Source organism: Cibotium barometz, chromosome 64, assembly GCF_041138505.1.
Source record: "Cibotium barometz isolate CiBa-2024 chromosome 64, ASM4113850v1, whole genome shotgun sequence".
In the NCBI taxonomy this organism is placed as follows: Eukaryota; Viridiplantae; Streptophyta; class Polypodiopsida; order Cyatheales; family Cibotiaceae; genus Cibotium; species Cibotium barometz.
In genome coordinates this window covers 295,009-367,097 of record NC_141109.1, presented here as the reverse complement: position 1 = coordinate 367,097, position 72,089 = coordinate 295,009, and positions in this window count along the sequence as shown.

Below are 72,089 nucleotides of genomic sequence, written 5' to 3'. Positions count from 1 at the left end.
TCATGTTACGGAAGCTTGATTTTTTCAAGTGTGTTCTTGTAATGTTCTGTGCAGACATCTTTCCATCGACATTTGTGGAATGGGAGCCTTTAGAGGCCCTTTCTGGAACCTTTGAGGCGCACCACTTTGAAATCGGCAAGCTACTATATACTGGTTGTTCGGCATCAGAGCTTTTAGAGCACTCAGTTTTCTTCTTTCATGCAGAGTATATTGTACCCACGTCAAGAGATGGTTCTAGGACTCTACGGAGGCTCCCTACACCAAGTCTCACGGACCATGATTTGCCAAAGCCCGAAAATACTTTGGTTGCACTAACCAGACGTCGGATTGAGATTGATGTGTGCAATGCAATGAAGTGCACCTATGGGTCATATCGTGCGACTCTCACGTTCTTCATGCCTTTACATTTGTTTGTGTTTTTGTTCAAGGAGGCTGATGTTCACCGGACTCCTACAATGTGGATTGCAAAGGGAGGCATAGCAATGAGTGCCTTTCTGCCACCTTCGTGGGATTTGAAGGTTATTCAACATCAGGGTGACAAGATAAAGTGCATGGTGATGTTGGAGAAGATGGTCGTTCGGTACCAGCTTGGAAAGTAACAACTCTCTATTATCTTTCCTTACAAACGTTGGAAGCTGACTGGAGGTGAATGGCAAGCACTCGATTCGGACATCAACGATGTAGAACAGCTTGATGTACATGTTAGCACGCAAGCTGATGTGTGGGATATCATAGTAAATGCTGATTGATGCTGATTGGAATATGGCAAACCTAAGGGAGTACTTAGGCCTTAGGTTTGCACTGATAGGTTTGCACTGAAAGGTGACTTTTCATTTGTGATTGATAACACACCTCTACGTAAGAGGAAAGAGGCATCTTACTTTTGTAAAAGCATTCCCTTCCCTAGATGTATCCATATCAAGCAAGCTATGTAACAAATTTTGAGAGATTAATTCAAAACAATTTTGGCTACTCGCAATTTGCGTTCAATTTTGTGCACTTTTAAGTTATGTCGCGTGTTTTTATTTTTTTGGAGGTTTTAAGTGAATTTTTAAACATAAAAAAAGTTTTAAAAACCTTTATAAGTCACTTTTGGCCACTTTGAGTTCATCTCCTCACTCTCGGCATCTTTGCGGTCCCCTCGCCTTCTTCGCTACTCAAGCATGGCCACCCCCGCCCAAGCTCTCCTATCTCAATTGCACAAGCTTGACCTCGGTCACTTGATCGAGAAGCTTGCACCCATCATTCAGACATCTATTGACATGGAAGGCACCGCCAAACTCCATAATGACGTGTTTGGGGCGTTCACTAGCTACATGGACACATACATGGCTGAATATTATGTCAACTTTGAAGACGAGGAGGGGACTTGGGTGCCTGTGGATCTTATCAAGCATACCTACAAAGCGGACAAAAATTTCAGGTTTAGGCTTGCAAGATTTTTCAAAGGCCTTAGTAGCACATATCTAAGGGAGGAGGAAGAAGATAACCTGGTAGGTCTTGGAATGGGCAACATCGGCACAAGTTTTTTGAGGTGGGACATGACTCTTGCCCTCCTGATCTTGGAGGGAACAGAGAAAAGCAAGGGAAAGAGGAAGGCCACTCCTCCAAAGAAAGCCACACCTTATCTCTTGATCAAGGAAGCTGACCCAAAGGAGGAGATTGTCACCCCAGTGCAAGAAGCATCTCTTGCACTTGTGACTCTGGCGGAAGAGCCGCAAGCTGAGGCTGTGAAACGGGACATCGAAGGGGACGATGTCATGGATGAAGTTCCAGAGCTCGAAGTGCGAATTCTACACCCCATCATAGTAGAAGGTGTAGAGTTCTTATTTTTGGATGACATCGCCCATGTCCTTGGGCTGCACCAGGATGAAACTCTCTCAGTCATTGCTATGTACGCGGGCATGTGAGACACACAATAGCCGTCCAAAGATGATGACATCCGCATTGACTTCAGTTCCGCAGATGTCACAAAGATGCTTGCGCTCCCCGAAAATCATGCCTCAATAGAGTCCCTTGTGGCAGAGACTCTTGTACAAATATCCCAGTGCAAGGATTTCTACAAGAGTGTGCCAGAAACTAGCTTTGCCCCTCACAAGCCGCTTGCCATTTCGGATTCCGTCAGCCTCGGGAGCATCAATATTAGTGATGCAGACCTTTGATAAAAAATAGAAGCAGGAGACAGCACACACAAGAGAAGCAAACCCTAATGCATATCCATCAATCATAAAGAAGGAGAGAAGCCATAGTCACCATATCTCTCACACACACAAAAGGGAACACAACATAGTGTTATGTCCACACTACAAAGTAAACCTTATGTAATGTCCACACCACACATGACCAGCTGGACGCGGTCATAAACACACCACACGATATCTATCTACCATACTGTCACTCTGTCAGCACCCATGTGCTATCCTCCAGCTGTATACGAGCTTGACATTTCAACACTCCCCCTCAAGCTCGACATGTCCATCTCTAGGACTCCCAATCTAGTACGGAAATACTCGAACTTATCCTTACCAAGTGCTTTGGTAAAGATATCTGCAACCTGCTCATCTGTTTGCACATATGTCAAATCAACATGCCCATCTAGCACTTTCTCTCTGATGAAGTGATAGTGGACCTCAATATGTTTGGTCCTGGCATGATAAACTGGGTTGCTAGCAAGCTGAATACTACTCATGTTGTCACAATGAATGACAACTCTCATATCACTCTGTAACCTGACATCATCTAGCAACTTCTTCAACCACATAGCCTCACATGCAGCTATGGCTGCTCCACGATACTCTGCCTCTGTGGTAGATAAAGCAACTGTAGGTTGCTTTTTACTGCTCCAACTCACAGCTCCACTACCAAGGCTGAAAACATAGCCACTGGTAGACCGCCTTTCATATGCACTACCGGCCCAATCTGCATCTGTATATCCATAGACATGCATGTCTTTTCCTGCCTCATAGAAAAGACCATAATGCACGGTAGTTTTGACATATCTCAGAATCCGTCTCACAGCATCCAAGTGAGGTTTACGAGGACTCTGCATAAACTGACTCACCAAACCAACTGCATAACTGAGATCTGGCCTCGTAATGGTCATGTAGATAAGGCTACCAACCATTTTCCTGTACATGGTGATATCATCAAGCTCATCACCCAAATCAGCCCTAAGCTTCATGTTTTGCGCTAATGGTGTCAACATTGGTTTGCCTGCTGTCATACCATACTTTGCCAGCATGTCAAGTGCATATTGCCTTTGCACCAACCATATACCCTTGCTTGTTCTAATCACCTCAATGCCAAGAAATAACCTTAAATCACCAAGGTCTTTCATATCAAACTCTTTGCATAAAGAGGCCTTAACCTCATCAATGCCTTTCCCACAATCACCTGTGATAATCAAATGATCAACATAAATGACTATCATCACGATACCATCATGTGTCTTCTTCACATAAAGTGAAGAGTCTGCATTTCCAACCACAAATCCAATACTGACAAGATATCTGCTGATCTTGTCACTCCAAGCACGAGGTGCTTGCTTCAAACCATAGATTGCTTTCTTTAACCTGCAAACAAAAGTCGGATATTTTGGATGTACATATCCTTCAGGCTATTCCATGTACACCTCTTCTTGTAGTTCACCATTCAAGAAAGCATTTTTTACATCCATTTGATGTAAAGCCCAACCTTTTTGTGCTGCTAGTGCAATGATAGACCTCACTGTAGCCATCTTAGCCACTGGGCTAAAAGTTTCATCATAATCAAGACCATAAGTTTGTGCATATCCTTTAGTGACCAGCCTTGCCTTATGTCTCTCTAGGCTGCCATTTGACTTGCACTTTACCTTATACACCCATTTGCAACCAATTGCATTCTTTCCTTGAGGTAACTCAGCCAATTCCCATGTATCATTTTTGTCCAAAGCATCCATCTCTTCATCCATGGCTTTCTGCCATACATGCTCTCCAATAGCCTCTGTATAGCATGTAGGTTCCACATGCTTTACCATAGATGTCATGTATGCATAGTGCATAGCAAAATCTCTATATGTCAGTCTTTCCACTGGATATCTGACTCTCTGGGATCTCCGCAATGCATGTGGGTCACTCTGTACACCTGTAACACGAGCATGTGGTGGTACATATCTGTCCTGCCTAGCACCAGCAGGTGTGCGTAAAATAGGTATTCCGAGCTCCTCATCTAAACTTTCTGAACTAGAGGACTCATAGCCTGTGATCCAAATACCTTCAACTTTCTTCTTGCCTTTATCCATAGCACTACTCCCAGTGCTCACACTCTCATGCCTCAACCGTCCTGACCATGGACGTACACTGCTACTACTCTCAGCTTCTGCTGCTGGCCCAGACATAGTGGTAGAGCTAGAACTTGCTTGTGATGGCAAGTTCACAGGTACATTAGCCTCAAGTGTGTCAATGACTCCCTCATCTCTTGCTTTGTACCAACTAGCAAGCTCATCAAACACCACATCACGTGAGATGACTACTTGTCTAGTTTGAGGGTTATAACATTTGTAAGCCTTTCGATCCTGTGCATATCCAACAAATACACATTTCTCTGCCTTAGGATCCAACTTCCGTCTTCTTTCATCAGGCACATGAACATAAGCTACACATCCAAAGACTTTAAGATGTCCAATGTCTGGCCTGTAACCTGTAAGCCGCATCTCTGGCGTGCTTCCATGAATGGCTGCTGTAGGTGTTTTGTTCAGGATATACACTGCAGTAGCACATGCTTCTTCCCAATAGTAATCTGGCATGCTCTTTTCATTGAGCATTGCCCTTGCCAATTCACATATGACTCGATTCTTTCTCTCAGCCACACCATTCTGCTGAGGTGTATACCTGCATGTCAACTGTCTCCTTATCCCATGCTTCCGCAAGAAATGCTCAAAAGCTTTTGAGGTGTATTCACCACCTCCATCTGTTCTCAGACACTTAATCCAACAGCCATATTGTTTTTCTACAAGAGCTTTGAAATCCATGAATTTTTCCAGCACTTCACTCTTCTCTCTCAGAAAATATATCCATGTCATCCTGCTGAAGTCATCTATAAATGTCACATAGTATAGACTTCCTTTGATAGATGGGTTTTGTGCTGGGCCCCATACATCACTGTGCACTATCTCAAGTGGTCTATTACTCATGTTTCCTTCTCTAGGAAACCTCAACCTTGCCTGCTTTCCAAACTGACAGGCTTCACACACATGCATATGTCCATCATATTTGAATCGAGGCAATCCACTGACAATGCCTCTTGTTTGCATGTTCTTTAATCTCTGTATATTGACATGGCCAATTCTCTTGTGCCACATGTCAATATCCTGCACAATCCCATTGCTCTTTGAAAACATGGCTGAGCTCAATTCTGGTATGCCTGCATCCAATTTGAACAACCTTCCTTCCTTCTTGCCCTTGGCAATCAATCTACAGCCATGCTTAAAGTCTTCCACAAAACAGCCATTCTCATTGAATCTGACTTGTAATCCCTGCTCAACCATTTGGCCTACTGATGCCAAATTCTTTGTGATGGATGGTACATATAACACTTCTGACATATTCTTCACATTTCCATCATGCATCCTCAAAGGCACACTGCCAACATGTGTTATAAGATGCTGAGTATCATCTCCTGTGACCACATAACCATTTGCATCCAATGGTTGCATCTTCTCAAACCACTCCCCATGACATGTCATGTGGTTTGAGGCACCTGAATCCATATACCATGACTTATCTCCTGCATTCTGAGAATCCATTGTCCCCATAACATGCTTCATTGCAAACAGATGATTCGAACTCCCATCATTGTTACTGGTAGATGCATAATTTTCATGTTGTGGTCTTCCATTCCTCATATCATTCTGCTTTTTGTAACAATCTTTTGCCATATGTCCAAGTTTGCCACAATAGTGACATTCAATCCCATTCAAATTTTGTTGAGGACCTTACCATCGTCCTCTACCACGAGTACCTGTTCCAAATCTCCCCCTATGGGATTGAAATCCACGACCTCCACGTGATCCAAATGAGGACCGTGAATTCTGAAAATTCTGATTTGATTGTGGTTGAGTAGACCTGTCATTCCAACCACGTCCTCCACGGCCTCGCGAGGGGTAAATCTCCCCCTGCCTCGAAAGCCTCTAGATGAGTAAAAAGCCTGATTCCTTGCATGCTCATCATTGCTTGACGAGGATGCACCACCTGTAACACTCAGACCACCTAGGCCAAGCTTCAATTCTTCCACAATGAGCAATGACACAAGTTCATTAAAGTCTGGCATTCCTCCCAACCTTACTGAGATGGAAGTGTCAAAAGATTTGTATTCTTTGCCTAAACCACGCAATGTGAGAGCAACCAAATCATCATCATCCATTGGGGCATGGATTGATGACAAGGAATCTGCATAACCCTTGATTTCCTGAACATACTCATGTATACTCCGATTCCTTCGTGTTACACTGTGAATCTGTTGCTTTAGTTGTATCTTCCTTGCACCAGTGTCTGTCTCATACATTCGGCACAATATACCCCATGCTTCTTTCGGTGTATCTGCATCTTGGATGTGAATAAGCAAGGCATCTGTTACACATATGGAAAAATAATGCAACACCTTCGAAGACCGCTCTACCCATTGCTTGTGAGCCAGTAACTGAGCATTATTTGGTTGAGGAGGTAGATATGGCTCCGGTCTTCCTCCGAGACGAGACTCCATAAACCTTTGCCTTTCAAAAAACTCTTCATTCAAAACTTCCACACTTGAAAGTTAGTGCGATCAAGCTTCTCTCCAACAATCTGTATCGGACCATCTCCCATTGTTGTAAAAAAATTGTAGTAGATGTACCCCGTCGATCACAATGTATGAGGTACTTGTATATGCCATGACTCACCTAGTAACTCAGTCATCCAATTCTCAGATGGGTACTTGCATTGATAAGTAATCTTAGTTTTCTTAACTACTTCACAGGATCCAAACAAATGTGCAAACAAACAAACAAATGTGCAAACAAACCAAATGGTACAAACCAGCTTAGATGCACATCTCTAGAGCCTGTGGATGATTTCATGGCAGCATGAACATCAGTTTTTATATTTACCCTACATGCTCCAAAAAGCTTCTAATTCAAGGGTCACGTCAGAAGCCTGTCAAGAGAGCCAGTACATCCATAACTAACTGATCCCAAAATTATGGGGATCCAAAAATTATTATTTTTTATTTTTTCTCATAAATGTAATTTATTGATGAAAAACTCCATGTTAGTATATTTGTATATCAAAAATATCATTTTCTACTTAGAAAAACAGATTTGTGTTAAACCTACAACAGCAAAGTTTTAACAGTCTCTCTCACTCACTCACTCCCTCTCTCTTTCTTTCTCTCTCTCTCTCTCTCTCTCTCTCTCTCTCTCTCTCTCTCTCTATGAGGATCTCTCTGATTTAGTTTCTTCCTCTGCTTATGGAGCCTTTGTAAACTGTGTGTGTAGCCCCTTATGAAGCTAGAAAATGGAAGGTTGATTTACACATTCGTATTCCTCAAGAGTATGGCAGCTCTAAAAAAACCCATCCTACCGATGCACAATCTGTCCAAGCTCGTAGGATAGCTAAGGAGAAAAATGTAGATCTTTGGGTTGATGGGCATCTTTATCCAGTTGACCCTCCATTAACATCAAACCCTCCTTTCCGCAATTTATCATCTTTTATGCAATTTGTTGGTGAAGGAGAGCTTGGCTTGTTAGGATACTACAGAAGATTGACTACTACAAGTGGAGCTTGGCAAACACAATCTCAATTGCAAGCAGATGCAAAGATTCAAAGGCTAGAGGAATATCTCATTTCTAAAAAAATGAGATATTTTGGAATAATGATGCATTTTTTACACCTTGGTAAGGAGAGGGGGACTATTGAGGTAGGCACCTATTTCACACATTTGGAAGGGTTTTTAATTCAAAAAAATATGATATTTTTATCTCTCTTATCTCCTGGATCAAACTCGATCAAACACCTATAAATAGATCCTTAGTCTTTTGTAAAAAAATATATAAACTATACCATGCCAGTATTACATTAAAATAATTATATTTTCTATTATCCCTTAAAAATCCTCTACTTTTGGAGATCTTGGAGCTTCTCTCTCTCTTCAACAACTCTTGGAGCTTTCTTCTTAACTCACTAAACCAAGTGATTGGTTGGGGGCTTCACATCTAGATAAAGAAGCAAGCCAAACCTAGAGGTAAGAAGGAATTTCAGGGTTTTTGTTGGGTATTCTCAAATGATTTCACTTCTCAACCCCTCTCAAGCTTGAGAAGTTTCTAATTAGTTGTTTTCAATGAAAATCAACCTTTCTCTAAGAACTTTAATGATTAATCACAAAAAAGTTAATCTTTATGCTTATTTTGAATGCTTTTTATGTATATCTCTCTTTCCCAAAAGAATAGTCATTCCTACGGCTAATTCTTTAGAAAAATAATACTTCTCATTATTCTCAATTCAAAACCAAACTCTAAGCTTGTTAAGCTAGAGGTTAAGAAAATAGTATTTTTATGCTTTTATGTTAATAAAATTATGGTAAATTAATGATTTAATTCCATACTTTGATTTTAAGTTTAAGGATAGTTCTTCAATCATAATTGTATTACAAAGTCTTATTCATTTTTATGAGTGAAGTGCTAGGTGACTGCGAAGGAGCCTAGAGGGTGCTAACCATATGGTGCTCGGGCTGCTCTGAGTCGTCGAAGATACCCACACGTGCGTCGAGGAAGAAAATGGAACAAGGTGTTAGAGTTGTTTTTTGAACTCGGCCATGGATCTGGTTGATTTTCCTTGCTGGTCCTCAACAGGTACTATGAGCTAGGAACTATTGAAAACACCCCTGAGTGAACAAGTGGTGAGCGTTTTGGTTGCCAATAATGCCATACATACACCGATGAAGGAATGATTGAAAATTAGAATTCAATCGGATATTTTAGAGGATTATGATCAGTGATACTATGGTCTCATTAAAAGATTGTTTTAAAGACAATTGAATCTGGGAAACAAGTAATTTCAGATTGTGTAAGTGGTGTGACTAACTTGAAGTTTGCTTGAAACGCCAGCTAGGGGGCCTTTGAACTCTTTTCCCTAGTACCCAGGGAAAACATAACCAAATTCCTAAATGGATCCTATCACTACAGTGGTTGGGCAGCTGGTTAACCCATGGGATTGGATGGGGTTAGGCTAGACTGATGGATCCCTAAAATGAGACTCAATTATGATAAGTTACGATAGTTGAAGTAAATCCTGGATAACCCTTGTTCTATGGAAAAGAATCAATGGTTGTGCCTCTTGATGAGGAAAAATGCGTTGGACTCTATGATCCAAGTGCAAGTCTTTTCCTTGATCTGACCATGAGACTTATGGGTTCAGTCGGATCAGTTTGGTTAGTGATGACTACGTTAGAATAAAATTATCCTGGAGGAGTCGCCTATGTCTATTGGCGAGGGAAGTTTTTTCGGGTTCGGTTTTGGAAGAACCAAGGAATTAGTCTCTTGTCTGGATATCCGTAGGCGAGGCCCCGAGTGAGAGGTTCTGCCATGCGTAAGAAGTGCTGCTTCCACTCTACTAGCACCCGGGCAGGGATCTTTCAGTTGGTATTAGAGTGAATTGGCTAAAGTGGAACAACCAAGAAGCTAGAAAGTCAAAATTTTATGAAGTACTAGGAAAAGATTGTATTTGTGTGATGAAATTCATACAAATTGATATTCAAAATGAAGATTCATAAATTGGAAATTGGGTCTTCAGATGGAAGAATCGCAATAGTATGGAATCTCTGGCTTGCTTGAGGCGGCCTAGATATGATGGTATTTACCTTATAACTCCAAGGACTGTGACTACTTGTATATATCATGAGTATAACTGCAGCTCTTTACTGGGCAATATATACGAGTATATATAAAACCTTGAAATTATAAGCAAAAATGCTATCCAGATGATGAATTTGAATGCTAGTTGTTGATATGATTTTAGAATTCTGGTTGAGAATTGATGAGTTGATTTGGATTCCGATTGAAAGATGATGATTTCTAAATTCTTGTTGAAGGAAGATAAGTTGAAGATGAAAGAATTCTGGTTGAGAATTGATGAGTTGATTTGGATTCTGATTGAAAGATGCTGGTTGATATGATTTTAGAATTCTGGTTGAGAATTGATGAGTTGATTTGGATTCTGATTGAAAGATGATGATTTCTAAATTCTTGTTGAAGATAAGTTGAACAAAGCCAGAAGGAGGATGAATGGGACATATCCCATTGATAATGTTAGTAATTGGATTGACGATTATGACTTCAGCAAATCACTATGAGATTAGTGGATTGTGCTGACAGATTGCTGCTATGAACCTTTGACCTAGTGGATCTAATTAAGGGATGACAAATTGAGAACCTGTATAACTGAAAATCTCGTGGAGGAATGTTCAGATGAAATTTTTGGTATGATGGACCATTATTGTGTTAAGGATATAAATGATATGTTATGAATAAATTATTCTCTGATAATGAGTTCTATGTGTTCTTCTTGTAGAAGGGATCTTTATCCCAGGATTCTGTGTGGGTTGAGCAGACTATAAGGGGTTCTGACTCGCCGTGCCTATGACACCCATGCGTATGTCGTGGAAGATATGTATGACGGACAAAATCTGTTTTACTAGATCTCGTTGTGATGACCAGTGGTCTCAACGGAGAGTCCAGAGTGATACTGTTTTTTGAGAAACAAGGGACTAGATAAAATTTTTGAGCTATGACATATGTAACCAATAACTGTTTGTCAATGGATTATTTTATATGTTAAAGTTTTAAAGAGGAGTGTGTGTGTATCTGTATTCAAAAGCAAAAGTTAAGAAAGGCATTCAATTATGGGTGGGTGAGTAATTGTCTGGTTCTACCGATTCCAGTGGTTGGGTGTGGCTAATCCATGGGCCGGATGGGGTTAGGCTGGAATCAGTGGAGTTTTAATAATTAAATTGAAATAATAGAAATAGGCTTAGAATTGGCACAATTAAATAAAAACCTGAAGAATTTCTCAAATGAGTAGATCAATGATTGTGCCTGACTTTGGTTAGAAAAAAAGCGTTGATTTTCTCAAATGATTAGATCAACGGCTGTGCTTGATTTCGGTTAGGAAAAAATTGTTGATTTTTTCAAATTAAGTCAGTGATAGTTTTCCTTCTATCTGTTTTAATCAGGTGAAGGATAATTTAGTCTCTTGACCCCGTTAGAAAATTCGTTAGAAAATCAAAAAGGTAGAATTGTCCTCGTTTTTCGAGCAAGGGAAATTTTCTCGGTTTCGATTTCGGAATGACCCCCAGATTAGTCTCGTGTCTAAAAATTTGAGGGCGAGGCCCCAAGTGGGAAACCCTGCCCTGCGCAAGAGGAAGCTACTTCCACTGCTAGAGCAACTGGGAATGCGCAGAGGGGGTAGAGGGGTCTCATAGAGCTGGTATCACAGCGTTGTTGTAAACTTACGAAATAGCAGCAAAAATTGCCTAAAATTTCAAAGTAAATCTGGGAAATAATGTTTTCACTTGTTAAGATTATGTTTGAAATGAACTTCATAAATTTAAAACTCATAAATTAAACTAGATTTTTAGATGGATACCCCAAATCTGTCTAGAATTCCTGGACTCTCCCAGAGTCAGGATATGATCGCCTTTGCCTTCGAAAATCTCATCAACTCCGCTACAACCCGAGAAAGCAGAGTGAGACTCGCTCGTCACTTTGAGGATCTATACTTTCCTGATCTAGTAGAGCGACGTCAGCATATGTGGTTCTTTGGAGGGCAAAGTATTCACGTCAATACCAATAAACGACAACGACTCAGACAGAATATCTCGCTAGCCATGATCGCTAGGAGTTGTTCATTATGTACAACTCTATAATCACTTGGCCCGAAATTTTAGAATTTCTTGCCGTGTTTTTAGACTTTTTAGGCGCTTTATTCCTAGGAGAAGAATTATAGCACCATTATCAGTGATGAATCGTGTATATCATAGCATGTCTCCATTGCAGTATCGCCTTTTTATGCGTACACGATTGAGGCAGTGGCTTTTGGAGCCAAGATGCTCTATGTATATATCAAAAACTTTTGATAAATGATGTTTTGCAGCAAAAGATTCCAAATTGCAAAAGATTCCAAATTGTTTTCGTGGTTGTGAATATTGGTTAATAAAGTTATCAGAGTGAATCTTGTTTTCAAGAATTATGATGGAATATTTATTTGTTTAAGAAATAAATCTAAAAAATTAAAGTCATAAATCTGATGACTTTAAAGTTAAGTTGACAAAAAATATCATTTTGTTTGAATCATGAGGTGCGCGGCCCGTGGGGTAGGCAGCCGAATTCTCTTACCAATGATGAAGAGTTTGATCCGAACGTTCATAAAGCCTTGAGAATTTTGATGTAACCGGTTATGACAAGAAGAGCAAGATGGCTCTCGCCATATTGAAAATTGTGGAAACGGCTAGGTTCGCATGGAGGAACCATTGCGAGACAAACCGTCTCGACCAAAATACCCAGACCTGGTCAGATCTTAAAGCTTACCTGAGGAAGAGGTTCTATCCTCCGGGCTTCGTGGAAACCAAAATGAATGAGTTCTTGGAACTCAAGCAGGATAGCCGGACATACCATCAGGCATTTGCCCTTCTCCTCAAATATTCTCCACTTTTGGATGAAGAGCAACTGATGGCCAGATTCATTTGAGGGATGAACAAGCCATTAGACACTTTAGTGAAAAATGCCAAACTAGTCTCAAGAAGCTGTCAAAATGCCAAACTAGTTTCAATGGCAGAAGCTATCAGAATGGCAAAGGACTTTGCCAAAGCATTTGTTGTTAAGGTCCCGCCGAAGCCTGCACCCTCAAACTTTAAAAGGTTCCAAACCTCGGGAAGTGCTTCAAACTTTCCACCCCCAAAGAGGCAGCAAGGCCCTAATCAGAATCAAGATGCTGGGAACTTCAGAAGTGAAGAACGACCCTTCCTTTAGAACACTTTCTCAGGAGCCCCAACTCTTTCAAGGATTTAGAGAGATGAGCTTAGAAGTGAGAACAGGTGTTTTGGGTGTCAGGGTTTTGGTCACCAACTTAAAGACTACCCAACTCCTGCTAGGTCAAGAGGACAGGGAAGCCAAGGACCCAGAGTGTAGAGACCAACCCCTTCATATCAGTCAAATCAGGGACCGTCTTGCCAAAATCAGGGCAATCCTAGGAGGACTCCAGCTCCAACCATTTGCCTCTATTCATAGTAATCTCAGAACTCCCTCCCAGAATCAGGGTAATCCTAGGAGGACTCCAGCTCCAACCATTTGCCTCTATTCATAGTAATCTCAGAACTCCCTCCCAGAATTGGGGTAACCAAAGAGAAAGAGTTCCGCCCCAATCTACAGTAGCCAGAGCAGTTACGATAGCAGAATCAGTAGAAGAGGAAAGAGATCAGATTTATGTCGCAATTGAAAACCAAGGGCCAAATCGTCAATTCTATGTCATCCATGATCTAGCTGAGTATAAGGGTAAGCCATTTAAGCTTTTGATTGATTCAGGCAGTACTCATTCATTTATTTCCCTAGGATGCTTGCGTAAGCTAGTCTTAGAACAGAAATCAGGGAAACCTATGCAAGTTGAATTGCATAAGCTAGTCTTAGAACAGAAATCAGGGAAATCAGGGAAACCTATGCAAGTTGAATTGGCTAGTGGGAAGATTCTTTTCACTCACCATGAGAGAGATTGTATTCAGTTTAATCTAGATGGGAATGTAACTGACTGCTAGTTCAGAGTGTTACCTTTGGGACTTTCTGACAGAATCCTTGGAATGGATTGGCTCCACAAGAATCAAGCTGACATTCACTGTTACAATGGAACCATTTCCTTCTGTGACCTTCACGGGAACAAACTTCAAGGACTAGAGTTTTTGGATCCCCAGATCTGCAATTAGTAAAATCCTCTAGGAGGTTATTGAAAGGACTTAGAAAGAAGTAGCTCATTTATGTTGTCCAAATGAATCCGCTAGACACAAAGTTAAAGGCTAAAGAACCAGAATGGTTAAGTGAGTATGATGATTTATTCCGAGCTAAGCTAACTGAGATGCCTCCGATTTGGGAAGTAGATCATGAGATAGAATTGACCCCCGAAGCTCAGCTAGTAGCCCAGCACACGTACAAAATGCCAATCCCTAAAGCCATTAAACTCAAGGAATAGCTTAGATAGCTATTAGAACAAGGGTTTGTAAGACCCAATGTTTCACCTTGGGGAGCGCCAATTCTCTTTTAGAAAAAGAAGGATGGAATGTTAAAACTATGTGTGGATTACAAAGGTCTCAATCAGCTGACAGTTAAGAATAAGTATCCTATCCCCAAAATTGATGAGCTTCTGGACAGGCTAAATGGACCCCAGATCTTCACAAAGATAGATCTCAATTTAGGGTATTACGAGATAAGGATTAATGATCAAGATATCCCAAAGACAGCATCGACAATACTCGCTATGGGCACTATGAATTTATTGTCATACCGTTTGGATTGACAAATGCCCCAGCTACATTCAATCACCTAATGGAGGACATTCTCGGAGAATACTTGGATGATTTTGTTCTTGTTTTCTTTGATGATATTTTGATTTACTCAAAGAATGCAGCTGACCATGAAGCTCACGTTCGTAAAGTTCTTGGGATTATAAGGAAGCACCAACTCTTTGCATAAAAGAATGCAGCTAACCACCATGAAGCTCACGTTCGTAAAGTTCTTGAGATTATAAGGAAGCACCAACTCTTTGCAAAAAAGAGCAAATGCACTTTCTCTGTCGACCATGTTGAATACTTGGGCTTTCTAGTATCCAAAGACGGAATTTCTCTAGATTTTGCAAAAGTCCAAGCAGTCATAGCTTGGCTTGAACCAAAGACAATGAAAGAAGTCAAGGGATTCTTGGGATTAACTGGTTGGTATAGAATTTTTATACCTAAGTATGCTCTCATAGCTTCGACGTATCTTCTCAAGAAGAATACCCCGATTCAATGGTCTGCCAGGTGTCAGAGCGCTTTTGATAAGCTGAAGACCACCTTGGTAACCAATCCCATTCTGAAGTTACCAAATTTCTCTCTACCCTTTGAGGTAGTAACTGATGGCAGCAATGGTTTTGCCTTGGGAGGTGCGCTCATGCCAGAAGGTCATGGAGTGGCCTATGAATCCCGAAAACTCAGAACGCATGAGAGAAATGATGTTGTCCACGACCTAGAGCTACTTTTAGTAGTCTATGCCTTGAAGTTGTGGAGACATTACCTACTGGGTCAAAGACTCACTTTGATGACAGATCATCAGAGCTTAAAGTCAGAAGGATCTCAACATGCGCCAAAGAAGGTGGATGGAATACAAGCTATCTGCACCTAATCGAATTCGCCTACAATGCTTCTTATCACCAAAGTATCCGGATGAGCCCTTTCAAAGCTCTGTATGGACAAGACTGCCTTACACCATTAACTTGGTCCCACCCATTGATTAGGGTCGAGATATCCAAACAGATGCTTGACTACATGGGGAGCAGCAGATGCAGTCAATCCGCAAGGATATAAAAGCTGCCCAGGATAGACAGAAGTAGTGTGCAAATAAGAAGAGGTCAGGTAGAATATTCAAAGAAGCAGATATAGTCTTCATTTGAGTACGTCCCAAAGGAAGTTCTCTATCTCTTGGGAAGTACAAGAAGTTATCCCCCAAATACTGTGGGCCATATCTGATTACAAAGAAAGTAGGTGACTTAGCCTATGAACTTCTTCTGCCTCCTCATCTCAAAATACATAATTTATTTCATGTCAGCCTACTTAAGAAGTATGTACCGAGCTCAAATCATGTGCTTAATGATGAACTCTTAACTTCAACCCAAGGGCAGATGAAACTCCAACTTGAAGAAATCCTTGATGTTCGAGAGAAGGTTCTCACAGGAACAGAATTCTGAGAGAATTGTTAGTCAAATGGAAATTCTATCCTTTTGAAGACGCCACCTGGGAGAAAGAAGCCGAACTGATGCGAGATTACCCCCAGTTTGCGAGATGAGGATATCTCGTGTTTTTCAAGTGGGAGAGGATGTAAGATTCCTCCCCAGCCCCTCAAGATGTCTAGTTTCTTCCACTGTAATCAATCCCCTTTTCAGAATAATAAAAGATCTTGTTTCTACCTATTTTGGCCTAGAGAGAGAAAATATTCTAGAGAGGTAATTCAGTTTTTAGATATCTTTGGATGGAAAAATATCCCTTCTTATTAAAATAAATTCCCCCAAAACAGAAGTTTAAAAAGAAATTCCTAAGGTGCATTAGAAAAAAAATTATAATGTGCACAAAAGATCTTAGCCTAAGGGCCCCTGTTTTCAGAAATTTTTGGATTAAGGTCCAAACAAAGGTTTGACAAGCCAAAGAGATTAATCCAAATGTAGGGAGGAGATAAATTGAAGAATAAAAGAAAAACCCTCCAAAAAATGAGTAAATGCTCACATAAGATGAAGACTGGACTAAGGACCAAAGAAAAGAATTAAAAAACTGAATTTTGACACCTCAGTGTGGGGATCTCCCCAATTTATGAATCTTCATTCTGAATATCATTTGTATGAATTTCATCACACAAATACAATCTTTTACTGGTACATAAATTTTTGACTTTCTGGCTTCTCGGTTGTTCCACTTTAGCCAATTCGCTCTAGTACCAGCTGAAAGATCCCTGCCCCCTCTGCGCAATGAATTTTGGGGGGGTGCTAGCAGCGGAAGCAACACTTCTTGCACACAGTAGAGCCTCTCACTCACGGCCTTGCCCCCACGGATATCCGGACAGGAAACTAATCCCTCAGTTCTTCCAAAACCAAACCTGGAAAAACGTCCCTCGCATAAACATAGGCGATTCCAAACTGATCCGACTGAACCCATAAGTCTCATGGTCAGATCAAGGAAAAGACTTGCACCTGGATCATAGAGTCCAATGCTTTTTTCCTCATCAAGTGGCACAACCATTGATTATTTTCCATAGAACAAGGGTTATCCGGGATTTTGTTCAACTATCGTAACTTATTAAATTTGAGTCTCATTTTAGGGATCCATCAGTCCAACCTCACCCCATCCAGTCCCATGGGTTAGCCAACCGCCCAACCACTGTAGTAATAGGATCCATTTAGGAATTTGGTTATGTTTTGCCCCGGGTACTAGGGAAAAGAGTTCCCAGCCCCACTAGCCGGTGCTTCAAGTAAACTTCAAGTTAGTCACACCACTTACACACCCAATATGAAATCGCCTGTTAGTATCACTGATCATAATCCTCCAAAATATCCAGTTGAATTCTATAGATCCAAGAAATTAAATGGAAAAAGAGGAATTTTTAGCATAATTCAAATTATGAGTATTTATCAAAGGTGGAATTTTGAGCATTATTGGGAAATATGGGTAGATTTGATTTTTGTAAATCCCATGAATCTTTTACTCAAAAGAAGAATATTAAATATATTTCACTTGAGAAATTTGAGAAAGAATATGAAAATATCCATCAAGAAAAAGTACCTTTAACTAGGCAAAGCAATTGGCAGAAATTTAGAAAAAGTCCCATCGGTATCAAAAGTAAAAAATGTTACTAAATGTGAATACGATGTGATTACGATGTGATAAGATGTGAATGCAATGTGATAGGATGTGAGTGGATGTGATAAGATGTGAATGTGATGTAAATGGATGTGGATGTGAAGAGATGTGGATGGGATGTGATGTGCTATAAATGGATGTGGATGTGAAGAGATGTAGATGGGATGTGATGTGATGTAAATGGATGTGGATGTGAAGAGATGTAGATGGGATGTGATGTGATGTAAATGGATGTGGATGTGAAGAGATGTGGATGGGATGTGATGTGATGTAAATGGATGTGGATGTGGATGTGAAGAGATGTGATGTAAATGGATGTGGATGTGGATGGGATGTAAATGGATGTGGATGTGGATGTGAATATGATGTGATGAGATTGAGATGTGATGATATGTGAAAGGATGTGATGTGATGTAAATAGACGAGAATGAGATGTGGACATGATGTATTGTGGATGGGATGTATGTGATGTGATGTGGATGTAATGAATGAGATGGATGTGAATGGATGCGATGAGATGTGAATGGATGACATGTGATGTGATGTAAATAGATGTGAATGGATATGAATGTGATGTAAATAGATGTGAATGGATGTGAATGTGATGTAAATAGATGTGAATGGATGTGAATGTAATGTGATGTAAATAGATGTGAATGGATGAGATGTGATGTGAATGGATGTGATGTGGTGATGTGAATCGGGATAGATGTGAATGAATGAGATGTGATGTGATGTGAATCGGGATAGATGTGAATGGATGAGATGTGATGTGAATGGATGTGATGTGATGTGATGTGAATTGGGATAGATGTGAATGGATGAGATGTGATGTGAATGGATGTAATGTGATGTGATGTGAATCGAGTTAGATGTGAATGGATGAGATGCAATGTGAATGGATGTGATGTGATGTGATATGGATATGGGTAGATGTGAAAGGATAAGATGTAATATGATGTGACTAGATGAGAATGGATGAAGGAGGATGATGGGAATACATATGATTGGATAAGCAATGTGAATTGATGTAGAAGAATGTGGAATAATCAGAAATGATGTGGAATAATATGAAAAGATGAGAGTTCGTTCGAATTTGTATTTATGACCTATTTTTAAATGACTGTTTTATGTCAAGAATGCTAGGGAAGCATTTTGACCATCTTGTGAATGAGGTCGTGGAGACCTAAGTGATAAAGTTGCAACGGAGGATGTCTCGGGTAGCAAGGTCCACCGAGGTCTTGACTAGCCAAGGTTCAATTTAAATGGTGAGCTTCCGGTACGGTGGATGAGGGACCAAGGAAGCGGCCTATGAGTAAAGCACTAGGTGACCTGCAAAGAAGCCTAGAGGGTGCTGACTATACAGTGCTCAGGGTTGCCAAAGATACCCACACGTGCATCGAGGAAGAAAATGGAAAAAGGTGTTATAGTTGTTTTCTGAACTCGAGCATGGATCTGGTTGATTGACCTTGCTGGTCCTCAGCGGCGGCGGATGAGTCCATGGCTCTTTTATATGGATCTGTTGGTTGATCTTGCTGATCTTCAATGGAGAGTCCATGTGGATTTTTATAAGTGAATATATTTTTGGGTACTATGAGCTAGGAACTATTGAAAAGGCCCCTGAGTGAACAGGTGGTGAGCGTTCTAGCTGCCAATGATGCCATGGGTATATCGATGAAGGAATGATTGGAAATTAGAATTCAACCGGATATTTTGGAGAATTATGATCAATGATACTATGGTTTCATTAAAATATTGTTTTAAAGATAGATGAATTTGTGAAACAGGCAGATTCATATTGGGTGTGTAAGTGGTGTGACTATCTTGAACTTTGCTTGAAGCGCCAGCTAGGGGGCCTGGGAACGTTTTTCCCTAGTACCTGGGACAAAACATAATCAGATTCCTAAATGAATCCTATCACTACAATGGTTGGGTGGTTGGCTAACCCATGGGTCTGGATGGGGTTAGGCTGGACTCATGGATCCCTAAAATGAGACTCAATTCTGTTAAGTTACGATAGATGAAGTAAATCCCAGATAGTCTTTGTTCTATGGAAAAGAATCAACGGCTGTGCCTCTCGAGATGAGGAAAAAAGCGTTGGTCTAAAAAATCGAAGTGCAAGTCTTTTCCTTGATCTGATCATGTGACTTACGGGTCTGGTCGGATCAATTTGGTTAGTTAAGGCTCTTGACTACGTTAGAATAAAAATATCCTAAAGGAATCGCCCGTGCTTTCTAGGAGAGGGACGTTTTTTCGAGTTCGATTTTGGAAGAACCGAGGAATTAGCCTCTTGTCCGGACATCCGTGGGCGAGGCCCCGAGTGAGAGGCTCTTTCCTGTGCAAGAAGTGCTACTTCGGCTACTAGCACCCCCAATTTCATTGCGCGAAGGTGGTAGGGATCTTTCAACCATGCCACTCTAGCTATTTCTACTATCTTCAGCCTTCCAAGAGCCATTTTACTTTTCTCGTTGTACCTGGTGACGTTGAAGTATTCTTCCATTGCTTCGATCCACTTCTCCACAGCCTCGCCCAAGTTTTCCCCTTCACCCTTGAAAGGTCCAGGTTGCGATCTATGAAGAGTTTTAGGAACATCTAGTTCGAGCTCTTCCTCATCGAGTTGGGATTAACATTCCTACCACGATGATCTCGATCCATGATCCTATCGATACGAAAATTCTTGTTAAGTCCCTTTTTCCCAAATTAACCAAGACGCTCAAGTGAAAAGATTACTTTATAATTCAATTTTGACTTTAGATCCAACTAAATTCTGGGGTTCCCTCTACGTGATACGTGTGTACCTACATCTATCCTCAAACTACCTGACCATGGGCTAACATTGGATCCACTGCTGCTAGAGGACTCTCTAGGTCCACTAAGCAGTGCATTTTCCCAAAAATAATGTGGCATATTCTTTTTGGCCATTAAGGGACGTGCCACTTCTACAATGTGCCTATGTTTTCTTTTTGTAACACCATTCTATTGTTGCAGAGTGTATCTGCATGTAAACTATCTCTGGATTCCTTGCTTCCTGAGGAAATCGGTGAAAAATCGGTGAACTCATTGGAGAAATATTCTCCCCCACCATCTAATCTCAGGCATTTTATTTGCATGCCTCGACCAAGGATTTAAATCTCTGGAAGTGAGAAAACACCTCACTTTTCTCCTTCATGAAGTAAACCCACACTTTCCTAGTGTGGTCCATCAATGAATGTAATATAATACTTGCAACCTGCACCATACAAGCTGGCACATAAATCTTGGTCAGTCCCCATACATCTGAATGTATGACATCTAATGGCCTAGCACTGACATGCTTTTCATGTGGAAAATCATGTTTGGCTTGTTTACCAAGCTGGCATGCTTCACATACATTGTGCATACCATCAACCTTAAACTTTGGCAAACCCAACAATATTTTGGGCCTACATAGACTTCAGTCTTGTTGTACATTCACATAACCAATGCACTTGTGCCATGTGTCAATACTTGCAATGACACTACCTATTCCATGCGCAAGAATGGATGCCTTTACTTCAGGCATGTTCACATCCAAAGTAAACATCCTGTTACCCTTTGCAACCAAGCGACAATGATTTTTGAAGTCTTCCACAAAACATCCTTGAGGATTAAACCTCACTTGCAGACCCTTCTCAATCATCTGTCTATTAGAAACTAGGTTTTTTATAATATTTGGAACATGAAGTACATCTACCAATTACTTCATTTTTCCATCCTTCATAGACAATAACACTTTACCAACATGTGCAATGGGATGCGCAGTATCATCACTTATTTCTATATAAATTGGTTTTTCCATTTTTTGCATGTCTCTAAACCACTCAGCATGACTGGTTATGTGATTAGAGGCACCAAAATCCACATGCCATGTATCTTGAGATCCTGACACATCTCCTATTATGGAATTAAGCATGTGCTACATCACAAATAGCTGCTCACTTCTGTCATCACCTCCGTATTTGCTAGACTCTTACTAGATGATGCATAGTTGCCTTGCGCAACTTTCCACTTTGAATGTCATTCTGCTTTTTATAGCAATCCTTTACCATGTGTCTTGGTTTGCCACAATAATAGCACTCTATGTTATTTGCATTCTGATTTCTTTGCCAACCAACTCGTCTTCTTTGGCTCCCCCTGCCTCTAGACTAGCATCTTTGATATGTGTATGATTGTTGTTGTGAATCATTGGACTAATGTTGTCCAGAATTCTGATTTCCTTGTCATCCACCACCTCCTTCAATCTCTCTCAAGACAAGGGAGAGCTCTCTATAGCATAAAGTGGATTGTCTCTTTTCATTATGATAAAATGCCTTATATACATTTGGCCCTTGTTCACACTTGGGCACCCAAAACTCACTTACTCGGCCTTAGGTGACCAATATCTCATAATGTACACTTTTTATAGTGCCGTTTCATGATGTAAGATCCCTGTCTCCACTCCGCAACGGATTCGGGGTACTAGCAACGGAAGTAGCACATCGTGCACAGGGTAGGGGTCCCACACTCGTCGGGGCCTCACCCACAGATATCCGGACAAGAGACTAATCCGTCGGTTTATCCAAAATCGAAACCCGAAAAACTTCCTTTACCACCCAGAAAGCACGGGCGATTCCACCAGGATAACTCTTTACTCTAACATAGTCAAGATCATTACTGACTGATCCGACTGCACCTCTAATGGTACTTGGTCAGATTAAGGAAGAAACTTGCACTTGGATCATTGGGATCAACGCTTTTTTCCCTATCAAGAGGCACAGCCGTTGATTACTATCCGGGATTTACTTCATCTATCGTAATAATAGAAATTAAATCTTGATTTATGGATCCATCAGTCCAGCCCAGTCCCATGGGTTAGCCAACCTCCCAACCACTATAGTGATGGGATCCAATTAGGAATTTGGTTAGGTTTTGTCCCGGGTACCAGGCATTAGGGCCAATTTGGACAAGAAAAGGGCTGTCTAAGGATCTAAAAAGGGGCAACTTAAAAAAGACCATGAAGATCTTACCAAAACTATTCAACATGGGTACTCATTGGATAGAGCTCATCAAGCGCCACCTGTGGACCATTTGAGCGCTAAATTTGGAGTTCATATGTAAAAGTTATGGCTAAAATAGTGCAAAATGTTCCAAAAGTAAGTGAAGGAGATCTTGACACCTGTACAAAAATGCCATACTTCTTGACACGTGGCTCCTCCTTGACCCTTAGATCAAGAATAGAGAAACCCTAAACATCTCTTTTTTCATCCAAATTGGCCCTAATGGAAAAGAGTTCCTAGGTCCCCTAGCTGGAAGTTCATGCAAACATAAAACTAGTCACACCACTTACACACCCAATATGAAATTGCCTTTTTCTTAGCATCAACTAACTTTAAAACAATCCTTTAATGAAACCATTATATCACTGATGACAATCCTCAAAGTCTCTGGTTAAATCCTTATTTCTAGTCATTCATTCATTGGTATACTTATGGCATCATTGGTAACCAGAACGCTCATAACCTGTTCACTCAGGGGCCTTCTCCATAGTTCCTAGCTCATAGTAACCGGCAATATATTCATATAACAGAATGGAATCTCCGTGGAAGATCAGCAAGATCAACCCACACATCCATATAAAAGAGTTATGGACTCATCTGTTGAGGACTAGCAAGGTCAATCAACCAGATCCATGCCCGGTTTCAGAAAACAACTCTTACTCCTTGTTCCAATATCTTCCACGACGCACGTGTGGGTATCTTCGGCGACCCAGAGCCCGAGCACCGTATGGTCAGCACAGCACCCTCTACTAGGATCCTTCGTAGGTGACCTAGCGCTTCACTCATAGGCCGCTTCCTTGGTCCCTCATCCACCATACCGGAAGCTCACCATTTAAATCGAACCGAGGCTGGTCAAGACCTCAATCGACCTTGCTACGCGAGACGTCCTCCATTGACTCTCCGTCAGCAGTTGCAACTTTATCAGTTCGGTCTTCATGACCTTAATCCTCAAGACGGTCAAAATGCTTTCCCAGCATTCTTGACATAAAACAGTCATTTACAAACAGCCACAAAATACAGTTTCTATAACGAACTCTCGTCTTTCCACATTATCCACTCTCGGACCACATTACTTATTCCACATTCCATTCAATGTGTACTCATTCTCATCCATTCACTCATATAGACTACACATTATTTCACTTACACCTTCACATTCATTATTCTACATACATATCCATGTTCGTATGTCCACATCATACTTCCAATTTCACATTCATACAGACGCATCTACATGCATACATCCACATCCACATTCATACAACCATACTTCCATTTCCACTTCCACACATCCACATTCACATTCATACATCCACATTCACATGCATACATTCATTTTCAAATCCTCATTCATACATCCACATTCACATACATACATCCACATCCGTATCTACATCCATACATCCACATCCACATTCCTATCTACATCCATACATCCACATCCACATCTTCATTCACATTCACATCCATACATCCACATCTACATACATACATACATTCTCACATCCTCATTCATACATCCACATCCACATACATACATACACATCCGTATCTACATCCATACATCCACATCCACATCCACATTCACACTCATACATACACATCTCCATGCATACATCCACATCCACACTTCCATTTCCACATCCACACATCCATATTCACATTCATACATCCATATCTACATTCATACATCCATATTACATCCATTCTCGCCCTAACACATCCCATATACATCTTATCCCATCAGATACACTCTCTACCTCATCCCATACACATCTTAACACATCCTAACTCATCTTAACACATTCTATCACATCTCATACACCTCTTATCATATCCTATCACATCTCATACACATCTTATCACATCTTTTCACATCTCATACATCTCTTATCACATCCTATCACTTCCCATACGCATCTTATCACATCTTATCACATCTCATACACCTCTTATCACATCCTATCACTTCCCATACGCATCTTATCACATCTTATCACATTTCATACACCTCTTATCACATCTTATCACATTTCATATCTTTTTATAGAATACAAGAGAATTCTTATATTTAATATAAGATTTCTCTACACATTTATTTATGCATAAATTCCATTTAAGGAGACTAACACTTTCGAAATAAAAATCAATCTTTTATGCATCTTCCTATGCATAAATTCATTTTAAATGAAAATGACACTTTTGAATTAAAATTCAATCTTTTATGCATCTTCCTATGCATAAACTCAATTTAGATGAGAATTGACACTTTTGAATTAAAAATCCATCTTTTTTTATGCATCTTCCTATGCATAAATTCAATTTGGATGAGAATAACACTTTTAAATTGAAATTCCATTCTTTTATGCATCTTCCTATGCATAAATTCAATTTAGATGAGAATGACACTTTGAATTAAAAATCAATCTTTTATGCATCTTCTTATGCATAAATTCAATTTGGTAGGAATTACACTTTTAGAATAAAAGAATTTATCTTATGCATCTACGTTATGCATAAAATCCATTTATGATGAAAATCATACTTTTAGTATAAAAAGAATATCTTTTATGCATACCTCTATACATGAAATCCAATATAATAAAAGTAACACTTTTACAATAAAATAATCAACTTTTATGCATAACTCTATGCATGAAGTTCAAATATGATAAAAGTCACACTTTTATAATAAAATAATCAACTTTTATGCATACCTCTATGCATGAAATTCAAATATGATAAAAGTCACACTTTTATAATAAAATAATCAACTTTTATGCATACCTCTATGCATAAAATTCAAATATGATAAAAGTCACACTTTTATAATAAAATAATCAACTTTTATGCATACCTCTATGCATGAAATCCAAATATGATAAAAGTCACACTTTTATATTAAAATAATCAACTTTTATGCATACCTCTATGCATGAAATCCAAATATGATAAAACTTTTATATTAAAATAATCAACTTTTATGCATACCTCTATGCATGAAATCCAAATATGATAAAAGAAACACTTTTATATTAAAATAATCAACTTTTATGCATACCTCTATGCATGAAATCCAAATATGATAAAAGAAACACTTTTATATTAAAATAATAATCTATTATGCATACCTCTATGCATGAAATCCAAATATGATAAAAGTAACACTTTTAAAATAAAATAATCATCAATTATGCATAACATAAAAATCAATTTCTCCATGATTACAATAAATTTATTCTTTTAATTAATCTAGGATGATAATTCCTAGAATATGGTAGGAAGTTTTCTTTTCATGCTTTCTATGAAATTATTTTATGTGTAATTTTTATAAAAATTTTGCCCTAGCTTTTCTACTATGACGCTTTTCTACTATGACTGATAAATCTCAATTTATTTTGAAGGATAAAGCTTATCATTAAGGGAATGATTAGAATGATCCCTAATTGGATCATTAACCTAATAATGGATTGAATCATCAATATTCATGAAATACATAAACTAAAAGCATAGAAAAAAGCCATTAATTTGGCCTCATGCATAGATTAATCTTAGATTAAGGAAAAGCTTTATGAAAAGCTTCATTTGGATTGGGAATGGGTCATGAGTATGACCATTTCTTGAGTGAGAGAGAGAAATTACATAAAAACCATTAGATTAAAGCATAAATGGAAATTTATGTAATTCTTTACTATCATTAATCAATTAACTTCAATAACATTCATCAAATTATGTAATTCTTCACTACCATTCATCAATTAACTTCAATAGCATTCAAAAGCCATTCCAATAAAGCTTCTCAAGCTTGAGAGGGGTTGAGAAGAGAGAAACATTGAGAAATTATAGAAAAGATCAAAATTCACCAATTACCTTACAAATTGCTTGATTCTTTATTCACGGTAGAGGCCCCCAACCAATCAATTGGTTTAGTATGTTGATGGAGCCACCAATTTGGAGAGAATTTTAGAGAATAGTAGAAATTAGCATTATTTGAGCATAACTTTAGTATAGTAAAATTCTTCTATTTTTTTCAAGGGACTCATGTTCTATTTATAGGAGAGGGAAGCTCTAACCAAAGCTAACTGAATTCTATAATTTTCCACATTCAGTTTGGTTGAATTTAGACTAGATTTGGACCTAGTTTGGTTACTTTTTGATTCGGTTTGGTTCCATTTTGATTTGGTTTGGTTCAAGAGAGAGGAGAGATAAAAATATCACATTATTTCTGAGTTTAAAACTCATTCAAGCATGTGAAGTATGCACCTCATTTAAGGGACTCCCATTCCTTACATATGTGTCAAAATGGAATCATTATACCCAAAATATCTCATATTTTTGATATTACTCATACATAGTCAACTCTTCATCTTATGTGAGTATTTACTCATTTTTGGGTATCTTCTTTTACAAAATTGGATTTATCTCCTCCCCACACATGGATTGATCCTATTGGCCCACAGGAACCTTAATTGGACCATAATCTAAAATTTCTGAAAATCTAGACCCTTAGGCTAAGGTCCTTTATACTCATTTTCAATTAATTCTAATTGCACATTGGAAAGTTCTTTTTAAATTTCTGTTTCAGAGGAACTTATTTTAATAAGATGAGTTATTTTTCTATCCAAAATATTCATAATCTGAATATTCTCTCTCTAGAATATTTTCTCTCTCTATGCCAAAACAGACAGAGACAAGATCTCTTATATTTCAGAAAAGGGAATTGATTACAGGGGAATATGCTGGACATTTTGAGAGGCTGGGGAGGAATCTTACATTCACTCCCACTTGAAAAACACGAGATGTCCTCATCTCGCAAACTTGGGATAATTTCGCAAGATGCACGAATATGAGACTTAGAGAAAAATTAATTAAGATTAACCACACAAAAAAAAGTCTCAAAGAGAGTAAGATTCGAGATAAGAACAAGATTTAAACTTTATTCATTCTTGAAACATATACAGTAAAGATAGAAGAACTCTTTACACTTCCATAAACCCGTCCATCCTATGATCACAAAAGCAGCACTCACAAGCTGCGCACGTATAAGGTAACTCATCTATGAGAATAATTCTGTTGGTTATTGCTGCACCTATCTCAATGGTATGAGGTGATCTAACAAAAGGACCTCTAAGAGGCAAGCCAAAAACGGGGTAAAGGCATATCTTTTGATGAGGAAGAAAACACGCCAGTAAGAAGACTCGCTCAGAAAACCCAAGATGCCTTGATCTCATGACGCAGTAGTATCATGGAACCAAACCCAAAGCTTCAATAACCATGGCCAAGCGGACATTGTTACGAAAGTGCTGCTGACCCCAGGGTGTTACCCTAGTTATGTCTTGATAGGTCCGCCATTAGGTCTGAGCTACAGAAGTTCCCAAGTGAGGAAAAAGTGAGCGCTCATACTGTTCTATAAAATCTTTCTTCACAGACTCGCTTGCATCTTGAAGGTGAGAAATCATCATGGATAAAACTAATTCCTGTTGCCAAGCCATGAAGGAGATTAAGAAGAAGGAAGATTGATGGAAGTAAGATTACTGTGTGAGCGACAGGTAAAAGTTACGACTTATATAAAGGAAGGAGCTAGCGTAACTTAGAAGCCAATGGTATCTTGTCACTGAAATTTTACCGTCTTTCCATGATTTGGGTTTGGCACATATTTCTATGAAATACATTAAGAACTTTGAGATGAGGAGGTAAAAGAAGCTTGTAGGCTAAGTCACCTACTTTCATTGAATTCAGATATAAGGCTCACAATATCTGGGGGATAACTTCTTATACTTCCCAAGAGATAAAGGAATTCTTTTGGGCCGTACTCGAATGAAAACCAAAACCTTGGTATCCAAAACAACGATTTTCACTTCTGAACTCATTGTTCTGAAATCTTAAAATAGGCGTGACTCCTGAGAAGTATTCTAGGGAAAGGGTCTTCCTTTTTTAAACAGAATCTTTCTTTTATTTTAGAGAGGAAAAAATTATAAGATCAAAAAGGGATATTCTTACTCCTGTATACCTCGAAGGATGGAGGAGAAATCTTACATTCTACCCCACTTAAAAAGTGCGAAATGTCCTTATCTCGCAAAGTAGAGGACAACTCTTTTTCTTAAGATCCAATTTATTCTAGGGTTCCTTATATTCTGGTCAACCCAACAGAATACGGGGATAATTATCCCTTAAATAGAACTCATCATTAAATAACAAGTCATTCAAATCATATCATTCATCTCTTTAACACGATAATGGTCCATTAGACCGAAAAATTTCTTTATGAACATTCCTCCACGGGAATTTCAGACAAGTAAGTTCTCAATTCGTCATCCCTTAACTTGATCTACCGTGTCAAGTATTAACAGTAGCAATTTGACAGCATAATCCACTAATCTCATAGTGATTTGCTGAAATCATTATCATCATTCTAGTTATGAATATCATCACAGGAACTCGTCCCAATCATCCACATTGTGGTTTCGCTCAGTTTATTACATTTCAACCCATTTTCAGGGGGTCATAATTTTTCAATCAGAATCCCAATCAATTCATCAGTTCGCAAACAGAATTAAAAATCATATCACCCACATTCAAATTCATCAACTGGATAGCATTAATGCTTATAATTTCAAGTCTTAGATTTACTCGCATTAGGGGAAGGTTGAGGTCTATAGGGGCCCTTTAAGCTGCCATATTATGATTTTAATGACTTTTTGTTAAAACGTTAAGTTTCTTTGACTTTAGATACCTTCTTGTTCTTCAAACGGCTAGAAGTTTGAATTTCAAAGTTTTTCGCCAAAATTGAATTTGAAATCAAGCGAGCAAAACTATATCATGTGACATATCTATGGAAAGAGATCGACGAGTAGATTTTGGATCTATAATCTCCGACAAATTTTGAGCTCATATGTAGAAGTTATGGACGTCCGAAATTTCAAAAACTTTTCCCCCCACTTTTTGAAAATGAAAAGTACAAAAAGGCATCTTCTAGAGAATCTTTTGACCACCTTTAATCACCCAACATTTTTGTATACATGGCATCACACGATTGGCTCTTTTCCTTAATAACTTTTTAATCACATGGCATCTTAAAGGGCCCCTATAGACCTCAACCTTCCCCTAATGTATATACTATCGGTAAAGAGCTGCAATTATACCCTCGGTATATACAGGTAGTCATGATACTTGGAACTATAAGGTAAATACCATCATGTCTAGGCCTCAAGCAAGTCAGGGTTCCATAGAATTGCGGTACTTCCATTTGAAGACCCAATTACTAATTTACAAATTTTTCAGTTTGAATATCAATTTGTATGAATTATATCACACAATTACAACCTTTTTGTGCTTCTTGATAAATTTTTGACATATTTGGCTTCTCAGATGATCTTTATTAGCCAATTTGCTCTGATACCAACTGTAAGATCCCTGTCTCCACTGCGCAACGGATTCGGGGTACTAGCAGCGGAAGTAGCACATCGTGCGTGGGGTAGGGGTCCCACACTCGGGGCCTCGCCCACCACGGATATCCGGACAAGAGACTAATCTGTCGATTTATCCAAAACCGAAACCGGAAAAACTTCCTTTACCCGGAAAGCACGGGCGATTCCACCAGGATAACTCTTTACTCTAACGTAGTCAAGATCATTACTGATCAAACTGATCCGACTGCACCTCTAACGGTACTTGGTCAGATCAAGGAAGAAACTTGCACTTGGATCATTGGGATCAACGCTTTTTTTCCCATCAAGAGGCACAGCCATTGATTCCTATCCATAGAACAATTACTATCCGGGATTTACTTCATCTATCGTAATAATAGAAATTAAATCTCGATTTACGGATCCATCAGTCCAGCCTAACCCCATCCAGTCCCATGGGTTAGCCAACCTCCCAACCACTGTAGTGATGGGATCCAATTAGGAATTTGGTTAGGTTTTGTCCCGGGTACCAGGGAAAAGAGTTCCTAGGTCCCCTAGCCGGAAGTTCATGCAAACATAAAACTAGTCACACCACTTACACACCCAATATGAAATTGCCTTTTTCTTAGCATGAACTAACTTTAAAACAATCCTTTAATGAAACCATTATATCATTGATGACAATCCTCAAAGTCTCTAGTTAAATCCTTATTTCTAGTCATTCATTCATCGGTATACTTATGGCATCATTGGTAACCAGACCGCTCATCACCAGTTCACTCAGGGGCCTTTTCCATAGTTCCTAGCTCATAGTAACTGGCAGTATATTCATATAACAGAATGGAATCTCCGTGGAAGATCAGCAAGATCAACCCACAGATCCATATAAAAGAGCCATGGACTCATCCGTTGAGGACCAGCAAGGTCAATCAACCAGATCCATGCCCGATTTCAGAAAACAACTTTTACTCCTTGTTCCAATATCTTCCACGATGCACGTGTGGGTATCTTCGGCGACCCAGAGCCCGAGCACTGTATGGTCAGCACCCTCTAGGATCCTTTGCAGGTGACCTAGCGCTTCACTCATAGGCCGCTTCCTTGGTCCCTCATCCACCGTACCGGAAGCTCACTATTTAAATCGAACCGAGGCTGGTCAAGTCCTCGATCGACCTTGCTACGCGAGACGTCCTCCATTGACTCTCCGTCTGCAGTTGCAACTTTATCAGTTCGGTCTTCATAACCTTAATCCTCAAGACGATCAAAATGCTTCCCCAGCATTCTTGGCATAAAATAGTCATTTACAAACAGTCACAAAATACAGTTTCTATAACGAACTCTCGTCTTTCCACATTATCCACTCTCGGACCACATTACTTATTCCACATTCCATTCAATGTGTACTCATTCTCATCCATTCACTCATATAGACTACACACCGAGTCGAGCGTTGGTTGACGGACCCATGCCCGTAGATTGTGCTTCTTCATCATGACTGGTTTGGAGACCGAAAAATCCTTGGGTGATATCGATAAGACCACTGGACCTGGTTGAGGAGGGTGGTTTCTCCTCTTCCCCAAACCCAGTGTATCTCAGCCCTTTTTCCATGGACTCTTTGCTACTAGTTTCAATAGCAGTGTGATCAGGTTTCTTAAAACACTCAAGTGTGTGCTTGCAAAATATCATGATCCCACAGTTCTTTGATAGGAAGATCCTGGGTGATTCGATGCACTATCGTCAGGCGCGTAAGATCATCTCCGATGAGTTTTCTAGATGTTAAGTGCATGTGTAAGCTATTTGTCAAACCAATTTGATTTCACTTCCGATTCTATCGCTTTGTTTCAGAAGCCGTGAAATTGCAAAGAATGGTTCATGGCATGAAATTATAGGAAATGGTTCACGGCGTGAACGTTATCCTGCACTTTCACGTGCTCAAATTTTTTTACCTTTTGGGTTAGATCCCCTCTTTTTGATATAGGCTTCTCTCCTTAACTGACCCTTGTGGCCTTGGTCTGTCTAATCGTTGGATTTGGCCAACCCGTAAATCTATAGGAAATGTTTCACGTCGTGAAGCAGAAAGGGTTTCACGCCATGAACAATTTCAAAGGGGTTCACGTTGTGAACCAAGAAAGGTTTCACCCCGTGAACAACTTCAGAATGTTTCACATCGTGAACGCTTTACTGAACTTTCACATGCTTAAAACTTTTGGCAGACTTCGTGGTGTCAGAGTTGTCAGGATAAGGTTTTATATTTTTGGAAGGCAATCCCGTGATTTTTGGCATTGATTGCGGCACTGATTTTTTGAGCAGTTCACGGCATGAAACTACAGGAAATGGTTCACGACGTGAACGATTTTTCTGCAATTTCATGTGGAACTTCCCGCATCAAAAGTTTGTGATTTTGGATACGTAATACTTATCCAATTGATACCAAATCGATTGTGCCACTCCAAAGGAATGAAATGCAAGTTCTTGGCACAGTCAATGCTTCCTTATGTTTTTTATTTTTGTTTTTGAAAAAGAAAGAAAACCAAACACCAACCTGCTCATTCATGTTGGTGTTTTCAATGATGCGAATATCAAAATTAACAAGAACAAACAGTGACGCCTTATCCTAAAACAACTCCACCACAAACATACACAACATCACAACCAATTTCTCACAATTTCTTACTACCACACATATCTTATCCATTCATTTTCCATACAATGCACTACTAGAGTGTAAGGGCAATAATGAATCCTATGCAATGGGAGCTGAAACTCCAAGAGGATGGAAGAAACAAAGGTGTTTCCCCGGCAGTGGCACCAAAAATGTTATGGGCTACCATACCTCCAAGAGGGAACTCTACACATTCACCTAAAGGATGAGCAATAGATCACAACAACTGTCATAGGGTACTTAGCAATATTTTGAACTTCAATCCCTTGAGGCTTCCAAGATCACTTGTTAAGCTCCAAGCTCCAAGCTCCACCTCCACGCTATCATCGTAGAGTCACTCGCACCATCGCATAAGGCAATCACTCTCTCTCTCACACAAGCATGAAAGAGGCACAATGCTAGAATGCTCTCACTCCTTCAATCTCTCTCAAGACACAAGGGAGATCTCTCTATAGCACAAAGGGGATTGTGTCTTTTCATTATGAGAAAATGCCTTATATTTGGCCCTTATTCACACTTGGGCACTCAGAACTCACTTACTAGGCCTTGGGTGGCCAATATCTCATAATGTACAACTTTTATAGTGCCGTTTCATGACACTTATTAATGTCCTCAATTACGGATCATGTTTGTCAATTACGGATCATGTTTGTTAATCCAAAATGGGATTAACAAAAGTAAGCTTTTTCTAATACATATACATATGGGTGAGTGGTATAAGGGACAGACTCATCCCAGGGGAGATTCAACCCTGTCTTATGTAAATGGTGACCTTTACTCTATTCTCCATCTCATTGTATTTATTTTTAATTATTTATTAAGGTTTATGCTTTTAATTTGTGCATGTATATATTACGCGCTAATTTTGTGTTAAGAATTAGAATTTCTTCTCCAAGGGTTTTAAAGGTCTTGATAGTGGTATAAAAACTTTAGGGACCACTCAAGGAGAAGGATTTGTGAAGAAAAAATCAAAAAGCAAGGATTGTGTGATTTACTTGGTACAAAGATGGCCAAAGGTTTGATTTTTGTGAATTACTAAAGCTTCAACAAATCAAAGTACTTTAGACAAAGAAAGGAGCTCACCAAAATCCTAAAAAGTAAAGAGAAGAAAGATATAAAAACCTTTGGAAAAAGTTTGGATGGTTTATGGGAATTTTATGGGCCATTGCATGAAGAATAAGTTCAAGGGGTAAACATTAATCCCACCTTTTTCAAAAACCACCTCTATTTAAACCAAAACCACCCTTCCTCTTACAAAACCACTTCCTCAATCTTCAACCACTTAAAGATCAATTAGTATGGATGAAATAAGTAGGAAAAGATCTTCCTCTTCCTAATCTTACAATTGCTAAGCCTATCTTCCTAACAAATTTCATAATCAAGTGCTTATATTTTTGTTTCTAGATTGCTTTTTTTCTCCTCAAAAGGCACTGCCACTGGATTTGTTTTTCCTCTCTCTCTACAATACCCATTAATGCTTGCTGGCCTATTCTTCTTTCAATTTCTTTTTTTTGATATGCCAAATCGATCGTCACCCATTACTTTTTCTCTTTCCCTTGTTTGTTGTGGCACAAGATGGCCTTATTGTAGACCATTAAAGCTTTACTTAATAATCTTTGATATTAAAGTGTGTGTATATATATATATATATATATAGTAAATGTTCATCATGTTGAACATACTACCTTGCACAAGAGAGGGAGAGAAGAAGAGAGAAGGAAAATATGCAACGGTCGATTCAAGAACTAGCAAATAGTCAACCCTGTTGAACATACTACCTTGCACAAGAGAGGGAGAGAAGAAGAGAGAAGGAGAACCATGCAAGGGTCTGTTTTGGAACTAGAAAATAGCCAACCCTAAGGAGGGTTAACTCCATGATATGAGGCTACTAGGGGCTCACTCCTCCTCCACGTGTGTCACCCAGATGGAGCTTCCACAAGCTAGGTAGTGAGCTAAGAGGAAGGTAGCTATGGAGAGCTCAACCTCTACTCTAAGCCTCCATGTGTGTAATAGTGATAAGAGAAAGAAGAAAAGAGAAGAGAGGAGAAGAAGCAAGCCAAGATGCCATCACCTACATGCACACACAAGCAATCGAGAAAGCAAGCCTAAACATACACAAGCTTACCACCATAGCCACAAGAGAGGGAGAGAGAGAGAGAAGAAAGAAAATATCTCAAGTGATAATGGGATGTCCCTTTTCATATTGCATAAGTAACTCATATACATGAGCTCCCTTTTTACAATGGTCGGCCCCTCCCATTTAACAATTGGGAGCCCAAAATTGATTTCCTAGCTGTATGTACACCTAGGCTTATTCTTATGGCCGGCATTACACATGCTATAAGATCGATCATCCCATTTATCATTTATATTAAGCGCTTAGCGCGGTTACATAATAATGAGTTACAAGAAGCGTAACCAATTTGGTTAATATACCCCCTCCCTAATTTAGATCCATCCTTAGAGTTGGCAAGGTTCTCCTAATTTAGATCTATCCTTAGAGTGGGCAAGGTTCTCAACCGGTACTAGATGGAGTATGTTCTGATGAAGTCATACCGTGATTTAGGATGTGGGGGGGATTGATGGAAGACTTTGTAGCTAGTCCAGAAAGTAGTCTCTATCATGTCTTCAAACGTCTACAGGTGCCATATGGGCATCCATTGGATGCGTTCGTAGTAGCCGAGCAATTGCTTCAAGGTCAAGCCTTTGTTGAGATTGAAAGCAAGGCCTTGGCTGCCCTCATAGTAGTGGTTCTAACCTCGAAAGGCTTCAGGAGCATGATGATCAAGTTGAAGAAGCAGATGGTGACCACAATGGTGGGGTCGAGGACCTAATCATAATGGCCTATGAAGGCATGTATCTTCATCAGCATTGAGGCCTTTGTGCATGGGCTCTTGGATGTAGTGGGGTGAGCCAAGGGAAGTTGTACTGTAATATGGGGTTTTCTGTCTTCTCCTTCCTAAATAAGTCCCAAGCCTAGCGTCTGTTGTTGTAGATAGGCAGGTACCCAGTATTGATTCACAGGTTGCAGGGTGCATTGCAATATTGCTCCCAGATGTATGGCTTCAATAACAATGGCCGATGCCAAACTGGTTGCTCGCCCATAAGCTTGAAGGTGATGGAGCGAGCATTGGAAGGAGGTCTTTGGTACCCACCCACATTGTCGATGTGGATGTTGGTACTTCTAGGCATCATGTTTGGCATCTAGATAAGGCCAAATGAGGATGTGGATGTCTAGTCAGTTTGTAAGCTTGTTGATAGAGGCATGTTGGAGTTGTCAACCGATCAGGATGTTGATGGCTTGCTCAAACTCCATGCAATTCGGGGTCACGCATGTTGAGAGGGTTGAGTGGTGGGTCCATCTCTTCATGCTCTTGCAGGGGTGGCGAGGGAATCTCACCTTCCTATAGGGGTGGTAGGGGAATCTCACCTTCCTCCAAGGGTGTGGGAGAAGGGAGGTCCTTCAGTGATTGAGACAAGGGTGGAGGAGTAGATGAAGGAGAGGTCGGGGTGGCGTCGAAGAATGGTGGGGGCCTTGCTGATGTTGAAGGTATATCTATGAAGTACTTAGGGAGGCACAGGTGAAGATTGAGTGTGGGAGGTGGTGAAGGAGGTGTGGGTGATGGAGGAGGAGAGGGAATGTGAGGGGGTGTAGAGGATGGTGAGGGGAAAAGGGGAAGAGTTGTTTTAGAAGTGGTGGGGGATGTTGAGGTGCACCTGGGGGGTGGTGGTCGAGGTGCGGGTTTTGAGGTGGGACCAGATGTGGATTGGTGAGGGGGTGAAGGTGGGGGTTGGTGGGGTGGGGTGGGGTGGGGTGGGGTGGGGTGGGGTGGGGGATTTGTAGGGGGTTGCTAGGGCTGGCTCCACTCGTTGTCTTCTTCCTCGGAGCCATGGTCAGGGCGCTTGGAAGAGAAGAAGGCGCGGAATTCTTCTGCTTCTTCTTGGAAGAACTCAAGGGGATACACCACATATGGGAATCGTCAGATTGGATGATCTAAGTGGCCACCATTAAGAGCAAGAGGTAAAGTGGCCACCATTAAGAGCAAGAGGTAGCACCTGTGGTAGAGGATGAGGAGCCCATAGGGGGATTAAGGGGGGAGGTCCCATTGGTAGAGGGATTTGTAGCTGTGTGGTAGAATGTCACCCACCCTTGGCCCTCAAGTAAATGGAGGGCTTATTTGGATTTTGATGATGGGTAAGGGCAGGAGCACACACCGTGGGGGACAACAGGTTGATGGGCGTGTTGTCATCTGAAGGGTTCCCACACTGGATGAGGTTGGCCCATGTGTAGAGGTTAGCGGTAAGAGCGTGCATGGGGAGGGTAAATGGGGATAAGGGTTTGAAGAAGAAGATCTATGATTGGAAGAAAAGGGTGATGAGGAGAGAGATGGAAGGGAGGGGGAGTTTGGTAACGATAGTGGGGGAGATGGGGTCTTCAACCAAGATGTCATGTTGCAGGTGATTGAGGCAGATGGCGTGGTATTGGATTTCAAGGAGTTCAGTGGGGGTCTGTGAGGAGGTGGCAAGGCGAGGAGCTCTATCGTTGCCGATTCCGTCAATGCGTCGACCTTGTGCTCGACAGTGCAGCTCACTAGCTCGGAGGGTATGAGTTGAGGGTGAGTGGCACGGGCCTCGGTGGCGGCTTGCAACTGCACGTCCTTCTGCGGCGAAGGGTTGGAGAAGGCCTGGGAAAATTTTGGAACGGCCCCATGTGTCAAGTAGATGCCCTCCGAGTAGGCGGCCTAGCAGCGGAAGTTAGCCGCATGCACCCAGTGCACCTTGTGCATTGTGTTCCATTGAGAGGAGTATGGGAAGGACGAGCCTTCTTTAGGAAAGTAGAAAGGGAAAGTAACGACCCTCAAGGCTGGGGGTTTTGAGGGAATCCTCCTCTTCCTGGGCTTTCCTGAGATTTTTCCTCCTATTCGGCTTTGAATTGAGCCTCAGCAAAGGCAGCTTAGTGGCGGGCGGCCTCCTGTGTCCAGGTGCTGGTGTTTGGATGGTGAAGAGATTGGAGATTGTTGGGGTTCTAGAAGGGGAGTAGGAATGGGGGATGCACTTTGAAGACAAACAGGTTGGGGGAGATTAGGCCAGCTTGCGGCGTGGTAAATGACTTTGGTGAGAAGGGAGGAGGCAGCGAGCTTCGCTTGGGGATTGGCACATATGGACTGCAGCTCCTTGTGGATATTCTCTACCCAGTTTACATGTACCCCTTGTAAACCCCTTGGTGGACACGAGCGAGGGTGGACAGGTTACACCTGTTGAGAACATGTCTATGCAGCAAGTGGTGAGGAGGAAGGAGAGGGATCTGGTGAGCACATTAGGAGAAATATGGACTCTCCATTTTGCCCTAAAGGAGTGAATAAAAAAAGATTGGCCTGACCAATGAGAGAGATGGGATTCTAGATCCATGTAACATGGCTTGACCAATGAGAGACATGGGATTCTAGATCCATGTAACATGGATCTTTTTGTCATATCTTTGCCCAAATCTCTTTTAAGACAATAAAATAATAGAGCCCATATCTTAAAAAAATAGAGAAATGTTAGACTTCATGTCAGATGTACCTTGTGGTCAGTACATGGAAGTTTGAAAATCGAATTTTATTTTTTTCTATTTTTTATGTTTAACTTTTTACTTTCCCTCCTTTTGCATTTCATTACCTTTTCGTTTTTCCACTTTTTTTGGCAGAATTTAATTTTGCTATATATTCTGCAACTCTGGTTCTTTCTTCACTAAAATTTACAGTCATGTTGTTCTACACCATAGCTCTCTCCTCCTAAAATTTCATCTCATTTGGACAAAACGTTTGTGAATTATACCCGTTTTCTCACATGAACTTTCTCTTCTCTGCACCACAGATAGCTATCTTGATGTGAAGCGGCTTCAAATTCTTGTGTGAGTAATTATGATATGTTTAGGATTTGTCTATGTTTTGTCTGGATGTGAGTAATAATCATAGGTTTAGGATGTGTCTATGTTTTGTCTGGATGTGAGTAATAATCATAGGTTTAGGATTTGTTTATGTTTTGTCTTAATGTGTTGCTGTTTATTTTCTTAGGAGCAAGGTTGTGAGCAACAAGGTTGTGTAAATCAAAGCGGTAAGTTGTTGTTTATTTCTTGTTGTTTTAATCTTTATTTATTGCTTTCAATCTTCTTTGCACAGTATTGATTTGAAGTGGCATAAAATACCATAGTAATGATCATAGGTTTAAGATTTGTTTATGTTTTGTCTTGATATGTTGTTATTTATTTTCACAATAGCAACAAGGTTGTGAGCAGTAAGTTGCTATTTATTTCTTGGTTTTTTAATCTTTATTTGTTTATTACAATCTTCTCTGTACATTAATGATTTTAAGTAGCATAAAATACAATAGTAATGATCATAAGTTTAGGATTTGTCTATGTTTTGTCTTTATGTAAGTAATGGTCATAGGTTTAGGGTTTGTTAATGTTTTATCTTGATGTGTTTATGTTTATTTTCATAGAGCAACAAGGTTATGTAAATCAAAGCAACAAGGTTGTATAAATCAAAGCAATAAGTTGTTGTTTTTTTCTTGTTGTTAATTTTTTGGACCCAAAGAGGGCCTCTTGGATTAACTTTTGATTAGGAATGGACCGATAAGAAGAGGGTTGGGTGCACATTTTTGACTTCTTTGACCCTAGGGGGCCTAGGATTTGGTTTGCTAAGAGGGCCTAATTACTACTCTTGTCCCCCTACCTCTTGGTCCCAAACTTAGAGGTCCCCCCACCTAGAATCGCGCAGATTAAAAACCCTAAAAATTAAAAAAAATTTATTTTTTTCCCAAAAGTGTGGTTTCCCTCTCAAACTTTCCCCCAACATACTCTAGGTTTGGAAATCTCATTTTGAACCTCTTTCTTCCTCTTTTCTAAGCTCTCTATTGGTGCAGAAACTCCATACCTCTCAGGCTCTCCCTCCTTGTCAAGCTCCCTCAGTCTCAAGCTCCCTCTCCCTCTTTCTTCCTTTTCTAAGCTCTCCATTGCTGCAGAAACTCCATTCCTCTCAAGCTCTCTCTCCTTCTCAAGCTCCCTCCCTCTCAATCTCCCTCTCTCTCTCTCTCTCAAGCTCCCTACCTCTCCATTGCTACAGAAACTCTATCTCTCTTTAGTCTACTCTAGGTTTCAGGAAGCCTATTCTTAAACTCTAACCCTCTTTTAAGCTTTCCATTGCTGCACTAAAAACCCCAAACTTTCTCTCCTTTCCACTCCTCTATTGTAAAACAGGCTTTTCTTTTCCCTTCTTCTCTTTTCTTACCACCATGGCCTCTTATTAAAATGAATTCCCCTGAAACAAAAATTCAGAAAGAACTTTCCAATGTGCAATTGGAATTAATTAGAAATGGGTATAAAGGACCTTAGCCTAAGGGTCTAGATTTTCAGAAAATTTTAGATTATGGTTCAATTAAGGTTCTTGTGAGCCAATAGGATCAATCCATATGTGGGGAGGAGATAAATCCAATTTTGTAAAAGAAGATACCCAAAAATGAGTAAATGCTCACATAAGGTGAAGAGTTAAATATGTACAAGATTTATTAGTAAGAAACTATGAGTGATATTAAAAATATGAGATATTTTGGATATAATGATTCCATTTTGACACATATGTAAGGAAGGGGAGTCCCTTCAATTCTCACATAAGATGAAGAGTTGAATATGTACAAGGTTTATTAGTAAGAAACTATGAGCAATATTAAAAATATGAGATATTTTGAGTATAATGATTCCATTTTTGACACATATGTAAGGAAGGGGAGGGCCTTCAATGAGGCGCCTAATTCACATGCTTGAATGAGTTTTAAACTCATAAAAATTGAGATATTTCATCTCTCCTCTCTCCTCATTCAAGTCTAGTTCTATAAAGTTAGCTTAACTGACCTAAAAATGGTCAAAAATTGACCAAACTGACTTGGAAAATTCTAGAATCAGTTTGTTTGGTTAGGAGCTTAATTTTTCTTATAAATAGAAGCCTCTCTCTTGTTGAAAATATATAGTGTTTAATGCATTGTTACTCTATTTCACCCACGCCAAGAACTATGAATTTATTAATAATTCATTAGTTTTTGGCATTTCCCTCTTCCAAAGATTGGTTGGCCACTCTTGTTCAAACAAGAGTTGAACCCTCAAACCATCAAGCCAAAGGAAAGCTTTCAAAGTCATTAGTAAGTTGGTGATTCTTCTTTTCACTTATTTTATGGTTTTTATGGCTTTAATGGTTCTTATGTTTTATGTCTTCTCTAAAAATGTTATACCTCATTACAAAAAGATATTTCCCTCTCTTTTCTAACAAAACCAACCATTCTCTATCCTAAGTGAATGGTTAATTGATTAATGTCAAGTTTTTATAATGATTAATTTATTATAAAAGTGTTACTTTTAGCATAATTGAATTTCATGCATAGAGGTATGCATAAAAGATGAATATTTTATTATAAAAGTGTTACCTTTAGCATAATTGAACTTCATGCATAGAGGTATGCATAAAAGATGAATATTTTATTAAAAAAGTGTTACTTTTAGCTTAATTGAATTTCATGCATAGAGGTATGCATAAAAGATAAATATTTTATTGTAAAAGTGTCACTTTTAGCATAATTGAATTTCATGCATAGAGGTATGCATAAAAGATAAATATTTTATTGAGAAAGTGTTACTTTTAGCATAATTGAATTTCATGCATAGAGGTATGCATAAAAGATAAATATTTTATTGTAAAAGTGTTACTTTTAGCATAATTGAATTTCATGCATAGAGGTATGCATAAAAGATGAATATTTTATTATAAAAGTGTTACTTTTAGCATATTGAATTTCATGCATAGAGGTATGAAAAAAATGATTATTTTATTGTAAAATTGTAAAGAAAAAAAATTTATTATTTTACTATAAAAATATTACTTTTATCATATTGAAATTCGTGCATAGAGGTGAAAAAAAATTATTATTTTATTATAAAAATATTACAAAAAAATGATTATTTTATTATAAAAATGTTACTTTTATCATATTGAATTTCGTGCATAGAGGTGAAAATAAATATTATTATTTTATTATAAAAATGTTACAAAAAAATGACTATTTTATTATAAAAGTGTTACTTTTATCACATTTGAAATTCATGCATAGAGGTATGCATAAAAGATGATTATTATATTGTAAAAATGTTACTTTTATCATAATTGGATTTCATGCATAGAAGTATGCATAAAAGATATTTTTATACTAAAAGTGTGATTTTCATCATAAATGGATTTTATGCATAAATTAGATGCATAAGAGAAATTCTTTTATTCTAAAAGTGTAACTCCTACTAAATTGAATTTATGCATAAGAAGATGCATAAAAGATTGATTTTAATTTAAAAGTGTCATTCTCATCTAAATTGAATTTATGCATAGGAAGATGCATAAAAGATTGATTTTAATTCAAAAGTATCATTCTCATCTAAATTGAATTTATGCATAAGAAGATGCATAAAAGATTGATTTTAATTAAAAAGTGTCATTCTCATCTAAATTGAATTTATGCATAAGAAGATGCATAAAAGATTATTTTTAATTCAAAAGTGTCATTCTCATCTAAATTGAAATTATGCATAGGAAGATGCATAAAAGATTGAATTTTAATTCAAAGTGTCGTCCTCATTTAAAATGAATTTATGCATAGGAAGATGCATAAAAGATTGATTTTTATTTCGAAAGTGTTAATCTCCTTAAATGAAATTTATGCATAATTAGATGCGTAAAGAAATCTTATATCAAATATAAGAATTCTCTTGTATTATATAAATAGATATGGAAAGGGATAGGATGTGATAAGAGATGTATGAGATGTGATAAGATGTGATAAGATGTATATGAGAAGAGTTAGGATGTGATACGATGAGTTAGGATGTGATAAGAGGTGTATGAGAGGTGATGAAATGTGATAAGATACTTATGGGATGAGTTAGGATGTGATAAGATGAGTTCAGATGTGATAGGATGTGTATGGGATGAGGTAAGAAGTGTATGTGATGGGATAAGATGTATATGAGATGAGTTAGGATGTGATAAGATGAGTTAGGATGTGATAAGAGGTGTATGAGATGTGATAAGATGTGATGAGATGCATATGAGATGAGTTAGGATGTGATAAGATGAGTTAAGATGTGATAAGATGTGTATGGGATGAGATAAGAAGTGTATGTGATGAGATAAGATGCATATGGGTTGTGATAGGGCGAGAATGGATGTGATGTAAAAGAATAGATGTGAAGGCGTATGGGGCTATATGAATGGGAATGTGAAAAGGGATGTATGTATGTGGATGTGTGGATGTGGAAATGGGAGTGTGGATGTATGAATGTGACAACGGCGGATGTATACATGTAGATGTAGATGTATGGATGTGAATGAGAATGTGGATGTGGATGTATGCATGGAGATGTTGATGTATGCATGGAGATGTGGATGTATACATGTAGATGTAGATGTATGGATGTGAATGTGATTATGGATATGGATATATGCATGGAGATGTTGATGTATGCATGGAGATGTGGATGTACGCATGTAGATGTAGATGTATGGATGTGAAGGTGATTATGGATGTGGATGTGTGCATGGAGATGTGGATGTATGGTTATGTATGTGGATGTGGATGTATGAACGAGGATGTGAAAATGGATGTATGCATGGATGTGTAAGTAGAATAATGAACGTGAATGTGTATGAAAAATAATGTGTCGTCGATATGAGTAAATGGATGAAAATGAATAAACATTGAATGGAATGTGGATTAAGTAATGTGGATTGAGGAGGGATAATGTGGAAAGACGAGAGTTCGATATAGAAACTGTATTTTATGACTGTTTGTAAATGACTGTTTTATGTCGAGAATGCTGGGGAAGCATTTTGACTGTCTTGTGAATTAAGGTCATGGAGACCTAACTAATAAAGTTGCAACTGCTGACGGAGAGTCAATGGAGGACGTCTCGCGTAGCAAGGTCGACCGAGGTCTTGACCAGCCTCAGTTCGATTTAAATGGTGAGCTTCCGGCATGGTGGATGAGGGACCAAGGAAGCGGCCTATGAGTGAAGCGCTAGGTCACCTGTGAAGGATCCTAGAGGGTGCTGACCATACGGTGCTTTGGCTCTGGGTCGCTGAAGATACCCACACGTGCGTCGTGGAAGATATTGGAACAAGGAATAAGAGTTGTTTTCTGAAATCGGGCATGGATCTGGTTGATTGACCTTGCTGGTCCTCAACGGATGAGTCCATGGCTCTTTTATATGGATCTGTGGGTTGATCTTGCTGATCTTCCACGGAGATTCCATTCTGCTATATGAATATATTGCCGGTTACTATGAGCGAGGAACTATGGAAAAGGCCCCTGATGAGTGAACATGTGGTGAGCGTTCTGGTTGCCAATGATGCCATAAGTACACCGATGAATGAGTAACTGGAAATAAGGATTCAACCAGAGACTTTGAGGATTGTCATCAGTGACATAATGGTTTCATTAAAGGATTGTTTTAAAGTTAGTTGATGCTAAGAAAAAGGCAATTTCATATTGGGTGTGTAAGTGGTGTGACTAGTTTTATGTTGCATGAACTTCCGGCTAGGGGGCTTTGGAACTCTTTTCCTTGGTACCCGGGGACAAAACCTAACCAAATTCTTAATTGGATCCCATCAGTACAGTGGTTGGGAAGTTGGCTAACCCATGGGACTGCTGGATGGGGTTAGGCTGGACTGATGGATCCGTAAATCGAGACTCAATTTCTGTTATTACGATAGATAAAGTAAATCCCGGATAGAAATTGTTCTATGGATAGGAATCAACGGTTGTGCTCTTGATGGGAAAAAAGCATTGATCTCAATGATTCAAGTGCAAGTTTCTTCCTTTTTCTGACCGAGTATCTTTATAGGTGCAGTCGGAATAGCTTGATCAGTAATGGTCTTGACTACTTGGAGTAAAGAGTTATCTTGGTGGAGTCGCCCGTGCTTTCCGGGTAAAGGAAGTTTTCTCGGGTCCGGTTTTGGAAAAACCGACGGATTAGTCTCTTGTCTGGATATCCGTGGGCGAGGCCCCGAGTGTGGGACCCTGCCCCGTGCTAGATGTGCTACTTCCGCTGCTAGCACCCCAAATCTACTGCGCGGTGGGGACAGGGATCCCACAGTTGGTATCAGAGAATTTGGCTAATAAAGATCAACTGAGAAGTCAAATATGTCAAAAACATTTATCAAGATTCCCAAAAAGGTTGTAATTGTGTGATATAATTCATACAAATTGATATTCAAACTGAAAAATTCGTAAATTAGTAATTGGGTCTTCAGATGGAAGTACCACAATTGTATGGAACCCTGGCTTGCTTAGACATGATGGTATTTACCTTATAGTTCCAAGTATCATGACTACCCGTATATACCGAGGGTATAACTACAGCTCTTTACCGGCAGTATATACGAGTAAATCTAAGACTTGAGATTATAAGCATTAATGCTATCCAGTTGATGAATTCGAATGTGGTTGATATGATTTTTAATTCTGTTTGAGAACTGATGAGTTGATTTGGATTCTGAATTGAAAAATGATGATTCTTGAAAATTGGTTGAAATGTAATGAGCTGAGCGAAACCACAATGTGGATGATTGGGACGAGTCCCTGTGATGATAAATGATGATAATGATTTCAGCAAATCACTATGAGATTAGTGGATTGTGCTGTTAAATTGCTACTGTTAATACTTGACACGGTAGATCAAATTAAGGGATGACAAATTGAGAACTTGCTTAACTGAAATTCCCGTGTAGGATTAGTGGATTGTGCTGTTAAATTGCTACTGTTAATACTTGACACGGTAGATCAAATTAAGGAGGAATGTTCAGAAGGAAATTTTTTCAATCTAATGGACCATTATTGTGTTAAAGATATGAATGATATGATCTGAATGAATTGTTATTTAATGATGAGTTCTATATAAGGGATATTTATCCCCGTATTCTGTTGGGTTGACCAGAATATAAGGAACCCTAGAATAAATTGGATCTTAAGAAAAAGAGTTGTTCTCTACTTAGCGAGATGAGGACATCTCGCACTTTTTTTAAGTGGGGTAGAATGTAAGATTCCTCCCCCAGCCTTGGAGGTATACAGGAGTAAGAACCTCCCTTTCTGATATTATAATTATTCCCTCTCTAAAATAAAAGAAAGGTTCTGTTTAAAAAAGGAAGACCCTTTTCCTAGAATACTTTCTCAGGAGCCCCACCTGTTTTAAGGATGCAGAACGATGAGTTCAGAAGTGAGAATCGGTGTTTTGGATGCCAAGGTTTTGGTCATCAGTTAAAAGACTACCCGACTCTTGCCATGACAAGGGGATAGGGAAGTCAAGAACCCAAATTCAGAGACCAATTCCTTCATACCAATCTAATCAAGGTCCGTCTCATGGACAAGATATTAGTAAGAAACTATGAGCAATATTAAAAATATTAGATATTTTGAGTAGAATGATTCCATTTTTGACACATATGTAAGGAAGGGGAGGGCCTTCAATGAGGCACCTATTTCACATGCTTGAATGAGTTTTAAACTCATAAAAATTGAGATATTTCATCTCTCCTCTCTCCTCATTCAAGTCTAGTTCCAAAAAGTTAGCTTAACTGACCTAAAAATGGTCAAAAATTGACCAAACTGACTTGGAAAATTCTAGAATCAGTTTGTTTGGTTAGGAGCTCAATTTTTCCTATAAATAGAAGCCTCCTCCTTGTTGAAAATATATAGTGTTTAATGCATTGTTACTCTATTTCACCCAAGCCAAGAACTATGAATTTATTAATAATTCATTAGTTTTTGGCATTTTCCTCTTCCAAAGATCGGTTGGCCACTCTTGTTCAAACAAGAGTTGAACCCTCAAACCATCAAGCCAAAGGAAAGCTTTCAAAGTCATTAGTAAGTTGGTGATTCTTCTTTTCACTTATTCTATGGTTTTTATGGCTTTAATGGTTCTTATGTTTTATGTCCTCTCTAAAAATGTTATACCTCATTACAAAAAGGTATTTCCCTCTCTTTTCTAACAAAACCAACCATTCTCTATCCTAGGTGAATGGTTAATTGATTAATGTCAAGTTTTTATAATGATTAATTTATTATAAAAGTGTTACTTTTAGCATAATTGAATTTCATGCATAGAGGTATGCATAAAAGATGAATATTTTATTATAAAAGTGTTACCTTTAGCATAATTGAATTTCATGCATAGAGGTATGCATAAAAGATGAATATTTTATTATAAAAGTGTTACTTTTAGCTTAATTGAATTTCATACATAGAGGTATGCATAAAAGATAAATATTTTATTGTAAAAGTGTCAGTTTTAGCATAATTGAATTTCATGCATAGAGGTATGCATAAAAGATAAATATTTTATTGTGAAAGTGTTACTTTTAGCATAATTGAATTTCATGCAGAGGTATGCATAAAAGATGAATATTTTATTATAAAAGTGTTACTTTTAGCATATTGAATTTCATGCATAGAGGTATGAAAAAAAATGATTATTTTATTATAAAACTGTAAAGAGAAAAAAATGATTATTTTGTTATAAAAATATTACTTTTATCATATTGAAATTCGTGCATAGAGGTGAAAAAAATATATTTTTATTTTATTATAAAAATATTACCAAAAAAATGATTATTTTATTATAAAAATTATTACTTTTATCATATTGAATTTCGTGCATAGAGGTGAAAAAAAATATTATTATTTTATTGTAAAAATATTACAGAAAAAAATGATTATTCTATTGTAAAAGTGTTACTTTTATCACATTTGAAAATCATGCATAGAGGTATGCATAAAAGATGATTATTATATTGTAAAAATGTTACTTTTATCATAATTGGATTTCATGCATAGAAGTATGCATAAAAGATATTTTTATACTAAAAGTGTGACTTTCATCATAAATGGATTTTATGCATAAATTAGATGCATAAGAGAAATTCTTTTATTCTAAAAGTGTAATTCCTACTAAATTGAATTTATGCATAAGAAGATGCATAAAAGATTGATTTTAATTCAAAAGTGTCATTCTCATCTAAATTGAATTTATGCATAGGAAGATGCATAAAAGATTGATTTTAATTCAAAAGTATCATTCTCATCTAAATTGAATTTATGCACAGGAAGATGCATAAAAGATTGATTTTAATTCAAAAGTGTCATTCTCATCTAAATTGAATTTATGCATAAGAAGATGCATAAAAGATTAATTTTAATTCAAAAGTGTCATTCTCATCTAAATTAAAATTATGCATAGGAAGATGCATAAAAGATTGAATTTTAATTCCAAGTGTCATTCTCATTTAAAATGAATTTATGCATAGGAAGATGCATAAAAGATTGATTTTTATTTCGAAAGTGTTAATCCCCTTAAATGGAATTTATGCATAATTAGATGCGTAAATAAATCTTATATCAAATATAAGAATTACCTTGTATTCTATAAATAGATATGAGAAGGGATAGGATGTGATAAGAGATGTATGAGATGTGATAAGATGTGATAAGATGTGATAAGATGTATATGAGAAGAGTTAAGATGTGATAAGATGAGTTAGGATGTGAGAAGAGGTGTATGAGAGGTGATGAGATGTGATAAGATACTTATGGGATGAGTTAGGATGTGATAAGATGAGTTAAGATGTGATAAGATGTGTATGGGATGAGGTAAGAAGTGTATGTGATGGGATAAGATATATATGAGAATAGTTAGGATGTGATAAGAGGTGTATGAGATGTGATAAGATGTGATGAGATGCATATGAGATGAGTTAGGATGTGATAAGATGAGTTAAGATGTGATAAGATGTGTATGGGATGAGATAAGAAGTGTATGTGATGAGATAAGATGTATATGGGTTGTGATAGGGCGAGAATGGATGTGATGTAAAAGAATAGATGTGAAGGCGTATTGGGCTATGTGAATGGGAATGTGGAAAGGGATGTATGTATGTGGATGTGTGGATGTGGAAATGGGAGTGTGGATGTATGAATGTGACAACGGATGTATACATGTAGATGTAGATGTATAGATGTGAATGAGAATGTGGATGTGGATGTATGCATGGAGATGTTGATGTATGCATGGAGATGTGGATGTATACATGTAGATGTAGATGTATGGATGTGAATGTGATTATGGATGTGGATATATGCATGGAGATGTTGATGTATGCATGGAGATGTGGATGTACGCATGTAGATGTAGATGTATGGATGTGAAGGTGATTATGGATGTGGATGTGTGCATGGAGATGTGGATGTATGGTTATGTATGTGGATGTGGATGTATGAATGAGGATGTGAAAATGGATGTATGCATGGATGTGTAAGTAGAATAATGAACATGAATGTGTATGGAAAATAATGTGTCGTCTCGATATGAGTAAATGGATGAAAATGAATACACATTGAATGGAATGTGGATTAAGTAATGTGGATTGAGGAGGGATAATGTGGAAAGATGAGAGTTCGATATAGAAACTGTATTTTGTGACTAGTTATAAATGACTATTTTATGTCGAGAATGCTAGGGAAGCATTTTGACTGTCTTGTGGATTAAGGTCATGGAGACCTAACTGATAAAGTTGCAACTATTGACGGAGAGTCAATGGAGGACGTCTCCCGTAGCAAGGTCGACCGAGGTCTTGACCAGCCTCGGTTCGATTTAAATGGTGAGCTTCCAGTACGGTGGATGAGGGACCAAGGAAGTGGCCTATGAGTGAAGCGCTACGTCACCTGCGAAGGATCCTAGAGGGTGCTGACCATACGGTGCTCGGGCTCTGGGTCGCCGAAGATACCCACACGTGCGTCGTGGAAGATATTGGAACAAGGAATAAGAGTTGTTTTCTGAAACCGGGCATGGATCTGGTTGATTGACCTTGCTGGTCCTCAACGGATGAGTCCATGGCTCTTTTATATGGATCTATGGGTGGATCTTGCTGATCTTCCATGGAGATTCCATTCTGCTATATGAATATATTGCCGGTTACTATGAGCTAAGAACTATGGAAAAGGCCCCCGAGTGAACAGGTGGTGAGCATTCTAGTTGCCAATGATGCCATAAGTACACCGATGAATGAATAACTGGAAATAAGGATTCAACCAGAGACTTTGAGGATTGTCATCAGTTACATAATGGTTTCATTAAAGGATTGTTTTAAAGTTAGCTGATGCTAAGAAAAAGGCAATTTCATATTGGGTGTGTAAGTGGTGTGACTAGTTTTATGTTGCATGAACTTCCGGCTAGGGGGCCTTGGAACTCTTTTCCTTGGTACCCAGGACAAACCTAACCAAATTCTTAATTGGATCCCATCACTACAGTGGTTGGGCGGTTGGCTAACCCATGGGACTTGATGGGGTTAGGCTGGACTGATGGATCCGTAAATCGAGACTCAATTTCTGTTATTACGATAGATAAAGTAAATCCCGGATAGAAATTGTTCTATGGATAGGAATCAACGGCTGTGCCTCTTGACGGGAAAAAAGCGTTGATCTCAATGATCCAAGTGCAAGTTTCTTCCTTTTTCTGACCGAGTATCTTTATAGGTGTAGTCGGAATAGCTTGATCAGTAATGGTCTTGACTATGTTAGAGTAAAGAGTTATCCTGGTGGAATCGCCCGTGCTTTCCGGGTAAAGGAAGTTTTTCCGGGTCCGGTTTTGGAAAAATCGACGGATTCATCTCTTGTCCGGATATCCGTGGGCGAGGCCCCGAGTGTGGGACCCCTGCCCCGCGCTAGATGTGCTACTTCCGCTGCTAGTACCCCGAATCCGCCGTTGCGCGATGGGTATAGGGATCTCACATGCTTGTAATTTTGTAGCAAGCTCTTTTTTAACCAATCTTTATTTAATTGAAATCTTAATATTTTTGCAAACTGTATTTTGTTTTTGTCTAGCGGTCTAGTGTGAAAAGGCCAAACTTTAAATTTTTAATAAAAATAGCCAAAGGTGCCTTCTTTCTCATTTTCACGCGATAGAAACTAAGCACGAACTCACACTATCTCTTTGCATTCACATGGCTACCCACTTTGACAACTTCTGTGAGTTCCTCTCCACCACCCCGTGGGCAGGCAAGAGCAAGCTCTTTGTCATGTTCTCTTGTGAAGTCAACTTTGAAAAGTCGCTCGCCCTTGCGTCCCAACATTATGAGACGCAGATTGCATATATGGAGCAATACTTGGCTCCCCACTCCATCTCCTTTTCCCTTTGCGCCAATAATTGATGGGTGCCTGTTGAGCTGCTTAAGTACATTCAACAATATGCCCGCCCCTACATCCAGTGCCTTGAACGCTTCATCAACATCTGCATCCCTGCAGAAGCTTACTGTACCTTCAATAAGCAGGATGTGAAGAGGTTGGAGAAGGGCAATTTAGGAACTAGGTTCCTCTCGTGGCTCACCACTTTTGTGTTCCTCATCATCAACGATGAGGATTCGGATGAGGAGCTAGAGATGCCTGCATTGCGGTTGGTAGGGTATTTGAGGGATGACAAGGAAGTGAAGGCAGTAGGAACGAGTGCTGGTGTGGAAGAGCAGCTTGTATCAGAGCACTTTCCAGAGCAGAGGGTGCACAATCTGCAGAGCTGAACAGTCCACTGTAGTAGAAGATGCGGGGCCATCTTCCCCACACGAGGAGAGCAAGGTGCTGCCAGAGCTTGAGATCAATCTCTTGAGCACCATTGTGGTGGAAGGTGAAGAATACTTATTTCTTCATGACCTTGAAAGCACAGCTAGGAATGGATGAATGCTTAGGCATTATATGCACGCGATGTGAGGTGGACCTTGATACGTCCAACCTCGGTCCTCACCTAGACAGTGCTAAATTACCCCTTGGGAGAATCTATCGTAGAGACAATTGCTTTGGTCAAGGAAACTGTGGTTGAGATTGCGGAGCAAGCCCTAGTGTTCCAGAGAAGGAATTCACAACCTTACAAGATAGGCTAGAGGCTAAAAAGGATACCCTTGCTACTGGAGTGATGGAGGAGACCAAAGCACCAAAAAAGGATGAGGCTAAGTCCTCGATTGACCTCTTTGCCCCCCCCCCACTAGCACTTTGGCAAAAGAAGACATTGAGCAAGAGGTAATAATGGACCTTTTACAACCTAGAAAAATTTGTAATTATGTATAGGAAAATATTTTGATTTTTCCTTTGATTGCAAAGGGTGGTTGAAATTGACGTATTTGCTGGGAGAGGCGACGACAGCAGAGACCAGGCCAAGGTCCATGGACATGATGCTGCGTTGGCGCACTATCTTGGTCGACTTCCTATGGATGGCATCACCATTATCCACAGGGACTACACCCCTCAATCTGCCTTCACTCTCTTCTTTTTGAAAGCCCTCTCTAAGGTGCTCTGTGTAGCCTCTATGGCACACAGAGAACCAAATGTATAGTTTTGATTAAAAAATCCCTTGCCTTTTATGCTTTTGGTTCTAGATTTAGGGGTAAGCTTCTTGCTCGTACTACAGGTATAGCCAAAAGCATAGACATAGAGGATCCTCAAGAAATAGTCCAATCACTCCTTGAGCACACTTTGCCCGATAACAAGAGAAGGAAGCTCAATATTGTAAGAAAGCTTTTGTAAAGATGATGTATCACTTCTTATTATGAATACAATACAATTTTTGCAAACTTATTTTCATCAAGTATATCATTGTTTTTTTTAGTTTGTACCATTAATGTTTTTGTGAATGCATAAAAAATGACCCTGGGAGCCTCGGGGAGCAGTGCCAGAACACTGCGAATTTTGAGCCTGCACCGTTGCTGTAGAGCCCAAATTCGCACTGTTTTGGCACAGCTTCCCTATCCCTTCAGGAGCAATTCTGATGCATTGGATGACAAATAATGTATTTTTACACATGATTAAAGGTATTATTATCTTGTAAATTACTATTTCTCATAATCAATGTACTCAACTTCATTATAAATGCATCAGAAATGATTCTGAGTGGTTGGGAGAGTAGTGCTAGAACAGTGCAAATTTATGAGAATACAAAAGAATGAGGGTCTATTTATAGGCGAGGGAGGCCACTAACTGAGTCCAACTAAGCTCTATAATTTTCCAACTTCAGTTTGGCTAAATTTGGACAAGATTTGGACCAGTTTGGCTCCCTTTTTGATTTGGTTTGATCCAGGAGAGAGGAGAGATAAAAATATCTTAATATTTTTGAGTTTAAAACTCCTTCACATGTGTGAAATAGGTGCCTACTTGAAGGCTCTCCCTTTCCTTACCAAGGTGTCAAAAATGAATGATTACTCCAAAATATCTCATTTTTAAATAATTTTTAACTAATAGATCTTGTACTCAATCAACTCTTCATCTTATGTGGACATTTACTCATTTTTGAGTTTTTTCTTTTATTCATTGGATTTATCTCATTCCAACACTTGGATTAATCTTATTGTTCCATAGGAACCTTAATTAGACCATAATCTAAAATTTTGAGAAAATCTTGACTCTTAGGCTAAGGTCTTTTAAATCGTCTTTAATTAATTCTAATTGCACCTTGGAAAATTCATTTTGATTTTCTATTTCAAGGAAATATATTTTTTATATTTGTAGAACTTATATATCCAAAAATATCTCAATATTGAATTACCACTCTCTAGAAATTTTTATCTCACTAGGCAAAAACAAGGAAAATAATATTTTCTTGTATTCCAAAACAGGGAATGATTACAGGGTATTGAGGTAAAGGCTTATTTATTATTCAGGCTGAGGAGGAATCTTACAAGTGCGGACTGCAATCCAGTTGGCATTGGCTTCATCTGCCATGAAACCTCTGAACTCTAGGGGTTTGTGAACCCATTGTCCTGACCCACTTTGTTAAGCATCCTCCAGAATCTTACTTGGGCATTCCTATCCTCGACCCTGAATTCACAAGTAGAAATGGTAAGAAACTTTCTCACAAATGGATCGTACATGAAGGCTGACATGGTTGGCCAACCTTGTACTATATGCACATGGTCAAAATGAATCCACATGCTCTCTAAATTTCCACTTGGTCACATCCTGTTAACCAAGTCAAGCCCACTTTTGGGGCCCATAGTTGACATTTTGAACACATGGGGTTCATGTTTAGGGCCCATTTGACCAAGAAATAGGACACTATGAATGAATGGAAACCTGCATTTTGCTTTCAAATGAAGGAAATCCTCCAAGACATAACCATTGCTATACTTTCCCTTCCTTGCTTCTTCCAAACACCACTCAATCCTTTTTTTGTTTGAAAATGGAGTCACACTGTCTAGAAGCTCAGCATACTCCTCCGCCCACAATACCAGTAGAGGCTCCACCCTTCTCATTAACAAGCATATTTAATATCACATCCTTAGTTACATTTGTCTCCATTTGTTTGACTTTAGTAAATGGATTAAATTTTTGCCCTAAATGAAACCATGTCTTCAATGCTGCTTTGCTGCAATTTTCTACTCTGTCCTTCCTCATATGGATGACTGTGATGACCCAAGTGTATTGCACATCTGCTAGTACCCTTATGGTCTCTAGGTAAGTAGTAATATATCACAACATGACACAAGTGTATTGCACATCTGCTAGTACCCTTATGGTCTCTAGGTAAGTAGTAATATATCACAACATGACACAAGGCCACACATTCTGGCTGGTCACAATGTCAACAAAGAAAGTTCCCGTACTTGGGGCCAATGCCAGTGGTGGTAGGTTATCCATTAGGTATTCTCAACATGTGGTCTGCCAGTACATGTTGTGATCCTTTCCTTACTATGACATAAAATCAAACTCCATCTATAGAGACAATCATTGAGTAATGTTCCTAGTCCTACAATGGTTGTTAACAAGATATAACAAAGCTTGATGATCCAAAAAGAGGATGAACTTATTACAAGTAGTGTTTGTATTTTTTCACTGCATATGCCATGTCTAGTCCTTCTCTCTTGATTATAGTATAATTCTTCTCAACTTTGATTGAGCTTTCGACTCGCAAAAACTAGATTAGGTAATCCAATTTATGATCCCTTGGTTGTGCCAGAACACACCCCCAATTGTGAAGTTTGATGCATCAATATGCACGTGGAGAACGTGAGATCCCGATTTGGTGGTCTCTTAAGATAATGCCCTCCCAATTTGGTGGTCTCTCATCGTAAGCATGCTGACACTCTTTGGTCTATTCAAAGACAATCAAAAGTTTATACAATGGCGTGGCAATATCAACATAGAACATAATGAACTTTTGGTAATAGCCTACATGTCCCATAAACATTGTACTCCCTTGTAGTAGTTGGTCAATGGTGGCAACTCTAAGATGAGTTCTACCTTACTATCATATATGGAAATATTATTTTTGGATATAATATGCCCCGATATCACTCCTCCATACTTTACCCAAAATTGACATTTCCAAGGGTTTAGGAATATACGATACAATAGACATTGTTCAAACACCTTTTTCAGGAAAGCTAGATGGTCTAACCATTACAGAGATCATCAATGAACACCTGCCATGACCTTATATAAAAAGGTTTCCCATGTTGTAGTGAAAGCAATTTTATGTTCACCCTTTGCAGTAGTGCAATGGATACTTGGTTGTATCCTGAGAATCCATCCATTAAAACTATAGGCTTCTATGCCTGATGCCACCCTTTCCAAAACATGTTCCATGTACAACAATGGGTAGTGATCTCCGTGGATTGCTGCATTAACCTTCTTCATATGACACACATGATGCAAAGCCTCCCATTATTCTTAGGTATAATCACAATTGGTGATACCCAATCGGTGCTCAATTTCAAAAACAAAATTCACAACAATGAGTTTATCAATTTCCTCCTTTATAATTACCGAGTATTTTATATTCATTTGGTAGGAACATTGCTAGATTGGCCTTGAAACTTCCATGATAGAGATGGTGTGTTTTACCACTTCCGGTAGCACTTTCTTCATGTCTTTATAGCTCCAAGTAAATTAGTCCTTAAACTCTTTTAAAAGATTTATCAATCCTCTTCCTCCTATAGGGTCAAATCTATGGGAAAAATGAAGACTGCTTTGAGGTCCTCACTAGGCTCTATATTATCTACCTCTTTTACCTCTGCCCTAGGTGTATCATATGAGGTTCCTGTTTGATCACCCTTTGAATGTTGTGTTTGTAGGTGAACTCCTTTTCTTGATTCTCCTCCTTTACTACCAAAGCTCATTTTGCTTTTCATTCCACATCAGCTAGAGCTTTGTTTTGTTTCCTTCTTGCTGATCTTGTGAGCTTAGGAGGGTCTTTGCTCACATCTTGCTCTTGTGGTGTTTGTAACATTACTTGGATTAACTAGTCTCCCCAACTCTCAGAGAATTTCTCATGAACTTCTCAGTGGCTTTGACGTATCTTAACCATTCTGCAGTCCTCGTCTAAGAATCTCACTACGATTTTCTTGCTTTTCTTCTTCAACCATTTCTAAAATTATAAACTTGTAGGGCAAGTAAAATTGAGGCTCCTTTCCCATCATGAGATTTAGAATAGTGACAAGTTCAGGTAGGTTGTCCCTTCCACCCTCTATGTCTACATCCTTTTGACAAGCAAAGGTATTCCTTTGTAGGTTGGAGGATCATCTTGCATTTTTCCTTTTATCCAATCTTCTAAATTAGTCCATAGTTTAGATTTTCTCTCAGCTAGAATTTAATTGGCATCTTGATCTCTTTAGAGAGAAATGCGAATAGCCTGGTCACATCCTTGTGTGCTTGATTTTGACCAACATCGTTACTGTATGATTCTAGATTAGGACTAAGTCATAAAGAGGATATTCTCCTCCTTCATCAAACATCCTTGAGAATAGTTCATTCTTACTTCTTTAGAGTCGCCATCATTCTCACTACGTTTTAAAAAATTACTTGCACGTTCAACTGTTTGGCTTCCCTTGTGATATTTTGTCCAAGATAGACTATTTCACGATAGCTCGACTAGCCTCTTACAACTATTCCTTAAACTTGTTTTGATCTTATTGGACTAAGGCTTGTGTGACCTCTCTAGCTTGTTGATATCTTTTTGAACATTTGGGTATTCACTGACTCCCCTTGGTGTCTATGGTTTTTCAACTAGTTTAATTTCCTTTCATGTTATTCTTCCTTTTTTCTTGTCAGCACCTTTTCCTAGCTCAATTTATGGATGCGGTTTTGATCATTGCCTCATCCAAACCATCCTAAATTACCACTACAGAGTCTCCTTGTCCCTTCTTCTTTTCTCTTCTTCTCCTTCCGATGGTTCACGTAGAAGATTTAGCTAATGTTCCTCCCTTGACTTCTGAGGTATTTATTACTTAGGCATGAGTCATGATATTGAGTGGCATATCACACCACCCTTTATTATACGCCAATCATTTGAAGTCCCATGGTTGGATAGCTGGTTATTGAAGACTCCCTGGTGCCTTTTTAAGGACAATCCTTGATTAGATAGTCACTTATTCACTTTACATAACTCAATTCTAGTGGGTGTGCATTGACTTGAGTGGTTTTTAGACTTGTTGTGTTGATTGTATGAGGGCATCGAGCGTCTCGGTGAGGTCCTTGGTAGTGGTAGTACTATAGAGGGGGCTCTCCTTTTTGTGGCATTAATCTCTTGGCCTTCTCATTATGCTGCAATCTGGAACATTGGCACCGGCATATTCCCATGCATTACGGGGTTACCTCCCAATTGTCATCTATCTCTTCCATGGTTGGTCGAGGCTCCCATGCAGATTCTCCTTTCTTTGGCACCTCTCTGGGCCTCTCCTTCAATCCTCATGCCGTATTCTTGGACTTACAGGCAATTTGGTAGGGACCTCATTGGGCCTCTGCTCTGGCCCTCATGCATTATTCTTGGACTTACAGGCAACTCGGTAGGGACCTCTCTAGGTCTCTCCTCTAGCACTCATGCCGTATTATTTTTAATGTTTTAATCAATACAAATTTTTCTTGGTCAAAACAATCTTTCAAGGCAACATACAACAAATTATGTATTTAGAATTGGCAAATTACTTACCATCTATGTCCATTAGGTCGTCTACCGTGAGTTTCCCATGAAGGTGAAGGATGTGTTCCATGTACTCCATGCAATAGGCATAGATGAGTTAGATCATCATAGCCAACATGTTAGAGAAGATCCCTATCCACAACATGTGGAACATGTATATGAAGAAGTGACCTCTCAAGAAAGAAGTCACAGCCCAAAAGTTAAACTGCTGGCTGGTGTCATCATGGAAACACCATCTACTGACATCATGAGCAGCATTATTTAAGATATCATAACCTCATGGGTATCATCATCACACCACACATCGTCCTTATGAGAATCATATTACCATGTGTAATAACATAATCACAAATCATCTTTCGATCGATGTCAATGGGATTCTCAACTTTTTAAATATTTATCGTGAGTCAAGACCTCTTTGGGTTTTTATATTTTACTAGATTTACAAGTAGCTACTAGCTTCATACCTTGGATTTACAGATAGCTTAGCTCCAAACCTCGTTGGATTCATAGGAAGCTTGGTAGGGACCCCTTTGAGCCTCTCCTTTACCTTCAAAACCTTACTAGATTTACACGCAACTAGCTCTATACCTTCTTGGATTTACAGGTAGCTTAGCTCAAAATCTCACTTTATCATTCAACTTTAATTTTTAACTTAAACTTTCATTTTAATGTTGTGAGAAAATCATGTTAACAACTTAGGAGCTTTGAGAAAGCACCATTTGTATGGAACAAAACCTGCATTATCCACTTCATCTCATTGTGGCATAACCTCAAGAAAACATGTGCATCAATGCCATTAAAGCATCATCATGTGCATCAACATGTGTATCATAAAGCAATCATAAGCAGACTTTCTTAAGATGCATTAGATTGATAAAAATCATGAGATTACATACAAATCTATTACATGTAATCATTGTTTGACCCTTATCATTTGGATCCTTAACCTACAAGTAAGAAACTGCATCGTCCTCATCACATTTAGTAATGTCTTGCACATGTTTAGATTCATCCAAGGATTCTCCTTGGCTTTGTTCAGCCTCCTCTTCCTCTTTGTGGATGTGAATGTAGTCATCAACATCAACCAACTTTGCATCAATATCAGAATTAAACAAAACATACTTTTTCTCTAAAGTTCTAACAGTTTCTCCACAAAAATTACATATCTTTCTCCTTTTTCCCTGGTGGTAATCTGAGTTAGATGGGTGTATGACTCCTTAATATGAAGAATTGATAGAGAATGAATGTAAAGATATCATACTTAAATCATCTTGAGAGGTCGAGTGGAAGGAAAGAAAGTGCCCATAAAAAAGCATTGGAAAAATCCAAAATTAATACAAACACAATTGCATTGTATAATGACCTCTTTTGCTTATAGAGACTATAGCGCAAAAGAAATACAGAATTTGAAATTAATTGTTGAATAGAAGTTATAGATTATGTTGAGATCTATAACTTTTCTTTTTATAGGATAGCAATCCAATGCTTCTATGAAGTGTTATGACCTCTGCAATGTTGCTCGATTTTCGTAGACATTTGTATAACTATGCGCCTTTGATTGTACTTGCTTGTAGCAACAATAGCAAGAAATGGAGACATATTTTTCACTAGATATATGAAGAAAAGTTATAGGTAGGTTGAGATATACAACGTTACTCTTTACATCATAGCAATCCAATGCTTGTATGATGAGTTATGATCTTTGCAATGCTGCCCAATTTTGCAGAACTGTGTGCCTTTGATTGTACCTACTTGTAGAAAAACTAGCAAGAATTGGAGGCATAGTTTTCGCATGACATCTAAAAAAGGTTGTAGATTAGGGTGAGATATATAACTTTGGTTTTTATAGCATATTAATCTGATGCCTTAATGAAGAGTTATGACCTTTGCAAGATTCAACACTTTTTGAAAGAATGGGTTGCGAGACTGTAGCTTCTCTACTTCTTTTTTCTACATCTTCCTCCTTAGAATGAGATGTTAGGGGAGTGAAATGGTAAAGTTATAAGAAAGATCAAGGTGTAAGAAAGAGAGTCTAGTACTCTAGCACTGGGTGTGCCAAAGTGTTAGCATACGCTAACATGGTGGAAAACATATGCTTCTACACACATAGCCATGGAGTATACATGTACACAAGAACATGGAGTAAGAGACATGGAACAAGATAAATACACAAGAAATACATCATAGTGTATTTTTTCTTCAATTTTCATACAAAAGGGGCTTTATATAGCCATCAACCATGTGACTCTTGGGATACCCATGTGACTATTGGGCTTCCATAACCTCCACAAGATCCTAACTCCCCACTAGCCCTCTTGACACCACTTCTTGATGTGACATCTTTAACCCCACAACTCATTAGCCTAAGCTAATGCTAGTAATGCCAGGGGGTGCAAACACCCAAGCTAATGCCAAAGTGCTAGGGGATTTTCACACCTATCAACATCTAAGTGGGTCTCCTTGCCTACCGTGATGCTGAAAGAGAGAATGGTAGGATCATCATGGTTCCTTGTTAGGGGTTAGATGTTAGAAAAATGGATTAGCACCAAACTATGTGAGCTTTGTGGAATGAAATTTAGCTTTCTTTCTTCCTAGTCATGGCCATGATTTAGCAAACTACAATCACAGCATGCCAATCTTCATGATTTAACTCATTATATCAGCGGGTACATGGGAGAAGGCTTGGTGAAAAATGGGGTGTGTGCATAAAGAATTAATTTCATGATTGTGAAGTCATAGTGGTGGTATGATTATGTAGAGATGATATGGCAATCATGTTGTGATTGGGTGGCATGATTGTTTAGAGAGGACATGGCAATCACATCATTTTGATTGGGTGACATGGAACTATAATTGTTTTGATGAGATTGGTGGCATGGCACTGTGATTGGTGAAGTGGCACCGTGATGTTTGGGGAATGATTGGTGTTGTGGCACCGTAATTGGTGACATGGAACAATGATGTTTGAGGCGTAATTAGTGATGTGACACTATGATTGGTAATGTAGCAACAATCACGTGCCATGGAAGAATCACAGTGGGCCGTGGTGTATTTGACGATGAATTCATGCTATTGGAAACTTGAATGTTTGTGTGGAGGGGTTAATTGTTAATTATTTGATGATTGATTGGACATGATTGTTCAGTCCGGAGGTTTGGGACCATGATTGTGTAGGTTTCTCAATCACGGTGTGATGAACCTATGTTCTATGAGTGTTGGAGGAAAGTGGAGAGCATGAATACACGTTGTGTGTGAGGCCTTTGAAATAGGATTAAGTTTTGAAGATTGAACATGGAAGTTGATGTTACTTCCTACCAGTGATTATGGATGTCTTACCAGTTTGAAGGATACAAAATAAGCATAATAAAAAGAGATAAAGATGGGGCACATGATTCCTACTTGGTGATAGTTTTGCTGGTGGGATGAGATGCACATAGATAGATGAAGGCATAAGAGCTTAAGGAAGATGATGAAGATTTAAAAAAATACAATGAATAGAAGAAATTGTCTATTTATGGCCAGGGGGATCACGAGGGCTAAAGGATTAATACATGTGGTGACACGTGGTAAGATACTAGTGTTCTTGGAATGCATGCCATGATCATGACAAGATTGTTGGTGTGATCATGTCATCAAATGCCGTGCTCATGGCCTTGACTAGTATGTAATAATGTTGGATGAAAGTGCTAAAAGGCATGTGATTCCTTCTTTTGCATATGACATCCCTAAATCTTAGAAAAGATTAGGTTCATCAATGGCATGATTCTACATGTGTGAAAATAACACCTCTAGAATCTACAAGTGTGGTTCTAGGTGTGAGAATCATGACTGTGATTGGACAATGAGGGTATGGCCTTGAGAGGGTGTAGACTAGATATTGACGCAATTTGGGACTACTTTGATACTTCCAAGATGATTCTGGGAAGAAGTGATGTGACATGATTCTGTAGAATCATGATGGTGAATTTGAGTTTTTCAAAGAGGGTGTTAGTTAGAGTGTTAGTTAGTTAGTCCTATGGGGCTTGTTGAGTAGGATCATTGTGATTTGCTAGCTTAATGCTCCATCGGATAGGGCCAAGCATATCTAGATGAAACCCTTGATGTAGAAGGGGTGTGTTAGTTGTAACATTTGCAGTTCATCGCAATGGAACACAGTAACTCTCGCTCCATCCATTGAAACAACCAAACTTAATTAGCTAATCCATAGAATCCATAAAATAGGTTCTTGTGTGAACATGTCTTGGTTGGACATGTGGTGTTGTGGGTTTACACAATGACTTCTTTGCCCTTAGGGTGGGGAATTGGGTAATTCATGTGTTTTACCCTAATTTTCTTGGCATCCTTTATGCATCAAGTTGGGAAGGTTCTTCTAGCTTTTGCTTAGTTTCTTGCAGCTTTTCACTCACATTTTCACTGGGTACTTACTTCTATCATGCCATTCCCACCTAGTATTAACCTTGCGGTTTGCTGTAGTGAGCTCAGCTATTTGACTTGGGTTTCTTTTGGGCATCCATACTTGCTTTGTTATTGGCCTTGGAAGGGTGTGTGCTTGTTTGGTTGGGACCCATTCCTTCTTCTTGTTTCTCTTCCAACTAGTCCTGGTTAGTTTGGTTGTGGTAATTGAGGTGATTGGGGGTTGGTGAGACAAGGTTTTTGCATAGATGAGGTTGCCACATGATTTTGTTGTTTAGGTACCCATACCTTCCTATTACCTTTATAGTATCCATGTGCTTTTAATAGTTATTTGGGAATACAATAATCATGGGCATGAGGTGGTTAGCTCTTGAGTTTTGCTATGGGGCCCATGGGATTCTGGCCTCTACTTTTCACACTTGCTTCTTTTCTCTTGGATAATTGTGGCGTTTTGTGTGTAAAAAGGCATAGTAACATTATGGGTGACTTCAGTTGCTCAAATTTGAGATTTTTTCCAGGGTCTATGGTGTTTCATAGCGGCAATGTATATCTGCAGCCCTAGGGTGACAAGTGGGAAGTCCATTGCTCCCAATTAACTTCACAATTCATAGGAGAGATACAATTGCATCCTCCTCTTTCAACAAAACTACACGTCCAAGGGTTCCTTTTGGTGGAGATATTGATTTTCAACCATCCAAAGGTATCAATGGTCCCCACATGGCATCCTTACCTCAATTCTGTAGGCAAGACAAAAAGGAGGTTATCTTGTGGCTGCCTTATAGGAGGTCCTATAGGCCCACATTCTTACCGCTAGCTAATGGTCTTAATTGTTCCAGCTAGCTTCATAGTCTTGGTCAGGATACCACAAAGGACTTTATTAGTACTTTGTGCCTTCCCATTACCTTGAGGTGAGCCGAAAAGGAGTTTATCTTGTAGCTACCTTATAGGAGGTTCTATAGGCGCACATTGTTGTCATTAGCTTATGCTCTTAATTGGTGATGACTTATGAGATGTATTACCATAAATCATGTGAATAGGTGTTCAATGACCTTGTTGATAAAACGGGAGCACTTTTCATGATGGCCCCATCTCTAGAGGAAACCCAAATCTGGATATGATATATTCATATAAAAAGTTAGCAATTGTACAAGAATCTACCTTTCGAGTATCTTTTGCTTCTACCCATTCTGTGAAATAGTCACTACCCGTGTACCGGGCTTGCATTTATCATGTAGCTAGACTAATGGGTCCCCACAAAGTCTATTCCCCATTTCTTAAAAGGTTGCTACACACCCTGGCATGACCTTAAATACAAAGGTTTCCCATGTGGTAGTGAAAGCAATTTTATGTTGATCCTTTGTGGTGCAATACTTGGTTGTATCCTGAGAATCCATCCAAAAAACTATATGCTTCTATGCCCAATGCCACCCTTTCCAAAACATGTTCCATGTACAACAATAGGTAGTGATCTCTGTGGGTTGCTGCTGCATTAACCTTCTTCATATTAACACACATGATGCAAAGCCTCCCATTATTCTTGGGTATAATCACAATTGGTGATACCCAATCGGTGCTCAATTTTGTAAATGAAATGTGCAGCAGCAATGAGTTTATCATTTTCCTCCTTTATAATCGCTAAGTATTTTGTATTCATTTGGTACAAACATTTCTTGAATGGCCTTGAACCTTCCATGATAGGGATGGTATGCTTTAGGGTGGTTACAAGATGAGGGTACTCACTTTCGTTCACTCTTTCTAAAATTAGGACATCGACGCATCTCGGGCAAAAAAACCTCAATCGTGATATCGCCGTCAATTAAAACATGACACGTGCCTCCCAAGCCTAAAGCGACATATCTCGAACGAGATACCAACTAATTCCATGCTAGCAAGACCGGGTTTCAAGTAACCATTCATGTCACCAGTATAGGTCGCCGCCACCACACTACCTCGATCGAGATATTCATGCCACCAGTATAGGTCACCGCCACCACACTATCTTGATCGAGATATTCATGCCACTCGGATCCACATCAATGCCACGGTGTGATTCCCCCTAGACATCACGCTCAAATGTACATTTAGCATATTTAATCAGCCCATCTCCATTGTCCACATATCTCAAATGAGATATTGAAATATAATCTCAACCATTGAAATACCTCATTCAAGGTGGTACAGAGATGCAATCTCATCCCTCCACATATCTGGTTCGAGGTATAGAGATGAAATCAAGACCGTTTAAAAACCTCGAACGAGGTACATCTACAAAATCTGACCTGTCCATTCACGCACATTTGAAGATGCGTTCCCATCTGTTTAAATATCTTGATCGAGGTATTAAATGAATCTAGACCGTCAAACATATAGCCACAGTCACGTAGACAATCCCCCAGTCGTGACTCCACCCACAGTACAGAGGAGAGCAAACGCCGCAGTAGGAAGAGTGGGAGTGGAGGATGCGGCAGGTGCTTTGGTGGGGGAGGTAGTAGGGCACGCGGTGAGAGAGGAGAACGAGGGAGAAGAGTTAGAGGAGACAGTGAGGATGAGGAGGAGGTGAGAGAGGTGGAGGGAGTGATATGCTATGATGTGACGGATAGGGGCGGGGTAGTGATGGATGTGAGGGGGAAAGAGGTAATGGAGTACATGCGTGGGGTAGTTTCAAACTTGTACAGAAATTGTTTTATTAGATTTAAAGATCAAAATAGCCGATTAGTTGGGGAGGTGATAGATGCTGTACATAGTCGGTACCCCAATCCCCCACATGGGGAAGGACGCGAATAAGGGAGATCTTAAGTAATAAAAGATCTCACCTTAAGAAACTCGCGTACGATGATGGGCTAAATGTAGCTGCCAGTGGCTATCCTGCCGAAACCTGCACTGTGCACAAATGCGAGTGGAAGGAGGCAAAGAAACGAGTAGAGGGTGGCGTGAAGAGTAGGCAGCATGTGGAGGCACGACGGATCTAGATGGAGACCATTGGATCTTCGCATTTCGGATCTGGCAGCATCGAGTCATGGGAGGCAGAGTTCGTATCTTGCCACTTTATTTGATTGTTTACTTAATTCATTGATTCTATGATTGTTTTAATCTTACAAATTGTGATGATTATGATATAGCGACAGGTTATGGGGAGGAAGCCCACAGCCCACGATACTGGGTATGCTCGCCAGCATAGCATATGTGACACCTGGGCCCTCTTCAGAGCGGAGGGACGTATTACAGACGCGCAGTTTGAGATGGCCATGAGACCATACGGTCGACAGGTACTTGAAAACTCTAAACAAATGATTTTGGTTTATTGAATTACATATATATATACTTATATACTATATATTACTTGAACAGGCACAAGCTGCTGCTGCACCTGCTGATGATCCTGCCCCACTGACCGCCGCCACTGCTCTCCTGCTGGACATGACCACTACTCATCAAACATGTATACCGATGTGAGCTCATCTAATCATGGAGGGAGCAGCGAGTCATCATCTGGGTCTGAGTAGTACTCAGACTTATAGTATCACATTCCATATTGAGGATGTGGTTGTATATATATTTTTGTAACTGAAGCCATGGGCTACTTCGACATATGGACTCCCTTGTATATATATGTACACATAAAATTTTGATAGTAATATTGAATCCTGAATTGATAGTATTGCATTCATGTTTGTCTTGAATTGACAATGTATGCATTCATGTCGTTCTTGAATTGTGTAATGACAATGCACTAAATCTTCCTCGTGGATGGTGCAATGCACCTAAAAAAAAAATCCAGAGAGTGCTATTGGGTGCTGGAATGCTGGAACACCATCAAGGTACCAAATAGCACTCTCTGGATTTTTTTTTTGCTCTCTATTCGCGTGTATAGACGCGTCAACTCTGTAAAAGTCACGTGTATATACGCAGATACTCTGTGAAATGCGCATATATTATAAGCACAACTAAACTGACAAAACGCATGTATACGCCCTCGTATCAGCGCGTCTGACTGCTTCTATACACGTGCTTTGACACGCATGTCTCTGGCCGCAATGATACACGTGCTGATACACGGGCCCGTTACTTTTTTTCCACAAGTCATTTTCTGCGGCTAGGAGCGCGGGTATGAGCCCGATCCCTTGTAGTGACATCAGATCTCATCCATTCACATCTACCCATATCCACATCACATCACATCACATCCATTCACATCTACCCATATCCACATCACATCACATCACATCCATTCACATCATATCTCATCCATTCACATTTACCTAGATCCACATCACATCACATCACATCCATTCACATCACATCTCATCCATTCACATCTACCTAGATCCAGATCACATCACACCACATCTATCCACATCACATCTCATCCATTCTCATCTATCTAGGTCCACATCTCATCACATTCATCCACCTTACATCTCATCCATCCATTCACATTACATCACACCCATTTATATTCATTCAGATCTACATCTCATCACATCACATCTCATCCATTCACATCTCAATCACATCACATTTACATCTCATCATGTCACATTCACATCACATCACATTCATTCACGTCTACCCAGATCCATATCGCGTCCATTCAGATCACATCACATCCATTCACATCTATCACATCCATTCAATCTCATTCACATCTCATCCACATCCATTTACATCACATCACATCTCATCCACATCCATTTACATCACATCACATCTCATCCATTCAATCTCATCACATCCACATCCACATCCATTTACATCACATCACATCTCATCCACCTTTAAAACTGTTTTCTACCTTCGATGCCGATGGGACTTTTGTAAGTTTCTGGCAATTGCTTGGCCTAGTTAAAGGCCCTTTTTCTCAATGGATATTTTCATATTCTTTCTCAAATTTCTCAAGTGAAATATATTCAATATTCTTCTTTTGAGTAAAAGATTCATCGGCGGATAAACAAAAATCAATTCTACCCATATTTCCCAATAAAATTAATAATGCTCAAAATTCCACTTTTGTTAAATACTCATAATTTGAATTATGCCAAAAATTCCTCTTTTACCATTTAATTTCTTGGATCTCAATTATCATGGGAATTCCTCTTTTTGCATAAAATAAATTTACCAAAAATTCCTCTTTTTTCATTTAATTACTTGATTCTAAAATATCATGGGAATTCCTCTTTTTGCATAAAAATAAATTTACCAAAAATTCCTCTTTTTCCATTTAATTACTTGATTCTCAAATATTATGGGAATTCCTCTTTTTGCATAAATTTTTTTTACAAAAAATCTCCCTTTTTCCATTTAATTACTTGATTCAGAATAATCCAAATCAACTCATCAATTCTCAACTAGAATCCTAAAACCATACTAACATTCGAATTCATCCTCTGGATAGCATTTTTTCATATAACTTCAAGTCTTAGATTTACTCGTATATATTGTCAATAAAGAGCTGTAGATATACCCATGGTATATACGGGTAGTCAACGGTCCTTGGAGCTATAAGGTAAATACCATCATATCTAGGCCTCAAGCAAGTCGGGGATTCCATATACAATTGCGGTACTTCCATCTGAAGACCCAATTTCCAATTTATGAATCTTCATTCAATTTGTATGAATTTCATCACACAATTACAATCTTTTACTGGTACTTCATAAATTTTTGACATTTCTGGCTTCTTCGCTGTTCCACTTTAGCCAATTCGCTCTGTGACCAGCTGAAAGATTTCTGCCTCCTCCGCGCAACAAATTCGAGGGTGCTAGCAGCAGAAGTAGCACTTATTGCGAAGGGCAGAACCACTCACTCGAGGCCTCACCCACGGATATCCGGACAATAGACTAATCCCTCGGTTCTTCCAAAATCAAACCCGAAAAAAGCTTCCCTAGCCTAGCAAACATAGGCAATTCCTCCAAGATAATTTCATTCTAACGTAGTCAAGGTCATCACTAACCAAACTAATCCGAATGAACCCGTAAGTATCATGGTCAGATTAAGGAAAATACTTGCACTTGGATCATAGAGTCCAACGCTTTTTTCCTCATCAAGAGACACAGCCGTTAATTCTTTTCTATAGAACAAGGGTTATCTGGGATTTACTTGAACTATTGTAACTTTACAAAATTGAGTCTCATTTTAGGGATCCATCAGTTCAGCCTAACCCCATCCAATCACATGGGTTAGCCAACCGCCCAACCATTGTAGTGATAGGATCCATTTAGAAATTTAGTTATGTTTTGTCCGGGGAACCAGGGAAAAGAGTTCCCAGGCCCCCTAGCCGGTGCTTCAAGCAAAGTTCAGAATAGTCACACCACTTACACACCCAATATGAAATTGCAAGCTTTTTCAGCTATCTTTAAAACAATCTTTTAATGAAACCATACTATCACTGATCATAATCCTCCAAAATATCTAGCTTGAGTTCTAATTTCAATCATTCCTTCCACGGTGTACCTATGGCATCATTGGCAACAACCAAAACGCTCACCATCTGTTCACTCAGTGGTCTTTTCTAGCTCATAGTAGCCAAGGACAATCAACCAGATCCATGCCCGAGTTCAGAAAACAACTCTAACACCTTGTTCCATTTTTCTTTCCCAACGCATGCGTGGGTATCTTTGGTGACCCAGAGCCCGAGCATCGTATGGTCAACACCCTCTAGGCTCCTTTGCAGGTCACCTACTAGCGCTTCACTCATAGGCCGTTTCATTGGTCCCTCATCCACCGTACTACCGGAAGCTCACCATTTAAATCGAACCGAGGCTAGTCAAGACCTCCACCGACCTTGCTACGCGAGATGTCCTCCGTTGACTCTCCGTCAGCTGTTGCAACTTTATCACTTAGGTCTCCACGACCTCATTCACAAGATGCTCAAAATGCTTCCCGAGCATTCTTGACATAAAACAGTCATTTAAAAATAGGTCATAAATACACTTTCTAATGAACTCTCATCTTTCCACATTGATCCACATCATTTCTCGTTATTCCACATTCTTCTAAATCAATTCACTTTGCTTATTCCACATCCAGTCATATCTATTCCCATCGTCCTTCATCCATTCTCATCCAATCATATCATATTACATCTCATCCAATCTCATCCAATCATATCATATTACATCTCATCATATATATCCACATCACATCACATTCGTCCACATCACATCTCATCACATCCAATTACATCTATTCAGATCCTCATCACATCACGTCACATCCATCCTCATCACATCTCATCCATTCACATCTATCCATATCCACATCACATCCATTCACATCACATCTCATCCATTCACATCTACCCTTTTCCACATCATATCCATTCACATCACATCTCATATCCATTCACATCACATCTCATCCATTCACATCTACCTAGATCCACATCACATCACATCACATCTATCCATTCACATTACATCACATCCATTCAGATATCATGATATCATTGCATCCATTCAGATATCATCGCATCCATTCACATCTCATCACATCCACTCAGATCTCATCATCCATTCACATCTCATCACATCCACTCACATCTCATCATCCATTCATATCTCATCACACTCATTCACATCTCATCACACCGATTTTTATCCATCATACCCATTCACATCCATCACACCCATTCACATCCATCACATTCTTTGCATCCACATCACATCATATACATTCCATCCACATATATCCTTATCACATCACATTCATTCCATCCATATCACATCACATTCATTCCATCCACATTACATCACGGCCACATCTATCCACATCACATCTCATTCATTCCATCCACATCTATCAACATCCATCCATTCGTTCACATGCACATCTATCCACATCCATCCATCCATTCACATGCACATCTATCCACATCCATCCATTCATTCACATTCACATCCATCCATTCATTCACATTCACACCTATCCACATCCATCCATTCATTCACATGCACATCTATCCACATCCATCCATTCATTTACATTCACATCTATCCACATCCATCCATTCATTTAGATGCACATCTATCACTTCACATCTCATTATCATCCATTTACATCACATTACACCCATTCAAATATCATCACATCCACATCCGCATCCATTTACATCGCATCACATCTCATCCACCTTTAGTACTGTTTGTACCAATGGGACTTTTCTAAGTTTCTGCCAATTGCTTGGCCTAGATAAAGGCACTTTTTCTCGATGGATATTCTCATATTGATGTTCAATTTGGACACTTGTAGTAGACTTAAGAAAATGATTTAGTTGAGAAAATGATACTAAATTCTACGCAGTAGGATTGAGTAATAAAACACAGTGTCTAACGCATTTTCTTGAGTGCAAAGGCATGTGCAATTGGCAGCCGATAATATAATATATCGATGCGGTGCGATGGGGTCGCTTTTACTCATTCCTGCATGTGGTTGGTGGGTAAGTGGGTAAGTGGGTGGCTTAAAAGAAGACGCGCACACACTCTACTCTGCTTTGCTTGAAAGTCGAAGAAAGAATTGCGGGGTTAATGAGTAGCCCCTCTGAGACAAACTCAAGTGAAAAAATGAGTATTCAATATTCTTCTTTTGAGTAAAAGATTCATGGGATTTACAAAAATCAATTCTACCCATATTTTCCAATAAAATTAATAATACTCAAAATTTCACTTTTGAAAAATACTCATAATTTGAATTATGCCAAAAATTTCTCTTTTACCATTTAATTTCTTGGATCTCAATTATCATGGGAATTCCTCTTCTTGCATAAAATAAACTTATCAAAAATTTATCTTTTTCTGTTTAATTACTTGATTCTCAAATATCATGGGAATTCCTCTTTTTGCATAAAAACAAATTTACCAAAAAATCCTCTTTTGCCATTTAATTACTTGATTCTCAAATATCATGAAACTTCCTCTTTTTGCATAAAAAACTTTACAAAAAATTTTCCTTTTTCCATTTAATTACTTGATTCTCAAATATCATGGGAATACTTCTTTTTTCATAAAAAAAATCTACAAAAAATTACTCTTTTCTCTTAATCACTTAATTAAGCATAATTATAAAAAAATTATTTCTCATGAATATGATGAAAACCATTCTTTTTGCGTAGGATGTCCAATCCAAGAATATGGTAGGAAGTCCTCTTTTAGAATTATGCATAAAAATAAGATATGTATTTTTTTCTAAAAATTTTGCCATAGCTTTGCTATTACTGATAATTCTCAAATTTTTGTAAAGAATAAAAACTTGTAATGGAAACATGATAGTAGTTCCTCTTTTATGCTTAAAATCAAATTATGAATTTAAATCATAATTTTAACCATAATCATAAACTTAATTATGATTATCCCACTAGATTAAGCTAATTCCATTATTTCTCTTTTTTTTAAATTGAGAGGATAATCTATTTCTCATTTAGAATCAATCAAAATAGTTTTTAACTACTTATAAATAATCTAAAGGAATTTACCATTATTTTGTTATCATAAAAGCATAAAAATACTATTTTCTTATCCTCTAGCTTAACAAGCTTAGAGTTTGGTTTTGAAATAAGAATTCATCAATGAGAAGCATTCTTTTGCTAAAGAATTAGCCATAGGAATGACTATTCTTTTGGGAGAGAGAGATAAACATAAAAAGAATTCTAAGCATAAAGATTAACTTTTTCTTAATTAATCATTAAAATTCTTAGGGAAATATTGATTTGAACTTAAAACAATTAATTAGAAACTTCTCAAGCTTGAGAGAGGTTCAAAAGTGAAATCGTTTGAGAATATTAACAAAAACCATAAAATTCCTTCTTACCTCAAGGTTTAGCTTGCTTCTTTATCTAGAAGTGAAGCCCCCAACCAATCAATTGGTTTATCAAGTGGAGAAGAGATCTCCAA